We start from the raw sequence: 69,083 nt of genomic DNA on the forward strand, positions 1-69,083 counted from the left end.
AGATAAAAGAGACAAACGATGAAAAGAGGGGAAACACACATGCAAGTGCATAGAGGAAAACCAGGGAAGAGAGACAGGCGAGGGAAAAGCAGGGGAAGAGAGAGTTCATGGAAAAAAGGGAAATCAAGGAAAAAAGACAGGCGATGAGAAATGATGGAAAAGAGACAGCTCATGGAAACACTGTGGAAAGAGTCATGCGAGGGCAAAGGCGAAAAGCAGGGACAAGACAGAGTCGAAGGGAAAGAGAGTGTTAATTGAAAAGGGGGAAACCAGGGAAAAGAGACAGTCGAGGGGGAAAGAGGTAAAAGAGAGAATTAATGCAGTAGAGGGAAACCAGGGAAAAGAGGCAGGCGAGGAAAAAGAGTGGAAGGGAGAGTTCATGGAAACGAGGGAAACCAGGGAAAAGGGACAGGCGACGGGGAAAGAGGTAAAAGAGAGAGTGAATGCAGAAGAGGGAAGGCAGGGAAAAGAGGCAGGAGCGGGAAAAGAAGGGAAAGGAAGAGTTCATGGAAAAGAGGAAAAGCAAGGAGAAGAGGCAGGCGAGGGAAAAGAAGGGAAAGAGAGACTTCATGGAAAAGAGGGAAACCAGTGAAAAGAGACAGGTGAGGGAAAAGCAGGGGAAGAGAGATTTCATGGTAAAAAGGGAATCCTGGGAAAAGAGGCGAGGGAGAAAGAGGTAAAAGAGAGAGTTAATGCAGAAGAGGTAAAGATGATAAGAGAGACAGGCGAGGCGAATAGAGATAAAAGAGTCAAACGATGAAAAGAGGGGAAAGAGACAGGCGAGGGCATAGAGGAAAACCAGGGAAAAGTGACATGCGAGGGAAAAGAAGGGAAAAGAAACACGCGAGGGAAAAGAAGGGAAAGAGAGAGTTCATGGAAAAAGCGGGGAACCGAGGAAAAGAGACTCGCGACCGAAAATATGGGAAAGCGAGACTTCATGGAAAAGAGGGAAACCAGTGAAAAGAGACAGGCGAGGAAAAAGAGGGGAAAGAGAGGGTTCATGGAAAAAAGGGAAACCAGTGAAAAGAGGCGAGGAAAAAGAGGGGAAAGAGAGAATTTATGGAAAAAAGGGAAAGCAGGGAAAATAGGCGATGAGAAACGATGGAGAAGAGACAGTTCACGGAAAAACTGGGGAAAGAGTCATGCGAGGGCAAAGGCGAAAATTAGGGACAAGAGAGAGTCGATTGGAAAGAGAGTGTTAATTGAAAAGGGGGAAACCAGGGAAAAGAGACAGTCGAGGGGGAAAGAGGTAAAAGAGAGAATTAATGCAGTAGAGGGAAACCAGGGAAAAAGAGGCAGGCGAGGAAAAAGAGTGGAAGGGAGAGTTCATGGAAAAGAGGGAAACCAGGGAAAAGAGATAGGCGAGGGGGAAAGAGGTAAAAGAGAGAGTTAATGCAGAAGAGGGAAGGCAGGGAAAAGAGGCAGTAGAGGGAAAAGAAGGGAAAGGAAGAGTTCATGGAGAAGAGGGAAACCAGGGGAAAGAGGCAGGCGAGGGACAACCAGGGGCAGAGAGAGTTCATGGTAAAAAGGGAATCTAAGGTAAAGAGACAGGCGAGGGGGAAAGAGGTAAAAGAGAGAGTCAATGCAGAAGAGAGAAGGAAGAGAAAAGAGACAGGCGAGGCGAAAAGAGATAAAAGAGACAAACGATGAAAAGAGGGGAAACACACATGCAAGTGCATAGAGGAAAACCAGGGAAGAGAGACAGGCGAGGGAAAAGCAGGGGAAGAGAGAGTTCATGGAAAAAAGGGAAATCAAGGAAAAAAGACAGGCGATGAGAAATGATGGAGAAGAGACAGCTCATGGAAACACTGTGGAAAGAGTCATGCGAGGGCAAAGGCGAAAAGGAGGGACAAGACAGAGTCTATTGGAAAGAGAGTGTTAATTGAAAAGGGGGAAACCAGGGAAAAGAGACAGTCGAGGGGGAAAGAGGTAAAAGAGAGAATTAATGCAGTAGAGGGAAACCAGGGAAAAGAGGCAGGCGAGGAAAAAGAGTGGAAGGGAGAGTTCATGGAAAAGAGGGAAACCAGGGAAAAGAGATAGGCAAGGGAAAAGAATGGGAAGAGAGAGTTAATGGAAAAAAGGGAAACCAGGGAAAAGGGATAGGCGAGGGGGAAAGAGGTAAAAGAGAGAGTCAATGCAGAAGAGGGAAGGCAGGGAAAAGAGGCAGGCGAGGAAAAAGAAGGGAAAGGAAGAGTTCATGGAGAAGAGGGAAACCAGGGGAAAGAGACAGGTGAGGGACAACCAGGGGCAGAGAGAGTTCATGGTAAAAAGGGAATCTAAGGTAAAGAGACAGGCGAGGGGGAAAGAGGTAAAAGAGAGAGTCAATGCAGAAGAGAGAAGGAAGAGAAAAGAGACAGGCGAGGCGAAAAGAGATAAAAGAGACAAACGATGAAAAGAGGGGAAACACACATGCAAGTGCATAGAGGAAAACCAGGGAAGAGAGACAGGCGAGGGAAAAGCAGGGGAAGAGAGAGTTCATGGAAAAAAGGGAAATCAAGGAAAAAAGACAGGCGATGAGAAATGATGGAAAAGAGACAGCTCATGGAAACACTGTGGAAAGAGTCATGCGAGGGCAAAGGCGAAAAGCAGGGACAAGACAGAGTCTATTGGAAAGAGAGTGTTAATTGAAAAGGGGGAAACCAGGGAAAAGAGACAGTCGAGGGGGAAAGAGGTAAAAGAGAGAATTAATGCAGTAGAGGGAAACCAGGGAAAAGAGGCAGGCGAGGAAAAAGAGTGGAAGGGAGAGTTCATGGAAACGAGGGAAACCAGGGAAAAGGGACAGGCGACGGGGAAAGAGGTAAAAGAGAGAGTGAATGCAGAAGAGGGAAGGCAGGGAAAAGAGGCAGGAGCGGGAAAAGAAGGGAAAGGAAGAGTTCATGGAAAAGAGGAAAAGCAAGGAGAAGAGGCAGGCGAGGGAAAAGAAGGGAAAGAGAGACTTCATGGAAAAGAGGGAAACCAGTGAAAAGAGACAGGTGAGGGAAAAGCAGGGGAAGAGAGATTTCATGGTAAAAAGGGAATCCTGGGAAAAGAGGCGAGGGAGAAAGAGGTAAAAGAGAGAGTTAATGCAGAAGAGGTAAAGATGATAAGAGAGACAGGCGAGGCGAATAGAGATAAAAGAGTCAAACGATGAAAAGAGGGGAAAGAGACAGGCGAGGGCATAGAGGAAAACCAGGGAAAAGTGACATGCGAGGGAAAAGAAGGGAAAAGAAACACGCGAGGGAAAAGAAGGGAAAGAGAGAGTTCATGGAAAAAGCGGGGAACCGAGGAAAAGAGACTCGCGACCGAAAATATGGGAAAGCGAGACTTCATGGAAAAGAGGGAAACCAGTGAAAAGAGACAGGCGAGGAAAAAGAGGGGAAAGAGAGGGTTCATGGAAAAAAGGGAAACCAGTGAAAAGAGGCGAGGAAAAAGAGGGGAAAGAGAGAATTTATGGAAAAAAGGGAAAGCAGGGAAAATAGGCGATGAGAAACGATGGAGAAGAGACAGTTCACGGAAAAACTGGGGAAAGAGTCATGCGAGGGCAAAGGCGAAAATTAGGGACAAGAGAGAGTCGATTGGAAAGAGAGTCTTAATTGAAAAGGGGGAAACCAGGGAAAAGAGACAGTCGAGGGGGAAAGAGGTAAAAGAGAGAATTAATGCAGTAGAGGGAAACCAGGGAAAAAGAGGCAGGCGAGGAAAAAGAGTGGAAGGGAGAGTTCATGGAAAAGAGGGAAACCAGGGAAAAGAGATAGGCAAGGGAAAAAATGGGAAGAGAGAGTTAATGGAAAAAAGGGAAACCAGGGAAAAGGGATAGGCGAGGGGGAAAGAGGTAAAAGAGAGAGTTAATGCAGAAGAGGGAAGGCAGGGAAAAGAGGCAGTAGAGGGAAAAGAAGGGAAAGGAAGAGTTCATGGAGAAGAGGGAAACCAGGGGAAAGAGGCAGGCGAGGGACAACCAGGGGCAGAGAGAGTTCATGGTATAAAGGGAATCTAAGGTAACGAGACAGGCGAGGGGGAAAGAGGTAAAAGAGAGAGTCAATGCAGAAGAGAGAAGGAAGAGAAAAGAGACAGGCGAGGCGAAAAGAGATAAAAGAGACAAACGATGAAAAGAGGGGAAACACACATGCAAGTGCATAGAGGAAAACCAGGGAAGAGAGACAGGCGAGGGAAAAGCAGGGGAAGAGAGAGTTCATGGAAAAAAGGGAAATCAAGGAAAAAAGACAGGCGATGAGAAATGATGGAGAAGAGACAGTTCACGGAAAAACTGGGGAAAGAGTCATGCGAGGGCAAAGGCGAAAATCAGGGACAAGAGAGAGTCGAAGGGAAAGAGAGTGTTCATTGACAAGGGGGAAACCAGGGAAAAGAGACAGTCGAGGGGGAAAGAGGTAAAAGAGAGAATTAATGCAGAAGAGAGAAGGAAGATAAAAGAGACAGGCGAGGCGAAAAGAGATAAAAGAGACAAACGATGAAAAGAGGGGAAAGAGACAGGCAACGGTATAGAGGAAAACCAGGGAAAAGGACACGCGAGGGAAAAGAAGGGAAAGAGACACGCGAGGGAAAAGAAGGGAGAGTTCATGGAAAAGAGGGGAACCGAGGAAAAGAGATTCGCGACCAAAAACATGGGAAAGAGAGACTTCATGGAAAAGAGGGAAAGCAGGGAAACGAGACAGGCGAGAAAAAAGCAGGGGAAGAGAGAGTTCATGGGAAAAAAGGAAACCAGGGAAAAGAGGCAGGCGAGGAAAAAGAGGGGAAAGAGAGAGTTCATGTAAAAAGAGGGAAACCATGGAAAAAAGACAGGCGATGAGAAAAGATGGAAAAGAGACAGATGATGGAAAAACTGGGGAACGAGACAGGCAAGGGCAAAGAGGAAAAGCAAGGAAAAGGGACAGTCGAGGGAAAAGAAGGGAAAGAGAGAGTTCATGGAAAAGAGGGAAACCAGGGGAAAGGGACAGGCGAGGGGGGAAGAGGAAAAAGAGAGAGTCAATGCAGAAGAGGGAAGGCAGGGAAAAGAGCCAGGAGAGGGAAAAGAAGGGAAAGGAAGAGTTCATGGAAAAGAGGGAAGGCAGGGAAAAGAGGCAGGAGAGGGAAAAGAGGGGAAAGAGAGAGTTCATGGAAAAAAGGGAAAGCAGGGAAATTAGGCGATGAGAAATGATGGAAAAGAGACAGCTCATGGAAACACTGTGGAAAGAGTCATGCGAGGGCAAAGGCGAAAGGCAGGGACAAGACAGAGTCTATTGGAAAGAGAGTGTTAATTGAAAAGGGGGAAACCAGGGAAAAGAGACAGTCGAGGGGGAAAGAGGTAAAAGAGAGAATTAATGCAGTAGAGGGAAACCAGGGAAAAGAGGCAGGCGAGGAAAAAGAGTGGAAGGGAGAGTTCATGGAAAAGAGGGAAACCAGGGAAAAGAGATAGGCAAGGGAAAAAAATGGGAAGAGAGAGTTAATGGAAAAAAGGGAACCAGGGAAAAGGGATAGGCGAGGGGGAAAGAGGTAAAAGAGAGAGTTAATGCAGAAGAGGGAAGGCAGGGAAAAGAGGCAGTAGAGGGAAAAGAAGGGAAAGGAAGAGTTCATGGAGAAGAGGGAAACCAGGGGAAAGAGGCAGGCGAGGGACAACCAGGGGCAGAGAGAGTTCATGGTAAAAAGGGAATCTAAGGTAAAGAGACAGGCGAGGGGGAAAGAGGTAAAAGAGAGAGTCAATGCAGAAGAGAGAAGGAAGAGAAAAGAGACAGGCGAGGCGAAAAGAGATAAAAGAGACAAACGATGAAAAGAGGGGAAACACACATGCAAGTGCATAGAGGAAAACCAGGGAAGAGAGACAGGCGAGGGAAAAGCAGGGGAAGAGAGAGTTCATGGAAAAAAGGGAAATCAAGGAAAAAAGACAGGCGATGAGAAATGATGGAAAAGAGACAGCTCATGGAAACACTGTGGAAAGAGTCATGCGAGGGCAAAGGCGAAAAGCAGGGACAAGACAGAGTCTATTGGAAAGAGAGTGTTAATTGAAAAGGGGGAAACCAGTGCAGAGACAGTCGAGGGGGAAAGAGGTAAAAGAGAGAATTAATGCAGTAGAGGGAAACCAGGGAAAAGAGGCAGGCGAGGAAAAAGAGTGGAAGGGAGAGTTCATGGAAACGAGGGAAACCAGGGAAAGGGGACAGGCGACGGGGAAAGAGGTAAAAGAGAGAGTGAATGCAGAAGAGGGAAGGCAGGGAAAAGAGGCAGGAGCGGGAAAAGAAGGGAAAGGAAGAGTTCATGGAAAAGAGGAAAAGCAAGGAGAAGAGGCAGGCGAGGGAAAAGAAGGGAAAGAGAGACTTCATGGAAAAGAGGGAAACCAGTGAAAAGAGACAGGTGAGGGAAAAGCAGGGGAAGAGAGATTTCATGGTAAAAAGGGAATCCTGGGAAAAGAGGCGAGGGGGAAAGAGGTAAAAGAGAGAGTTAATGCAGAAGAGGTAAAGATGATAAGAGAGACAGGCGAGGCGAATAGAGATAAAAGAGTCAAACGATGAAAAGAGGGGAAAGAGACAGGCGAGGGCATAGAGGAAAACCAGGGAAAAGTGACATGCGAGGGAAAAGAAGGGAAAAGAAACACGCGAGGGAAAAGAAGGGAAAGAGAGAGTTCATGGAAAAAGCGGGGAACCGAGGAAAAGAGACTCGCGACCGAAAATATGGGAAAGCGAGACTTCATGGAAAAGAGGGAAACCAGTGAAAAGAGACAGGCGAGGGAAAAGCAGGGGAAGAGAGAGTTCATGGAAAAAAGGGAAATCAAGGAAAAAAGACAGGCGATGAGAAATGATGGAGAAGAGACAGTTCACGGAAAAACTGGGGAAAGAGTCATGCGAGGGCAAAGGCGAAAATCAGGGACAAGAGAGAGTCGAAGGGAAAGAGAGTGTTAATTGAAAAGGGGGAAACCAGGGAAAAGAGACAGTCGAGGGGGAAAGAGGTAAAAGAGAGAGTGAATGCAGTAGAGGGAAACCAGGGAAAAGAGGCAGGCGAGGAAAAAGAGTGGAAGGGAGAGTTCATGGAAAAGAGGGAAACCAGGGAAAAGAGATAGGCAAGGGAAAAAAATGGGAAGAGAGAGTTAATGGAAAAAAGGGAACCAGGGAAAAGGGATAGGCGAGGGGGAAAGAGGTAAAAGAGAGAGTTAATGCAGAAGAGGGAAGGCAGGGAAAAGAGGCAGTAGAGGGAAAAGAAGGGAAAGGAAGAGTTCATGGAGAAGAGGGAAACCAGGGGAAAGAGGCAGGCGAGGGACAACCAGGGGCAGAGAGAGTTCATGGTAAAAAGGGAATCTAAGGTAAAGAGACAGGCGAGGGGGAAAGAGGTAAAAGAGAGAGTCAATGCAGAAGAGAGAAGGAAGAGAAAAGAGACAGGCGAGGCGAAAAGAGATAAAAGAGACAAACGATGAAAAGAGGGGAAACACACATGCAAGTGCATAGAGGAAAACCAGGGAAGAGAGACAGGCGAGGGAAAAGCAGGGGAAGAGAGAGTTCATGGAAAAAAGGGAAATCAAGGAAAAAAGACAGGCGATGAGAAATGATGGAAAAGAGACAGCTCATGGAAACACTGTGGAAAGAGTCATGCGAGGGCAAAGGCGAAAAGCAGGGACAAGACAGAGTCTATTGGAAAGAGAGTGTTAATTGAAAAGGGGGAAACCAGTGCAGAGACAGTCGAGGGGGAAAGAGGTAAAAGAGAGAATTAATGCAGTAGAGGGAAACCAGGGAAAAGAGGCAGGCGAGGAAAAAGAGTGGAAGGGAGAGTTCATGGAAACGAGGGAAACCAGGGAAAAGGGACAGGCGACGGGGAAAGAGGTAAAAGAGAGAGTGAATGCAGAAGAGGGAAGGCAGGGAAAAGAGGCAGGAGCGGGAAAAGAAGGGAAAGGAAGAGTTCATGGAAAAGAGGAAAAGCAAGGAGAAGAGGCAGGCGAGGGAAAAGAAGGGAAAGAGAGACTTCATGGAAAAGAGGGAAACCAGTGAAAAGAGACAGGTGAGGGAAAAGCAGGGGAAGAGAGATTTCATGGTAAAAAGGGAATCCTGGGAAAAGAGGCGAGGGAGAAAGAGGTAAAAGAGAGAGTTAATGCAGAAGAGGTAAAGATGATAAGAGAGACAGGCGAGGCGAATAGAGATAAAAGAGTCAAACGATGAAAAGAGGGGAAAGAGACAGGCGAGGGCATAGAGGAAAACCAGGGAAAAGTGACATGCGAGGGAAAAGAAGGGAAAAGAAACACGCGAGGGAAAAGAAGGGAAAGAGAGAGTTCATGGAAAAAGCGGGGAACCGAGGAAAAGAGACTCGCGACCGAAAATATGGGAAAGCGAGACTTCATGGAAAAGAGGGAAACCAGTGAAAAGAGACAGGCGAGGAAAAAGAGGGGAAAGAGAGGGTTCATGGAAAAAAGGGAAACCAGTGAAAAGAGGCGAGGGAAAAAGAGGGGAAAGAGAGAATTTATGGAAAAAAGGGAAAGCAGGGAAAATAGGCGATGAGAAACGATGGAGAAGAGACAGTTCACGGAAAAACTGGGGAAAGAGTCATGCGAGGGCAAAGGCGAAAATTAGGGACAAGAGAGAGTCGATTGGAAAGAGAGTCTTAATTGAAAAGGGGGAAACCAGGGAAAAGAGACAGTCGAGGGGGAAAGAGGTAAAAGAGAGAATTAATGCAGTAGAGGGAAACCAGGGAAAAAGAGGCAGGCGAGGAAAAAGAGTGGAAGGGAGAGTTCATGGAAAAGAGGGAAACCAGGGAAAAGAGATAGGCAAGGGAAAAAATGGGAAGAGAGAGTTAATGGAAAAAAGGGAAACCAGGGAAAAGGGATAGGCGAGGGGGAAAGAGGTAAAAGAGAGAGTTAATGCAGAAGAGGGAAGGCAGGGAAAAGAGGCAGTAGAGGGAAAAGAAGGGAAAGGAAGAGTTCATGGAGAAGAGGGAAACCAGGGGAAAGAGGCAGGCGAGGGACAACCAGGGGCAGAGAGAGTTCATGGTATAAAGGGAATCTAAGGTAACGAGACAGGCGAGGGGGAAAGAGGTAAAAGAGAGAGTCAATGCAGAAGAGAGAAGGAAGAGAAAAGAGACAGGCGAGGCGAAAAGAGATAAAAGAGACAAACGATGAAAAGAGGGGAAACACACATGCAAGTGCATAGAGGAAAACCAGGGAAGAGAGACAGGCGAGGGAAAAGCAGGGGAAGAGAGAGTTCATGGAAAAAAGGGAAATCAAGGAAAAAAGACAGGCGATGAGAAATGATGGAGAAGAGACAGTTCACGGAAAAACTGGGGAAAGAGTCATGCGAGGGCAAAGGCGAAAATCAGGGACAAGAGAGAGTCGAAGGGAAAGAGAGTGTTCATTGACAAGGGGGAAACCAGGGAAAAGAGACAGTCGAGGGGGAAAGAGGTAAAAGAGAGAATTAATGCAGAAGAGAGAAGGAAGATAAAAGAGACAGGCGAGGCGAAAAGAGATAAAAGAGACAAACGATGAAAAGAGGGGAAAGAGACAGGCAACGGTATAGAGGAAAACCAGGGAAAAGGACACGCGAGGGAAAAGAAGGGAAAGAGACACGCGAGGGAAAAGAAGGGAGAGTTCATGGAAAAGAGGGGAACCGAGGAAAAGAGATTCGCGACCAAAAACATGGGAAAGAGAGACTTCATGGAAAAGAGGGAAAGCAGGGAAACGAGACAGGCGAGAAAAAAGCAGGGGAAGAGAGAGTTCATGGGAAAAAAGGAAACCAGGGAAAAGAGGCAGGCGAGGAAAAAGAGGGGAAAGAGAGAGTTCATGTAAAAAGAGGGAAACCATGGAAAAAAGACAGGCGATGAGAAAAGATGGAAAAGAGACAGATGATGGAAAAACTGGGGAACGAGACAGGCAAGGGCAAAGAGGAAAAGCAAGGAAAAGGGACAGTCGAGGGAAAAGAAGGGAAAGAGAGAGTTCATGGAAAAGAGGGAAACCAGGGGAAAGGGACAGGCGAGGGGGGAAGAGGAAAAAGAGAGAGTCAATGCAGAAGAGGGAAGGCAGGGAAAAGAGCCAGGAGAGGGAAAAGAAGGGAAAGGAAGAGTTCATGGAAAAGAGGGAAGGCAGGGAAAAGAGGCAGGAGAGGGAAAAGAGGGGAAAGAGAGAGTTCATGGAAAAAAGGGAAATCAAGGAAAAAAGACAGGCGATGAGAAATGATGGAAAAGAGACAGCTCATGGAAACACTGTGGAAAGAGTCATGCGAGGGCAAAGGCGAAAGGCAGGGACAAGACAGAGTCTATTGGAAAGAGAGTGTTAATTGAAAAGGGGGAAACCAGGGAAAAGAGACAGTCGAGGGGGAAAGAGGTAAAAGAGAGAATTAATGCAGTAGAGGGAAACCAGGGAAAAGAGGCAGGCGAGGAAAAAGAGTGGAAGGGAGAGTTCATGGAAAAGAGGGAAACCAGGGAAAAGAGATAGGCAAGGGAAAAAAATGGGAAGAGAGAGTTAATGGAAAAAAGGGAACCAGGGAAAAGGGATAGGCGAGGGGGAAAGAGGTAAAAGAGAGAGTTAATGCAGAAGAGGGAAGGCAGGGAAAAGAGGCAGTAGAGGGAAAAGAAGGGAAAGGAAGAGTTCATGGAGAAGAGGGAAACCAGGGGAAAGAGGCAGGCGAGGGACAACCAGGGGCAGAGAGAGTTCATGGTAAAAAGGGAATCTAAGGTAAAGAGACAGGCGAGGGGGAAAGAGGTAAAAGAGAGAGTCAATGCAGAAGAGAGAAGGAAGAGAAAAGAGACAGGCGAGGCGAAAAGAGATAAAAGAGACAAACGATGAAAAGAGGGGAAACACACATGCAAGTGCATAGAGGAAAACCAGGGAAGAGAGACAGGCGAGGGAAAAGCAGGGGAAGAGAGAGTTCATGGAAAAAAGGGAAATCAAGGAAAAAAGACAGGCGATGAGAAATGATGGAAAAGAGACAGCTCATGGAAACACTGTGGAAAGAGTCATGCGAGGGCAAAGGCGAAAAGCAGGGACAAGACAGAGTCTATTGGAAAGAGAGTGTTAATTGAAAAGGGGGAAACCAGTGCAGAGACAGTCGAGGGGGAAAGAGGTAAAAGAGAGAATTAATGCAGTAGAGGGAAACCAGGGAAAAGAGGCAGGCGAGGAAAAAGAGTGGAAGGGAGAGTTCATGGAAACGAGGGAAACCAGGGAAAGGGGACAGGCGACGGGGAAAGAGGTAAAAGAGAGAGTGAATGCAGAAGAGGGAAGGCAGGGAAAAGAGGCAGGAGCGGGAAAAGAAGGGAAAGGAAGAGTTCATGGAAAAGAGGAAAAGCAAGGAGAAGAGGCAGGCGAGGGAAAAGAAGGGAAAGAGAGACTTCATGGAAAAGAGGGAAACCAGTGAAAAGAGACAGGTGAGGGAAAAGCAGGGGAAGAGAGATTTCATGGTAAAAAGGGAATCCTGGGAAAAGAGGCGAGGGGGAAAGAGGTAAAAGAGAGAGTTAATGCAGAAGAGGTAAAGATGATAAGAGAGACAGGCGAGGCGAATAGAGATAAAAGAGTCAAACGATGAAAAGAGGGGAAAGAGACAGGCGAGGGCATAGAGGAAAACCAGGGAAAAGTGACATGCGAGGGAAAAGAAGGGAAAAGAAACACGCGAGGGAAAAGAAGGGAAAGAGAGAGTTCATGGAAAAAGCGGGGAACCGAGGAAAAGAGACTCGCGACCGAAAATATGGGAAAGCGAGACTTCATGGAAAAGAGGGAAACCAGTGAAAAGAGACAGGCGAGGGAAAAGCAGGGGAAGAGAGAGTTCATGGAAAAAAGGGAAATCAAGGAAAAAAGACAGGCGATGAGAAATGATGGAGAAGAGACAGTTCACGGAAAAACTGGGGAAAGAGTCATGCGAGGGCAAAGGCGAAAATCAGGGACAAGAGAGAGTCGAAGGGAAAGAGAGTGTTAATTGAAAAGGGGGAAACCAGGGAAAAGAGACAGTCGAGGGGGAAAGAGGTAAAAGAGAGAGTGAATGCAGTAGAGGGAAACCAGGGAAAAGAGGCAGGCGAGGAAAAAGAGTGGAAGGGAGAGTTCATGGAAAAGAGGGAAACCAGGGAAAAGAGATAGGCAAGGGAAAAAAATGGGAAGAGAGAGTTAATGGAAAAAAGGGAACCAGGGAAAAGGGATAGGCGAGGGGGAAAGAGGTAAAAGAGAGAGTTAATGCAGAAGAGGGAAGGCAGGGAAAAGAGGCAGGCGAGGGAAAAGAAGGGAAAGGAAGAGTTCATGGAGAAGAGGGAAACCAGGGGAAAGAGGCAGGCGAGGGACAACCAGGGGCAGAGAGTGTTCATGGTAAAAAGGGAATCTAAGGTAAAGAGACAGGCGAGGGGGAAAGAGGTAAAAGAGAGAGTCAATGCAGAAGAGAGAAGGAAGAGAAAAGAGACAGGCGAGGCGAAAAGAGATAAAAGAGACAAACGATGAAAAGAGGGGAAACACACATGCAAGTGCATAGAGGAAAACCAGGGAAGAGAGACAGGCGAGGGAAAAGCAGGGGAAGAGAGAGTTCATGGAAAAAAGGGAAATCAAGGAAAAAAGACAGGCGATGAGAAATGATGGAAAAGAGACAGCTCATGGAAACACTGTGGAAAGAGTCATGCGAGGGCAAAGGCGAAAAGCAGGGACAAGACAGAGTCTATTGGAAAGAGAGTGTTAATTGAAAAGGGGGAAACCAGGGAAAAGAGACAGTCGAGGGGGAAAGAGGTAAAAGAGAGAATTAATGCAGTAGAGGGAAACCAGGGAAAAGAGGCAGGCGAGGAAAAAGAGTGGAAGGGAGAGTTCATGGAAACGAGGGAAACCAGGGAAAAGGGACAGGCGACGGGGAAAGAGGTAAAAGAGAGAGTGAATGCAGAAGAGGGAAGGCAGGGAAAAGAGGCAGGAGCGGGAAAAGAAGGGAAAGGAAGAGTTCATGGAAAAGAGGAAAAGCAAGGAGAAGAGGCAGGCGAGGGAAAAGAAGGGAAAGAGAGACTTCATGGAAAAGAGGGAAACCAGTGAAAAGAGACAGGTGAGGGAAAAGCAGGGGAAGAGAGATTTCATGGTAAAAAGGGAATCCTGGGAAAAGAGGCGAGGGGGAAAGAGGTAAAAGAGAGAGTTAATGCAGAAGAGGTAAAGATGATAAGAGAGACAGGCGAGGCGAATAGAGATAAAAGAGTCAAACGATGAAAAGAGGGGAAAGAGACAGGCGAGGGCATAGAGGAAAACCAGGGAAAAGTGACATGCGAGGGAAAAGAAGGGAAAAGAAACACGCGAGGGAAAAGAAGGGAAAGAGAGAGTTCATGGAAAAAGCGGGGAACCGAGGAAAAGAGACTCGCGACCGAAAATATGGGAAAGCGAGACTTCATGGAAAAGAGGGAAACCAGTGAAAAGAGACAGGCGAGGAAAAAGAGGGGAAAGAGAGGGTTCATGGAAAAAAGGGAAACCAGTGAAAAGAGGCGAGGAAAAAGAGGGGAAAGAGAGAATTTATGGAAAAAAGGGAAAGCAGGGAAAATAGGCGATGAGAAACGATGGAGAAGAGACAGTTCACGGAAAAACTGGGGAAAGAGTCATGCGAGGGCAAAGGCGAAAATTAGGGACAAGAGAGAGTTGATAGGAAAGAGAGTGTTAATTGAAAAGGGGGAAACCAGGGAAAAGAGACAGTCGAGGGGGAAAGAGGTAAAAGAGAGAATTAATGCAGTAGAGGGAAACCAGGGAAAAGAGGCAGTAGAGGGAAAAGAGTGGAAGGGAGAGTTCATGGAGAAGAGGGAAACCAGGGGAAAGAGGCAGGCGAGGGACAACCAGGGGCAGAGAGAGTTCATGGTAAAAAGGGAATCTAAGGTAACGAGACAGGCGAGGGGGAAAGAGGTAAAAGAGAGAGTCAATGCAGAAGAGAGAAGGAAGAGAAAAGAGACAGGCGAGGCGAAAAGAGATAAAAGAGACAAACGATGAAAAGAGGGGAAACACACATGCAAGTGCATAGAGGAAAACCAGGGAAGAGAGACAGGCGAGGGAAAAGCAGGGGAAGAGAGAGTTCATGGAAAAAAGGGAAATCAAGGAAAAAAGACAGGCGATGAGAAATGATGGAAAAGAGACAGCTCATGGAAACACTGTGGAAAGAGTCATGCGAGGGCAAAGGCGAAAAGCAGGGACAAGACAGAGTCGAAGGGAAAGAGAGTGTTCATTGAAAAGGGGGAAACCAGGGAAAAGAGACAGTCGAGGGGGAAAGAGGTAAAAGAGAGAGTTAATGCAGAAGAGGTAAAGATTATAAGAGAGACAGGCGAGGCGAATAGAGATAAAAGAGTCAAACGATGAAAAGAGGGGAAAGAGGCAGGCGAGGGCATAGAGGAAAACCAGGGAAAAGTGACATGCGAGGGAAAAGAAGGGAAAAGAAACACGCGAGGGAAAAGAAGGGAAAGAGAGAGTTCATGGAAAAAGCGGGGAACCGAGGAAAAGAGACTCGCGACCGAAAATATGGGAAAGCGAGACTTCATGGAAAAGAGGGAAACCAGTGAAAAGAGACAGGCGAGGAAAAAGAGGGGAAAGAGAGAGTTCATGGAAAAAAGGGAAACCAGTGAAAAGAGGCGAGGGAAAAGAGGGGAAAGAGAGAATTTATGGAAAAAAGGGAAAGCAGGGAAAATAGGTGATGAGAAACGATGGAGAAGAGACAGTTCACGGAAAAACTGGGGAAAGAGTCATGCGAGGGCAAAGGCGAAAATTAGGGACAAGAGAGAGTCGATTGGAAAGAGAGTGTTAATTGAAAAGGGGGAAACCAGGGAAAAGAGACAGTCGAGGGGGAAAGAGGTAAAAGAGAGAATTAATGCAGTAGACGGAAACCAGGGAAAAAGAGGCAGGCGAGGAAAAAGAGTGGAAGGGAGAGTTCATGGAGAAGAGGGAAACCAGGGAAAAGAGATAGGCAAGGGAAAAGAATGGGAAGAGAGAGTTAATGGAAAAAAGGGAAACCAGGGAAAAGGGATAGGCGAGGGGGAAAGAGGTAAAAGAGAGAGTTAATGCAGAAGAGGGAAGGCAGGGAAAAGAGGCAGTAGAGGGAAAAGAAGGGAAAGGAAGAGTTCATGGAGAAGAGGGAAACCAGGGGAAAGAGGCAGGCGAGGGACAACCAGGGGCAGAGAGAGTTCATGGTAAAAAGGGAATCTAAGGTAAAGAGACAGGCGAGGGGGAAAGAGGTAAAAGAGAGAGTCAATGCAGAAGAGAGAAGGAAGAGAAAAGAGACAGGCGAGGCGAAAAGAGATAAAAGAGACAAACGATGAAAAGAGGGGAAACACACATGCAAGTGCATAGAGGAAAACCAGGGAAGAGAGACAGGCGAGGGAAAAGCAGGGGAAGAGAGAGTTCATGGAAAAAAGGGAAATCAAGGAAAAAAGACAGGCGATGAGAAATGATGGAGAAGAGACAGTTCACGGAAAAACTGGGGAAAGAGTCATGCGAGGGCAAAGGCGAAAAGCAGGGACAAGAGAGAGTCTATTGGAAAGAGAGTGTTCATTGACAAGGGGGAAACCAGGGAAAAGAGACAGTCGAGGGGGAAAGAGGTAAAAGAGAGAATTAATGCAGAAGAGAGAAGGAAGATAAAAGAGACAGGCGAGGCGAAAAGAGATAAAAGAGACAAACGATGAAAAGAGGGGAAAGAGACAGGCAACGGTATAGAGGAAAACCAGGGAAGAGAGACAGGCGAGGGAAAAGCAGGGGAAGAGAGAGTTCATGGAAAAAAGGGAAATCAAGGAAAAAAGACAGGCGATGAGAAATGATGGAAAAGAGACAGCTCATGGAAACACTGTGGAAAGAGTCATGCGAGGGCAAAGGCGAAAAGCAGGGACAAGACAGAGTCTATTGGAAAGAGAGTGTTAATTGAAAAGGGGGAAACCAGTGCAGAGACAGTCGAGGGGGAAAGAGGTAAAAGAGAGAATTAATGCAGTAGAGGGAAACCAGGGAAAAGAGGCAGGCGAGGAAAAAGAGTGGAAGGGAGAGTTCATGGAAACGAGGGAAACCAGGGAAAGGGGACAGGCGACGGGGAAAGAGGTAAAAGAGAGAGTGAATGCAGAAGAGGGAAGGCAGGGAAAAGAGGCAGGAGCGGGAAAAGAAGGGAAAGGAAGAGTTCATGGAAAAGAGGAAAAGCAAGGAGAAGAGGCAGGCGAGGGAAAAGAAGGGAAAGAGAGACTTCATGGAAAAGAGGGAAACCAGTGAAAAGAGACAGGTGAGGGAAAAGCAGGGGAAGAGAGATTTCATGGTAAAAAGGGAATCCTGGGAAAAGAGGCGAGGGGGAAAGAGGTAAAAGAGAGAGTTAATGCAGAAGAGGTAAAGATGATAAGAGAGACAGGCGAGGCGAATAGAGATAAAAGAGTCAAACGATGAAAAGAGGGGAAAGAGACAGGCGAGGGCATAGAGGAAAACCAGGGAAAAGTGACATGCGAGGGAAAAGAAGGGAAAAGAAACACGCGAGGGAAAAGAAGGGAAAGAGAGAGTTCATGGAAAAAGCGGGGAACCGAGGAAAAGAGACTCGCGACCGAAAATATGGGAAAGCGAGACTTCATGGAAAAGAGGGAAACCAGTGAAAAGAGACAGGCGAGGGAAAAGCAGGGGAAGAGAGAGTTCATGGAAAAAAGGGAAATCAAGGAAAAAAGACAGGCGATGAGAAATGATGGAGAAGAGACAGTTCACGGAAAAACTGGGGAAAGAGTCATGCGAGGGCAAAGGCGAAAATCAGGGACAAGAGAGAGTCGAAGGGAAAGAGAGTGTTAATTGAAAAGGGGGAAACCAGGGAAAAGAGACAGTCGAGGGGGAAAGAGGTAAAAGAGAGAGTGAATGCAGTAGAGGGAAACCAGGGAAAAGAGGCAGGCGAGGAAAAAGAGTGGAAGGGAGAGTTCATGGAAAAGAGGGAAACCAGGGAAAAGAGATAGGCAAGGGAAAAAAATGGGAAGAGAGAGTTAATGGAAAAAAGGGAACCAGGGAAAAGGGATAGGCGAGGGGGAAAGAGGTAAAAGAGAGAGTTAATGCAGAAGAGGGAAGGCAGGGAAAAGAGGCAGGCGAGGGAAAAGAAGGGAAAGGAAGAGTTCATGGAGAAGAGGGAAACCAGGGGAAAGAGGCAGGCGAGGGACAACCAGGGGCAGAGAGTGTTCATGGTAAAAAGGGAATCTAAGGTAAAGAGACAGGCGAGGGGGAAAGAGGTAAAAGAGAGAGTCAATGCAGAAGAGAGAAGGAAGAGAAAAGAGACAGGCGAGGCGAAAAGAGATAAAAGAGACAAACGATGAAAAGAGGGGAAACACACATGCAAGTGCATAGAGGAAAACCAGGGAAGAGAGACAGGCGAGGGAAAAGCAGGGGAAGAGAGAGTTCATGGAAAAAAGGGAAATCAAGGAAAAAAGACAGGCGATGAGAAATGATGGAAAAGAGACAGCTCATGGAAACACTGTGGAAAGAGTCATGCGAGGGCAAAGGCGAAAAGCAGGGACAAGACAGAGTCTATTGGAAAGAGAGTGTTAATTGAAAAGGGGGAAACCAGGGAAAAGAGACAGTCGAGGGGGAAAGAGGTAAAAGAGAGAATTAATGCAGTAGAGGGAAACCAGGGAAAAGAGGCAGGCGAGGAAAAAGAGTGGAAGGGAGAGTTCATGGAAACGAGGGAAACCAGGGAAAAGGGACAGGCGACGGGGAAAGAGGTAAAAGAGAGAGTGAATGCAGAAGAGGGAAGGCAGGGAAAAGAGGCAGGAGCGGGAAAAGAAGGGAAAGGAAGAGTTCATGGAAAAGAGGAAAAGCAAGGAGAAGAGGCAGGCGAGGGAAAAGAAGGGAAAGAGAGACTTCATGGAAAAGAGGGAAACCAGTGAAAAGAGACAGGTGAGGGAAAAGCAGGGGAAGAGAGATTTCATGGTAAAAAGGGAATCCTGGGAAAAGAGGCGAGGGGGAAAGAGGTAAAAGAGAGAGTTAATGCAGAAGAGGTAAAGATGATAAGAGAGACAGGCGAGGCGAATAGAGATAAAAGAGTCAAACGATGAAAAGAGGGGAAAGAGACAGGCGAGGGCATAGAGGAAAACCAGGGAAAAGTGACATGCGAGGGAAAAGAAGGGAAAAGAAACACGCGAGGGAAAAGAAGGGAAAGAGAGAGTTCATGGAAAAAGCGGGGAACCGAGGAAAAGAGACTCGCGACCGAAAATATGGGAAAGCGAGACTTCATGGAAAAGAGGGAAACCAGTGAAAAGAGACAGGCGAGGAAAAAGAGGGGAAAGAGAGGGTTCATGGAAAAAAGGGAAACCAGTGAAAAGAGGCGAGGAAAAAGAGGGGAAAGAGAGAATTTATGGAAAAAAGGGAAAGCAGGGAAAATAGGCGATGAGAAACGATGGAGAAGAGACAGTTCACGGAAAAACTGGGGAAAGAGTCATGCGAGGGCAAAGGCGAAAATTAGGGACAAGAGAGAGTTGATAGGAAAGAGAGTGTTAATTGAAAAGGGGGAAACCAGGGAAAAGAGACAGTCGAGGGGGAAAGAGGTAAAAGAGAGAATTAATGCAGTAGAGGGAAACCAGGGAAAAGAGGCAGTAGAGGGAAAAGAGTGGAAGGGAGAGTTCATGGAGAAGAGGGAAACCAGGGGAAAGAGGCAGGCGAGGGACAACCAGGGGCAGAGAGAGTTCATGGTAAAAAGGGAATCTAAGGTAACGAGACAGGCGAGGGGGAAAGAGGTAAAAGAGAGAGTCAATGCAGAAGAGAGAAGGAAGAGAAAAGAGACAGGCGAGGCGAAAAGAGATAAAAGAGACAAACGATGAAAAGAGGGGAAACACACATGCAAGTGCATAGAGGAAAACCAGGGAAGAGAGACAGGCGAGGGAAAAGCAGGGGAAGAGAGAGTTCATGGAAAAAAGGGAAATCAAGGAAAAAAGACAGGCGATGAGAAATGATGGAAAAGAGACAGCTCATGGAAACACTGTGGAAAGAGTCATGCGAGGGCAAAGGCGAAAAGCAGGGACAAGACAGAGTCGAAGGGAAAGAGAGTGTTCATTGAAAAGGGGGAAACCAGGGAAAAGAGACAGTCGAGGGGGAAAGAGGTAAAAGAGAGAGTTAATGCAGAAGAGGTAAAGATTATAAGAGAGACAGGCGAGGCGAATAGAGATAAAAGAGTCAAACGATGAAAAGAGGGGAAAGAGGCAGGCGAGGGCATAGAGGAAAACCAGGGAAAAGTGACATGCGAGGGAAAAGAAGGGAAAAGAAACACGCGAGGGAAAAGAAGGGAAAGAGAGAGTTCATGGAAAAAGCGGGGAACCGAGGAAAAGAGACTCGCGACCGAAAATATGGGAAAGCGAGACTTCATGGAAAAGAGGGAAACCAGTGAAAAGAGACAGGCGAGGAAAAAGAGGGGAAAGAGAGAGTTCATGGAAAAAAGGGAAACCAGTGAAAAGAGGCGAGGGAAAAGAGGGGAAAGAGAGAATTTATGGAAAAAAGGGAAAGCAGGGAAAATAGGTGATGAGAAACGATGGAGAAGAGACAGTTCACGGAAAAACTGGGGAAAGAGTCATGCGAGGGCAAAGGCGAAAATTAGGGACAAGAGAGAGTCGATTGGAAAGAGAGTGTTAATTGAAAAGGGGGAAACCAGGGAAAAGAGACAGTCGAGGGGGAAAGAGGTAAAAGAGAGAATTAATGCAGTAGAGGGAAACCAGGGAAAAAGAGGCAGGCGAGGAAAAAGAGTGGAAGGGAGAGTTCATGGAGAAGAGGGAAACCAGGGAAAAGAGATAGGCAAGGGAAAAGAATGGGAAGAGAGAGTTAATGGAAAAAAGGGAAACCAGGGAAAAGGGATAGGCGAGGGGGAAAGAGGTAAAAGAGAGAGTTAATGCAGAAGAGGGAAGGCAGGGAAAAGAGGCAGTAGAGGGAAAAGAAGGGAAAGGAAGAGTTCATGGAGAAGAGGGAAACCAGGGGAAAGAGGCAGGCGAGGGACAACCAGGGGCAGAGAGAGTTCATGGTAAAAAGGGAATCTAAGGTAAAGAGACAGGCGAGGGGGAAAGAGGTAAAAGAGAGAGTCAATGCAGAAGAGAGAAGGAAGAGAAAAGAGACAGGCGAGGCGAAAAGAGATAAAAGAGACAAACGATGAAAAGAGGGGAAACACACATGCAAGTGCATAGAGGAAAACCAGGGAAGAGAGACAGGCGAGGGAAAAGCAGGGGAAGAGAGAGTTCATGGAAAAAAGGGAAATCAAGGAAAAAAGACAGGCGATGAGAAATGATGGAGAAGAGACAGTTCACGGAAAAACTGGGGAAAGAGTCATGCGAGGGCAAAGGCGAAAAGCAGGGACAAGAGAGAGTCTATTGGAAAGAGAGTGTTCATTGACAAGGGGGAAACCAGGGAAAAGAGACAGTCGAGGGGGAAAGAGGTAAAAGAGAGAATTAATGCAGAAGAGAGAAGGAAGATAAAAGAGACAGGCGAGGCGAAAAGAGATAAAAGAGACAAACGATGAAAAGAGGGGAAAGAGACAGGCAACGGTATAGAGGAAAACCAGGGAAGAGAGACAGGCGAGGGAAAAGCAGGGGAAGAGAGAGTTCATGGAAAAAAGGGAAATCAAGGAAAAAAGACAGGCGATGAGAAATGATGGAAAAGAGACAGCTCATGGAAACACTGTGGAAAGAGTCATGCGAGGGCAAAGGCGAAAAGCAGGGACAAGACAGAGTCTATTGGAAAGAGAGTGTTAATTGAAAAGGGGGAAACCAGGGAAAAGAGACAGTCGAGGGGGAAAGAGGTAAAAGAGAATTAATGCAGTAGAGGGAAACCAGGGAAAAGAGGCAGGCGAGGAAAAAGAGTGGAAGGGAGAGTTCATGGAAAAGAGGGAAACCAGGGAAAAGAGATAGGCAAGGGAAAAGAATGGGAAGAGAGAGTTAATGGAAAAAAGGGAAACCAGGGAAAAGGGATAGGCGAGGGGGAAAGAGGTAAAAGAGAGAGTTAATGCAGAAGAGGGAAGGCAGGGAAAAGAGGCAGTAGAGGGAAAAGAAGGGAAAGGAAGAGTTCATGGAGAAGAGGGAAACCAGGGGAAAGAGGCAGGCGAGGGACAACCAGGGGCAGAGAGAGTTCATGGTAAAAAGGGAATCTAAGGTAACGAGACAGGCGAGGGGGAAAGAGGTAAAAGAGAGAGTCAATGCAGAAGAGAGAAGGAAGAGAAAAGAGACAGGCGAGGCGAAAAGAGATAAAAGAGACAAACGATGAAAAGAGGGGAAAGAGACAGGCGAGGGCATAGAGGAAAACCAGGGAAAAGTGACATGCGAGGGAAAAGAAGGGAAAAGAAACACGCGAGGGAAAAGAAGGGAAAGAGAGAGTTCATGGGAAAAGCGGGGAACCGAGGAAAAGAGACTCGCGACCGAAAATATGGGAAAGCGAGACTTCATGGAAAAGAGGGAAACCAGTGAAAAGAGACAGGCGAGGAAAAAGAGGGGAAAGAGAGAGTTCATGGAAAAAAGGGAAACCAGTGAAAAGAGGCGAGGGAAAAGAGGGGAAAGAGAGAATTTATGGAAAAAAGGGAAAGCAGGGAAAATAGGTGATGAGAAACGATGGAGAAGAGACAGTTCACGGAAAAACTGGGGAAAGAGTCATGCGAGGGCAAAGGCGAAAATTAGGGACAAGAGAGAGTCGATTGGAAAGAGAGTGTTAATTGAAAAGGGGGAAACCAGGGAAAAGAGACAGTCGAGGAAAAAGAGTGGAAGGGAGAGTTCATGGAGAAGAGGGAAACCAGGGAAAAGAGATAGGCAAGGGAAAAGAATGGGAAGAGAGAGTTAATGGAAAAAAGGGAAACCAGGGAAAAGGGATAGGCGAGGGGGAAAGAGGTAAAAGAGAGAGTTAATGCAGAAGAGGGAAGGCAGGGAAAAGAGGCAGTAGAGGGAAAAGAAGGGAAAGGAAGAGTTCATGGAGAAGAGGGAAACCAGGGGAAAGAGGCAGGCGAGGGACAACCAGGGGCAGAGAGAGTTCATGGTAAAAAGGGAATCTAAGGTAACGAGACAGGCGAGGGGGAAAGAGGTAAAAGAGAGAGTCAATGCAGAAGAGAGAAGGAAGAGAAAAGAGACAGGCGAGGCGAAAAGAGATAAAAGAGACAAACGATGAAAAGAGGGGAAACACACATGCAAGTGCATAGAGGAAAACCAGGGAAGAGAGACAGGCGAGGGAAAAGCAGGGGAAGAGAGAGTTCATGGAAAAAAGGGAAATCAAGGAAAAAAGACAGGCGATGAGAAATGATGGAGAAGAGACAGTTCACGGAAAAACTGGGGAAAGAGTCATGCGAGGGCAAAGGCGAAAATCAGGGACAAGAGAGAGTCGAAGGGAAAGAGAGTGTTCATTGACAAGGGGGAAACCAGGGAAAAGAGACAGTCGAGGGGGAAAGAGGTAAAAGAGAGAATTAATGCAGAAGAGAGAAGGAAGATAAAAGAGACAGGCGAGGCGAAAAGAGATAAAAGAGACAAACGATGAAAAGAGGGGAAAGAGACAGGCAACGGTATAGAGGAAAACCAGGGAAGAGAGACAGGCGAGGGAAAAGCAGGGGAAGAGAGAGTTCATGGAAAAAAGGGAAATCAAGGAAAAAAGACAGGCGATGAGAAATGATGGAAAAGAGACAGCTCATGGAAACACTGTGGAAAGAGTCATGCGAGGGCAAAGGCGAAAAGCAGGGACAAGACAGAGTCTATTGGAAAGAGAGTGTTAATTGAAAAGGGGGAAACCAGGGAAAAGAGACAGTCGAGGGGGAAAGAGGTAAAAGAGAATTAATGCAGTAGAGGGAAACCAGGGAAAAGAGGCAGGCGAGGAAAAAGAGTGGAAGGGAGAGTTCATGGAAAAGAGGGAAACCAGGGAAAAGAGATAGGCAAGGGAAAAGAATGGGAAGAGAGAGTTAATGGAAAAAAGGGAAACCAGGGAAAAGGGATAGGCGAGGGGGAAAGAGGTAAAAGAGAGAGTTAATGCAGAAGAGGGAAGGCAGGGAAAAGAGGCAGGCGAGGGAAAAGAAGGGAAAGGAAGAGTTCATGGAGAAGAGGGAAACCAGGGGAAAGAGGCAGGCGAGGGACAACCAGGGGCAGAGAGAGTTCATGGTAAAAAGGGAATCTAAGGTAAAGAGACAGGCGAGGGGGAAAGAGGTAAAAGAGAGAGTCAATGCAGAAGAGAGAAGGAAGAGAAAAGAGACAGGCGAGGCGAAAAGAGATAAAAGAGACAAACGATGAAAAGAGGGGAAACACACATGCAAGTGCATAGAGGAAAACCAGGGAAGAGAGACAGGCGAGGGAAAAGCAGGGGAAGAGAGAGTTCATGGAAAAAAGGGAAATCAAGGAAAAAAGACAGGCGATGAGAAATGATGGAAAAGAGACAGCTCATGGAAACACTGTGGAAAGAGTCATGCGAGGGCAAAGGCGAAAATTAGGGACAAGAGAGAGTCGATTGGAAAGAGAGTGTTAATTGGAAAGGGGGAAACCAGGGAAAAGAGACAGTCGAGGGGGAAAGAGGTAAAAGAGAGAATTAATGCAGTAGAGGGAAACCAGGGAAAAGAGGCAGGCGAGGAAAAAGAGTGGAAGGGAGAGTTCATGGAAACGAGGGAAACCAGGGAAAAGGGACAGGCGACGGGGAAAGAGGTAAAAGAGAGAGTGAATGCAGAAGAGGGAAGGCAGGGAAAAGAGGCAGGAGCGGGAAAAGAAGGGAAAGGAAGAGTTCATGGAAAAGAGGAAAAGCAAGGAGAAGAGGCAGGCGAGGGAAAAGAAGGGAAAGAGAGACTTCATGGAAAAGAGGGAAACCAGTGAAAAGAGACAGGTGAGGGAAAAGCAGGGGAAGAGAGATTTCATGGTAAAAAGGGAATCCTGGGAAAAGAGGCGAGGGGGAAAGAGGTAAAAGAGAGAGTTAATGCAGAAGAGGTAAAGATGATAAGAGAGACAGGCGAGGCGAATAGAGATAAAAGAGTCAAACGATGAAAAGAGGGGAAAGAGACAGGCGAGGGCATAGAGGAAAACCAGGGAAAAGTGACATGCGAGGGAAAAGAAGGGAAAAGAAACACGCGAGGGAAAAGAAGGGAAAGAGAGAGTTCATGGGAAAAGCGGGGAACCGAGGAAAAGAGACTCGCGACCGAAAATATGGGAAAGCGAGACTTCATGGAAAAGAGGGAAACCAGTGAAAAGAGACAGGCGAGGAAAAAGAGGGGAAAGAGAGAGTTCATGGAAAAAAGGGAAACCAGTGAAAAGAGGCGAGGGAAAAGAGGGGAAAGAGAGAATTTATGGAAAAAAGGGAAAGCAGGGAAAATAGGCGATGAGAAACGATGGAGAAGAGACAGTTCACAGAAAAACTGGGGAAAGAGTCATGCGAGGGCAAAGGCGAAAATTAGGGACAAGAGAGAGTCGATTGGAAAGAGAGTGTTAATTGAAAAGGGGGAAACCAGGGAAAAGAGACAGTCGAGGGGGAAAGAGGTAAAAGAGAGAATTAATGCAGTAGAGGGAAACCAGGGAAAAAGAGGCAGGCGAGGAAAAAGAGTGGAAGGGAGAGTTCATGGAGAAGAGGGAAACCAGGGAAAAGAGATAGGCAAGGGAAAAGAATGGGAAGAGAGAGTTAATGGAAAAAAGGGAAACCAGGGAAAAGGGATAGGCGAGGGGGAAAGAGGTAAAAGAGAGAGTTAATGCAGAAGAGGGAAGGCAGGGAAAAGAGGCAGTAGAGGGAAAAGAAGGGAAAGGAAGAGTTCATGGAGAAGAGGGAAACCAGGGGAAAGAGGCAGGCGAGGGACAACCAGGGGCAGAGAGAGTTCATGGTAAAAAGGGAATCTAAGGTAACGAGACAGGCGAGGGGGAAAGAGGTAAAAGAGAGAGTCAATGCAGAAGAGAGAAGGAAGAGAAAAGAGACAGGCGAGGCGAAAAGAGATAAAAGAGACAAACGATGAAAAGAGGGGAAACACACATGCAAGTGCATAGAGGAAAACCAGGGAAGAGAGACAGGCGAGGGAAAAGCAGGGGAAGAGAGAGTTCATGGAAAAAAGGGAAATCAAGGAAAAAAGACAGGCGATGAGAAATGATGGAGAAGAGACAGTTCACGGAAAAACTGGGGAAAGAGTCATGCGAGGGCAAAGGCGAAAATCAGGGACAAGAGAGAGTCGAAGGGAAAGAGAGTGTTCATTGACAAGGGGGAAACCAGGGAAAAGAGACAGTCGAGGGGGAAAGAGGTAAAAGAGAGAATTAATGCAGAAGAGAGAAGGAAGATAAAAGAGACAGGCGAGGCGAAAAGAGATAAAAGAGACAAACGATGAAAAGAGGGGAAAGAGACAGGCAACGGTATAGAGGAAAACCAGGGAAGAGAGACAGGCGAGGGAAAAGCAGGGGAAGAGAGAGTTCATGGAAAAAAGGGAAATCAAGGAAAAAAGACAGGCGATGAGAAATGATGGAAAAGAGACAGCTCATGGAAACACTGTGGAAAGAGTCATGCGAGGGCAAAGGCGAAAAGCAGGGACAAGACAGAGTCTATTGGAAAGAGAGTGTTAATTGAAAAGGGGGAAACCAGGGAAAAGAGACAGTCGAGGGGGAAAGAGGTAAAAGAGAATTAATGCAGTAGAGGGAAACCAGGGAAAAGAGGCAGGCGAGGAAAAAGAGTGGAAGGGAGAGTTCATGGAAAAGAGGGAAACCAGGGAAAAGAGATAGGCAAGGGAAAAGAATGGGAAGAGAGAGTTAATGGAAAAAAGGGAAACCAGGGAAAAGGGATAGGCGAGGGGGAAAGAGGTAAAAGAGAGAGTGAATGCAGAAGAGGGAAGGCAGGGAAAAGAGGCAGGCGAGGGAAAAGAAGGGAAAGGAAGAGTTCATGGAGAAGAGGGAAACCAGGGGAAAGAGGCAGGCGAGGGACAACCAGGGGCAGAGAGAGTTCATGGTAAAAAGGGAATCTAAGGTAAAGAGACAGGCGAGGGGGAAAGAGGTAAAAGAGAGAGTCAATGCAGAAGAGAGAAGGAAGAGAAAAGAGACAGGCGAGGCGAAAAGAGATAAAAGAGACAAACGATGAAAAGAGGGGAAACACACATGCAAGTGCATAGAGGAAAACCAGGGAAGAGAGACAGGCGAGGGAAAAGCAGGGGAAGAGAGAGTTCATGGAAAAAAGGGAAATCAAGGAAAAAAGACAGGCGATGAGAAATGATGGAAAAGAGACAGCTCATGGAAACACTGTGGAAAGAGTCATGCGAGGGCAAAGGCGAAAAGCAGGGACAAGACAGAGTCTATTGGAAAGAGAGTGTTAATTGAAAAGGGGGAAACCAGGGAAAAGAGACAGTCGAGGGGGAAAGAGGTAAAAGAGAGAATTAATGCAGTAGAGGGAAACCAGGGAAAAGAGGCAGGCGAGGAAAAAGAGTGGAAGGGAGAGTTCATGGAAACGAGGGAAACCAGGGAAAAGGGACAGGCGACGGGGAAAGAGGTAAAAGAGAGAGTGAATGCAGAAGAGGGAAGGCAGGGAAAAGAGGCAGGAGCGGGAAAAGAAGGGAAAGGAAGAGTTCATGGAAAAGAGGAAAAGCAAGGAGAAGAGGCAGGCGAGGGAAAAGAAGGGAAAGAGAGACTTCATGGAAAAGAGGGAAACCAGTGAAAAGAGACAGGTGAGGGAAAAGCAGGGGAAGAGAGATTTCATGGTAAAAAGGGAATCCTGGGAAAAGAGGCGAGGGGGAAAGAGGTAAAAGAGAGAGTTAATGCAGAAGAGGTAAAGATGATAAGAGAGACAGGCGAGGCGAATAGAGATAAAAGAGTCAAACGATGAAAAGAGGGGAAAGAGACAGGCGAGGGCATAGAGGAAAACCAGGGAAAAGTGACATGCGAGGGAAAAGAAGGGAAAAGAAACACGCGAGGGAAAAGAAGGGAAAGAGAGAGTTCATGGGAAAAGCGGGGAACCGAGGAAAAGAGACTCGCGACCGAAAATATGGGAAAGCGAGACTTCATGGAAAAGAGGGAAACCAGTGAAAAGAGACAGGCGAGGAAAAAGAGGGGAAAGAGAGAGTTCATGGAAAAAAGGGAAACCAGTGAAAAGAGGCGAGGGAAAAGAGGGGAAAGAGAGAATTTATGGAAAAAAGGGAAAGCAGGGAAAATAGGCGATGAGAAACGATGGAGAAGAGACAGTTCACGGAAAAACTGGGGAAAGAGTCATGCGAGGGCAAAGGCGAAAATTAGGGACAAGAGAGAGTCGATTGGAAAGAGAGTGTTAATTGAAAAGGGGGAAACCAGGGAAAAGAGACAGTCGAGGGGGAAAGAGGTAAAAGAGAGAATTAATGCAGTAGAGGGAAACCAGGGAAAAAGAGGCAGGCGAGGAAAAAGAGTGGAAGGGAGAGTTCATGGAGAAGAGGGAAACCAGGGAAAAGAGATAGGCAAGGGAAAAGAATGGGAAGAGAGAGTTAATGGAAAAAAGGGAAACCAGGGAAAAGGGATAGGCGAGGGGGAAAGAGGTAAAAGAGAGAGTTAATGCAGAAGAGGGAAGGCAGGGAAAAGAGGCAGTAGAGGGAAAAGAAGGGAAAGGAAGAGTTCATGGAGAAGAGGGAAACCAGGGGAAAGAGGCAGGCGAGGGACAACCAGGGGCAGAGAGAGTTCATGGTAAAAAGGGAATCTAAGGTAACGAGACAGGCGAGGGGGGAAAGAGGTAAAAGAGAGAGTCAATGCAGAAGAGAGAAGGAAGAGAAAAGAGACAGGCGAGGCGAAAAGAGATAAAAGAGACAAACGATGAAAAGAGGGGAAACACACATGCAAGTGCATAGAGGAAAACCAGGGAAGAGAGACAGGCGAGGGAAAAGCAGGGGAAGAGAGAGTTCATGGAAAAAAGGGAAATCAAGGAAAAAAGACAGGCGATGAGAAATGATGGAGAAGAGACAGTTCACGGAAAAACTGGGGAAAGAGTCATGCGAGGGCAAAGGCGAAAATCAGGGACAAGAGAGAGTCGAAGGGAAAGAGAGTGTTCATTGACAAGGGGGAAACCAGGGAAAAGAGAAAGTCGAGGGGGGAAAGAGGTAAAAGAGAGAATTAATGCAGAAGAGAGAAGGAAGATAAAAGAGACAGGCGAGGCGAAAAGAGATAAAAGAGACAAACGATGAAAAGAGGGGAAACACACATGCAAGTGCATAGAGGAAAACCAGGGAAAAGGACACGCGAGGGAAAAGAAGGGAAAGAGACACGCGAGGGAAAAGAAGGGAGAGTTCATGGAAAAGAGGGGAACCGAGGAAAAGAGATTCGCGACCAAAAACATGGGAAAGAGAGACTTCATGGAAAAGAGGGAAAGCAGGGAAACGAGACAGGCGAGAAAAAAGCAGGGGAAAGAGAGAGTTCATGTAAAGAGAGGGAAACCATGGAAAAAAGACAGGCGATGAGAAAAGATGGAAAAGAGACAGATGATGGAAAAACTGGGGAAAGAGACAGGCAAGGGCAAAGAGGAAAAGCAAGGAAAAGGGACAGTCGAGGGAAAAGAAGGGAAAGAGAGAGTTCATGGAAAAGAGGGAAACCAGGGGAAAGGGACAGGCGAGGGGGGAAGAGGAAAAAGAGAGAGTTAATGCAGAAGAGGTTAAAGATGATAAGAGAGACAGGCGAGGCGAATAGAGATAAAAGAGTCAAACGATGAAAAGAGGGGAAAGAGGCAGGCGAGGGCATAGAGGAAAACCAGGGAAAAGTGACATGCGAGGGAAAAGAAGGGAAAAGAAACACGCGAGGGAAAAGAAGGGAAAGAGAGAGTTCATGGAAAAAGCGGGGAACCGAGGAAAAGAGACTCGCGACCGAAAATATGGGAAAGCGAGACTTCATGGAAAAGAGGGAAACCAGTGAAAAGAGACAGGCGAGGAAAAAGAGGGGAAAGAGAGAGTTCATGGAAAAAAGGGAAACCAGTGAAAAGAGGCGAGGAAAAAGAGGGGAAAGAGAGAATTTATGGAAAAAAGGGAAAGCAGGGAAAATAGGCGATGAGAAACGATGGAGAAGAGACAGTTCACGGAAAAACTGGGGAAAGAGTCATGCGAGGGCAAAGGCGAAAAGCAGGGACAAGAGAGAGTCGATTGGAAAGAGAGTGTTAATTGAAAAGGGGGAAACCAGGGAAAAGAGACAGTCGAGGGGGAAAGAGGTAAAAGAGAGAATTAATGCAGTAGAGGGAAACCAGGGAAAAGAGGCAGGCGAGGAAAAAGAGTGGAAGGGAGAGTTCATGGAAAAGAGGGAAACCAGGGAAAAGAGATAGGCAAGGGAAAAGAATGGGAAGAGAGAGTTAATGGAAAAAAGGGAAACCAGGGAAAAGGGATAGGCGAGGGGGAAAGAGGTAAAAGAGAGAGTTAATGCAGAAGAGGGAAGGCAGGGAAAAGAGGCAGGCGAGGAAAAAGAGTGGAAGGGAGAGTTCATGGAGAAGAGGGAAACCAGGGGAAAGAGACAGGTGAGGGAAAAGCAGGGGAAGAGAGATTTCATGGTAAAAAGGGAATCCTGGGAAAAGAGGCGAGGGGGAAAGAGGTAAAAGAGAGAGTTAATGCAGAAGAGGTAAAGATGATAAGAGAGACAGGCGAGGCGAATAGAGATAAAAGAGTCAAACGATGAAAAGAGGGGAAAGAGGCAGGCGAGGGCATAGAGGAAAACCAGGGAAAAGTGACATGCGAGGGAAAAGAAGGGAAAAGAAACACGCGAGGGAAAAGAAGGGAAAGAGAGAGTTCATGGAAAAAGCGGGGAACCGAGGAAAAGAGACTCGCGACCGAAAATATGGGAAAGCGAGACTTCATGGAAAAGAGGGAAACCAGTGAAAAGAGACAGGCGAGGAAAAAGAGGGGAAAGAGAGAGTTCATGGAAAAAAGGGAAACCAGTGAAAAGAGGCGAGGGAAAAGAGGGGAAAGAGAGAATTTATGGAAAAAAGGGAAAGCAGGGAAAATAGGTGATGAGAAACGATGGAGAAGAGACAGTTCACGGAAAAACTGGGGAAAGAGTCATGCGAGGGCAAAGGCGAAAATTAGGGACAAGAGAGAGTCGATTGGAAAGAGAGTGTTAATTGAAAAGGGGGAAACCAGGGAAAAGAGACAGTCGAGGGGGAAAGAGGTAAAAGAGAGAATTAATGCAGTAGAGGGAAACCAGGGAAAAAGAGGCAGGCGAGGAAAAAGAGTGGAAGGGAGAGTTCATGGAGAAGAGGGAAACCAGGGAAAAGAGATAGGCAAGGGAAAAGAATGGGAAGAGAGAGTTAATGGAAAAAAGGGAAACCAGGGAAAAGGGATAGGCGAGGGGGAAAGAGGTAAAAGAGAGAGTTAATGCAGAAGAGGGAAGGCAGGGAAAAGAGGCAGTAGAGGGAAAAGAAGGGAAAGGAAGAGTTCATGGAGAAGAGGGAAACCAGGGGAAAGAGGCAGGCGAGGGACAACCAGGGGCAGAGAGAGTTCATGGTAAAAAGGGAATCTAAGGTAAAGAGACAGGCGAGGGGGAAAGAGGTAAAAGAGAGAGTCAATGCAGAAGAGAGAAGGAAGAGAAAAGAGACAGGCGAGGCGAAAAGAGATAAAAGAGACAAACGATGAAAAGAGGGGAAACACACATGCAAGTGCATAGAGGAAAACCAGGGAAGAGAGACAGGCGAGGGAAAAGCAGGGGAAGAGAGAGTTCATGGAAAAAAGGGAAATCAAGGAAAAAAGACAGGCGATGAGAAATGATGGAGAAGAGACAGTTCACGGAAAAACTGGGGAAAGAGTCATGCGAGGGCAAAGGCGAAAAGCAGGGACAAGAGAGAGTCTATTGGAAAGAGAGTGTTCATTGACAAGGGGGAAACCAGGGAAAAGAGACAGTCGAGGGGGAAAGAGGTAAAAGAGAGAATTAATGCAGAAGAGAGAAGGAAGATAAAAGAGACAGGCGAGGCGAAAAGAGATAAAAGAGACAAACGATGAAAAGAGGGGAAAGAGACAGGCAACGGTATAGAGGAAAACCAGGGAAGAGAGACAGGCGAGGGAAAAGCAGGGGAAGAGAGAGTTCATGGAAAAAAGGGAAATCAAGGAAAAAAGACAGGCGATGAGAAATGATGGAAAAGAGACAGCTCATGGAAACACTGTGGAAAGAGTCATGCGAGGGCAAAGGCGAAAAGCAGGGACAAGACAGAGTCTATTGGAAAGAGAGTGTTAATTGAAAAGGGGGAAACCAGGGAAAAGAGACAGTCGAGGGGGAAAGAGGTAAAAGAGAATTAATGCAGTAGAGGGAAACCAGGGAAAAGAGGCAGGCGAGGAAAAAGAGTGGAAGGGAGAGTTCATGGAAAAGAGGGAAACCAGGGAAAAGAGATAGGCAAGGGAAAAGAATGGGAAGAGAGAGTTAATGGAAAAAAGGGAAACCAGGGAAAAGGGATAGGCGAGGGGGAAAGAGGTAAAAGAGAGAGTTAATGCAGAAGAGGGAAGGCAGGGAAAAGAGGCAGTAGAGGGAAAAGAAGGGAAAGGAAGAGTTCATGGAGAAGAGGGAAACCAGGGGAAAGAGGCAGGCGAGGGACAACCAGGGGCAGAGAGAGTTCATGGTAAAAAGGGAATCTAAGGTAACGAGACAGGCGAGGGGGAAAGAGGTAAAAGAGAGAGTCAATGCAGAAGAGAGAAGGAAGAGAAAAGAGACAGGCGAGGCGAAAAGAGATAAAAGAGACAAACGATGAAAAGAGGGGAAAGAGACAGGCGAGGGCATAGAGGAAAACCAGGGAAAAGTGACATGCGAGGGAAAAGAAGGGAAAAGAAACACGCGAGGGAAAAGAAGGGAAAGAGAGAGTTCATGGGAAAAGCGGGGAACCGAGGAAAAGAGACTCGCGACCGAAAATATGGGAAAGCGAGACTTCATGGAAAAGAGGGAAACCAGTGAAAAGAGACAGGCGAGGAAAAAGAGGGGAAAGAGAGAGTTCATGGAAAAAAGGGAAACCAGTGAAAAGAGGCGAGGGAAAAGAGGGGAAAGAGAGAATTTATGGAAAAAAGGGAAAGCAGGGAAAATAGGTGATGAGAAACGATGGAGAAGAGACAGTTCACGGAAAAACTGGGGAAAGAGTCATGCGAGGGCAAAGGCGAAAATTAGGGACAAGAGAGAGTCGATTGGAAAGAGAGTGTTAATTGAAAAGGGGGAAACCAGGGAAAAGAGACAGTCGAGGAAAAAGAGTGGAAGGGAGAGTTCATGGAGAAGAGGGAAACCAGGGAAAAGAGATAGGCAAGGGAAAAGAATGGGAAGAGAGAGTTAATGGAAAAAAGGGAAACCAGGGAAAAGGGATAGGCGAGGGGGAAAGAGGTAAAAGAGAGAGTTAATGCAGAAGAGGGAAGGCAGGGAAAAGAGGCAGTAGAGGGAAAAGAAGGGAAAGGAAGAGTTCATGGAGAAGAGGGAAACCAGGGGAAAGAGGCAGGCGAGGGACAACCAGGGGCAGAGAGAGTTCATGGTAAAAAGGGAATCTAAGGTAACGAGACAGGCGAGGGGGAAAGAGGTAAAAGAGAGAGTCAATGCAGAAGAGAGAAGGAAGAGAAAAGAGACAGGCGAGGCGAAAAGAGATAAAAGAGACAAACGATGAAAAGAGGGGAAACACACATGCAAGTGCATAGAGGAAAACCAGGGAAGAGAGACAGGCGAGGGAAAAGCAGGGGAAGAGAGAGTTCATGGAAAAAAGGGAAATCAAGGAAAAAAGACAGGCGATGAGAAATGATGGAGAAGAGACAGTTCACGGAAAAACTGGGGAAAGAGTCATGCGAGGGCAAAGGCGAAAATCAGGGACAAGAGAGAGTCGAAGGGAAAGAGAGTGTTCATTGACAAGGGGGAAACCAGGGAAAAGAGACAGTCGAGGGGGAAAGAGGTAAAAGAGAGAATTAATGCAGAAGAGAGAAGGAAGATAAAAGAGACAGGCGAGGCGAAAAGAGATAAAAGAGACAAACGATGAAAAGAGGGGAAACACACATGCAAGTGCATAGAGGAAAACCAGGGAAGAGAGACAGGCGAGGGAAAAGCAGGGGAAGAGAGAGTTCATGGAAAAAAGGGAAATCAAGGAAAAAAGACAGGCGATGAGAAATGATGGAAAAGAGACAGCTCATGGAAACACTGTGGAAAGAGTCATGCGAGGGCAAAGGCGAAAAGCAGGGACAAGACAGAGTCTATTGGAAAGAGAGTGTTAATTGAAAAGGGGGAAACCAGGGAAAAGAGACAGTCGAGGGGGAAAGAGGTAAAAGAGAATTAATGCAGTAGAGGGAAACCAGGGAAAAGAGGCAGGCGAGGAAAAAGAGTGGAAGGGAGAGTTCATGGAAAAGAGGGAAACCAGGGAAAAGAGATAGGCAAGGGAAAAGAATGGGAAGAGAGAGTTAATGGAAAAAAGGGAAACCAGGGAAAAGGGATAGGCGAGGGGGAAAGAGGTAAAAGAGAGAGTTAATGCAGAAGAGGGAAGGCAGGGAAAAGAGGCAGGCGAGGGAAAAGAAGGGAAAGGAAGAGTTCATGGAGAAGAGGGAAACCAGGGGAAAGAGGCAGGCGAGGGACAACCAGGGGCAGAGAGAGTTCATGGTAAAAAGGGAATCTAAGGTAAAGAGACAGGCGAGGGGGGAAAGAGGTAAAAGAGAGAGTCAATGCAGAAGAGAGAAGGAAGAGAAAAGAGACAGGCGAGGCGAAAAGAGATAAAAGAGACAAACGATGAAAAGAGGGGAAACACACATGCAAGTGCATAGAGGAAAACCAGGGAAGAGAGACAGGCGAGGGAAAAGCAGGGGAAGAGAGAGTTCATGGAAAAAAGGGAAATCAAGGAAAAAAGACAGGCGATGAGAAATGATGGAAAAGAGACAGCTCATGGAAACACTGTGGAAAGAGTCATGCGAGGGCAAAGGCGAAAATTAGGGACAAGAGAGAGTCGATTGGAAAGAGAGTGTTAATTGGAAAGGGGGAAACCAGGGAAAAGAGACAGTCGAGGGGGAAAGAGGTAAAAGAGAGAATTAATGCAGTAGAGGGAAACCAGGGAAAAGAGGCAGGCGAGGAAAAAGAGTGGAAGGGAGAGTTCATGGAAACGAGGGAAACCAGGGAAAAGGGACAGGCGACGGGGAAAGAGGTAAAAGAGAGAGTGAATGCAGAAGAGGGAAGGCAGGGAAAAGAGGCAGGAGCGGGAAAAGAAGGGAAAGGAAGAGTTCATGGAAAAGAGGAAAAGCAAGGAGAAGAGGCAGGCGAGGGAAAAGAAGGGAAAGAGAGACTTCATGGAAAAGAGGGAAACCAGTGAAAAGAGACAGGTGAGGGAAAAGCAGGGGAAGAGAGATTTCATGGTAAAAAGGGAATCCTGGGAAAAGAGGCGAGGGGGAAAGAGGTAAAAGAGAGAGTTAATGCAGAAGAGGTAAAGATGATAAGAGAGACAGGCGAGGCGAATAGAGATAAAAGAGTCAAACGATGAAAAGAGGGGAAAGAGACAGGCGAGGGCATAGAGGAAAACCAGGGAAAAGTGACATGCGAGGGAAAAGAAGGGAAAAGAAACACGCGAGGGAAAAGAAGGGAAAGAGAGAGTTCATGGGAAAAGCGGGGAACCGAGGAAAAGAGACTCGCGACCGAAAATATGGGAAAGCGAGACTTCATGGAAAAGAGGGAAACCAGTGAAAAGAGACAGGCGAGGAAAAAGAGGGGAAAGAGAGAGTTCATGGAAAAAAGGGAAACCAGTGAAAAGAGGCGAGGGAAAAGAGGGGAAAGAGAGAATTTATGGAAAAAAGGGAAAGCAGGGAAAATAGGCGATGAGAAACGATGGAGAAGAGACAGTTCACAGAAAAACTGGGGAAAGAGTCATGCGAGGGCAAAGGCGAAAATTAGGGACAAGAGAGAGTCGATTGGAAAGAGAGTGTTAATTGAAAAGGGGGAAACCAGGGAAAAGAGACAGTCGAGGGGGAAAGAGGTAAAAGAGAGAATTAATGCAGTAGAGGGAAACCAGGGAAAAAGAGGCAGGCGAGGAAAAAGAGTGGAAGGGAGAGTTCATGGAGAAGAGGGAAACCAGGGAAAAGAGATAGGCAAGGGAAAAGAATGGGAAGAGAGAGTTAATGGAAAAAAGGGAAACCAGGGAAAAGGGATAGGCGAGGGGGAAAGAGGTAAAAGAGAGAGTTAATGCAGAAGAGGGAAGGCAGGGAAAAGAGGCAGTAGAGGGAAAAGAAGGGAAAGGAAGAGTTCATGGAGAAGAGGGAAACCAGGGGAAAGAGGCAGGCGAGGGACAACCAGGGGCAGAGAGAGTTCATGGTAAAAAGGGAATCTAAGGTAACGAGACAGGCGAGGGGGAAAGAGGTAAAAGAGAGAGTCAATGCAGAAGAGAGAAGGAAGAGAAAAGAGACAGGCGAGGCGAAAAGAGATAAAAGAGACAAACGATGAAAAGAGGGGAAACACACATGCAAGTGCATAGAGGAAAACCAGGGAAGAGAGACAGGCGAGGGAAAAGCAGGGGAAGAGAGAGTTCATGGAAAAAAGGGAAATCAAGGAAAAAAGACAGGCGATGAGAAATGATGGAGAAGAGACAGTTCACGGAAAAACTGGGGAAAGAGTCATGCGAGGGCAAAGGCGAAAATCAGGGACAAGAGAGAGTCGAAGGGAAAGAGAGTGTTCATTGACAAGGGGGAAACCAGGGAAAAGAGACAGTCGAGGGGGAAAGAGGTAAAAGAGAGAATTAATGCAGAAGAGAGAAGGAAGATAAAAGAGACAGGCGAGGCGAAAAGAGATAAAAGAGACAAACGATGAAAAGAGGGGAAAGAGACAGGCAACGGTATAGAGGAAAACCAGGGAAGAGAGACAGGCGAGGGAAAAGCAGGGGAAGAGAGAGTTCATGGAAAAAAGGGAAATCAAGGAAAAAAGACAGGCGATGAGAAATGATGGAAAAGAGACAGCTCATGGAAACACTGTGGAAAGAGTCATGCGAGGGCAAAGGCGAAAAGCAGGGACAAGACAGAGTCTATTGGAAAGAGAGTGTTAATTGAAAAGGGGGAAACCAGGGAAAAGAGACAGTCGAGGGGGAAAGAGGTAAAAGAGAATTAATGCAGTAGAGGGAAACCAGGGAAAAGAGGCAGGCGAGGAAAAAGAGTGGAAGGGAGAGTTCATGGAAAAGAGGGAAACCAGGGAAAAGAGATAGGCAAGGGAAAAGAATGGGAAGAGAGAGTTAATGGAAAAAAGGGAAACCAGGGAAAAGGGATAGGCGAGGGGGAAAGAGGTAAAAGAGAGAGTGAATGCAGAAGAGGGAAGGCAGGGAAAAGAGGCAGGCGAGGGAAAAGAAGGGAAAGGAAGAGTTCATGGAGAAGAGGGAAACCAGGGGAAAGAGGCAGGCGAGGGACAACCAGGGGCAGAGAGAGTTCATGGTAAAAAGGGAATCTAAGGTAAAGAGACAGGCGAGGGGGAAAGAGGTAAAAGAGAGAGTCAATGCAGAAGAGAGAAGGAAGAGAAAAGAGACAGGCGAGGCGAAAAGAGATAAAAGAGACAAACGATGAAAAGAGGGGAAACACACATGCAAGTGCATAGAGGAAAACCAGGGAAGAGAGACAGGCGAGGGAAAAGCAGGGGAAGAGAGAGTTCATGGAAAAAAGGGAAATCAAGGAAAAAAGACAGGCGATGAGAAATGATGGAAAAGAGACAGCTCATGGAAACACTGTGGAAAGAGTCATGCGAGGGCAAAGGCGAAAAGCAGGGACAAGACAGAGTCTATTGGAAAGAGAGTGTTAATTGAAAAGGGGGAAACCAGGGAAAAGAGACAGTCGAGGGGGAAAGAGGTAAAAGAGAGAATTAATGCAGAAGAGGGAAACCAGGGAAAAGAGGCAGGCGAGGAAAAAGAGTGGAAGGGAGAGTTCATGGAAACGAGGGAAACCAGGGAAAAGGGACAGGCGACGGGGAAAGAGGTAAAAGAGAGAGTGAATGCAGAAGAGGGAAGGCAGGGAAAAGAGGCAGGAGCGGGAAAAGAAGGGAAAGGAAGAGTTCATGGAAAAGAGGAAAAGCAAGGAGAAGAGGCAGGCGAGGGAAAAGAAGGGAAAGAGAGACTTCATGGAAAAGAGGGAAACCAGTGAAAAGAGACAGGTGAGGGAAAAGCAGGGGAAGAGAGATTTCATGGTAAAAAGGGAATCCTGGGAAAAGAGGCGAGGGGGAAAGAGGTAAAAGAGAGAGTTAATGCAGAAGAGGTAAAGACGATAAGAGAGACAGGCGAGGCGAATAGAGATAAAAGAGTCAAACGATGAAAAGAGGGGAAAGAGACAGGCGAGGGCATAGAGGAAAACCAGGGAAAAGTGACATGCGAGGGAAAAGAAGGGAAAAGAAACACGCGAGGGAAAAGAAGGGAAAGAGAGAGTTCATGGGAAAAGCGGGGAACCGAGGAAAAGAGACTCGCGACCGAAAATATGGGAAAGCGAGACTTCATGGAAAAGAGGGAAACCAGTGAAAAGAGACAGGCGAGGAAAAAGAGGGGAAAGAGAGAGTTCATGGAAAAAAGGGAAACCAGTGAAAAGAGGCGAGGGAAAAGAGGGGAAAGAGAGAATTTATGGAAAAAAGGGAAAGCAGGGAAAATAGGCGATGAGAAACGATGGAGAAGAGACAGTTCACGGAAAAACTGGGGAAAGAGTCATGCGAGGGCAAAGGCGAAAATTAGGGACAAGAGAGAGTCGATTGGAAAGAGAGTGTTAATTGAAAAGGGGGAAACCAGGGAAAAGAGACAGTCGAGGGGGAAAGAGGTAAAAGAGAGAATTAATGCAGTAGAGGGAAACCAGGGAAAAAGAGGCAGGCGAGGAAAAAGAGTGGAAGGGAGAGTTCATGGAGAAGAGGGAAACCAGGGAAAAGAGATAGGCAAGGGAAAAGAATGGGAAGAGAGAGTTAATGGAAAAAAGGGAAACCAGGGAAAAGGGATAGGCGAGGGGGAAAGAGGTAAAAGAGAGAGTTAATGCAGAAGAGGGAAGGCAGGGAAAAGAGGCAGTAGAGGGAAAAGAAGGGAAAGGAAGAGTTCATGGAGAAGAGGGAAACCAGGGGAAAGAGGCAGGCGAGGGACAACCAGGGGCAGAGAGAGTTCATGGTAAAAAGGGAATCTAAGGTAACGAGACAGGCGAGGGGGAAAGAGGTAAAAGAGAGAGTCAATGCAGAAGAGAGAAGGAAGAGAAAAGAGACAGGCGAGGCGAAAAGAGATAAAAGAGACAAACGATGAAAAGAGGGGAAACACACATGCAAGTGCATAGAGGAAAACCAGGGAAGAGAGACAGGCGAGGGAAAAGCAGGGGAAGAGAGAGTTCATGGAAAAAAGGGAAATCAAGGAAAAAAGACAGGCGATGAGAAATGATGGAGAAGAGACAGTTCACGGAAAAACTGGGGAAAGAGTCATGCGAGGGCAAAGGCGAAAATCAGGGACAAGAGAGAGTCGAAGGGAAAGAGAGTGTTCATTGACAAGGGGGAAACCAGGGAAAAGAGAAAGTCGAGGGGGAAAGAGGTAAAAGAGAGAATTAATGCAGAAGAGAGAAGGAAGATAAAAGAGACAGGCGAGGCGAAAAGAGATAAAAGAGACAAACGATGAAAAGAGGGGAAACACACATGCAAGTGCATAGAGGAAAACCAGGGAAAAGGACACGCGAGGGAAAAGAAGGGAAAGAGACACGCGAGGGAAAAGAAGGGAGAGTTCATGGAAAAGAGGGGAACCGAGGAAAAGAGATTCGCGACCAAAAACATGGGAAAGAGAGACTTCATGGAAAAGAGGGAAAGCAGGGAAACGAGACAGGCGAGAAAAAAGCAGGGGAAAGAGAGAGTTCATGTAAAGAGAGGGAAACCATGGAAAAAAGACAGGCGATGAGAAAAGATGGAAAAGAGACAGATGATGGAAAAACTGGGGAAAGAGACAGGCAAGGGCAAAGAGGAAAAGCAAGGAAAAGGGACAGTCGAGGGAAAAGAAGGGAAAGAGAGAGTTCATGGAAAAGAGGGAAACCAGGGGAAAGGGACAGGCGAGGGGGGAAGAGGAAAAAGAGAGAGTTAATGCAGAAGAGGTTAAAGATGATAAGAGAGACAGGCGAGGCGAATAGAGATAAAAGAGTCAAACGATGAAAAGAGGGGAAAGAGGCAGGCGAGGGCATAGAGGAAAACCAGGGAAAAGTGACATGCGAGGGAAAAGAAGGGAAAAGAAACACGCGAGGGAAAAGAAGGGAAAGAGAGAGTTCATGGAAAAAGCGGGGAACCGAGGAAAAGAGACTCGCGACCGAAAATATGGGAAAGCGAGACTTCATGGAAAAGAGGGAAACCAGTGAAAAGAGACAGGCGAGGAAAAAGAGGGGAAAGAGAGAGTTCATGGAAAAAAGGGAAACCAGTGAAAAGAGGCGAGGAAAAAGAGGGGAAAGAGAGAATTTATGGAAAAAAGGGAAAGCAGGGAAAATAGGCGATGAGAAAACGATGGAGAAGAGACAGTTCACGGAAAAACTGGGGAAAGAGTCATGCGAGGGCAAAGGCGAAAAGCAGGGACAAGAGAGAGTCGATTGGAAAGAGAGTGTTAATTGAAAAGGGGGAAACCAGGGAAAAGAGACAGTCGAGGGGGAAAGAGGTAAAAGAGAGAATTAATGCAGTAGAGGGAAACCAGGGAAAAGAGGCAGGCGAGGAAAAAGAGTGGAAGGGAGAGTTCATGGAAAAGAGGGAAACCAGGGAAAAGAGATAGGCAAGGGAAAAGAATGGGAAGAGAGAGTTAATGGAAAAAAGGGAAACCAGGGAAAAGGGATAGGCGAGGGGGAAAGAGGTAAAAGAGAGAGTTAATGCAGAAGAGGGAAGGCAGGGAAAAGAGGCAGGCGAGGAAAAAGAGTGGAAGGGAGAGTTCATGGAGAAGAGGGAAACCAGGGGAAAGAGACAGGTGAGGGAAAAGCAGGGGAAGAGAGATTTCATGGTAAAAAGGGAATCCTGGGAAAAGAGGCGAGGGGGAAAGAGGTAAAAGAGAGAGTTAATGCAGAAGAGGTAAAGATGATAAGAGAGACAGGCGAGGCGAATAGAGATAAAAGAGTCAAACGATGAAAAGAGGGGAAAGAGACAGGCGAGGGCATAGAGGAAAACCAGGGAAAAGTGACATGCGAGGGAAAAGAAGGGAAAAGAAACACGCGAGGGAAAAGAAGGGAAAGAGAGAGTTCATGGAAAAAGCGGGGAACCGAGGAAAAGAGACTCGCGACCGAAAATATGGGAAAGCGAGACTTCATGGAAAAGAGGGAAACCAGTGAAAAGAGACAGGCGAGGAAAAAGAGGGGAAAGAGAGAGTTCATGGAAAAAAGGGAAACCAGTGAAAAGAGGCGAGGAAAAAGAGGGGAAAGAGAGAATTTATGGAAAAAAGGGAAAGCAGGGAAAATAGGCGATGAGAAACGATGGAGAAGAGACAGTTCACGGAAAAACTGGGGAAAGAGTCATGCGAGGGCAAAGGCGAAAAGCAGGGACAAGAGAGAGTCGATTGGAAAGAGAGTGTTAATTGAAAAGGGGGAAACCAGGGAAAAGAGACAGTCGAGGGGGAAAGAGGTAAAAGAGAGAATTAATGCAGTAGAGGGAAACCAGGGAAAAGAGGCAGGCGAGGAAAAAGAGTGGAAGGGAGAGTTCATGGAAAAGAGGGAAACCAGGGAAAAGAGATAGGCAAGGGAAAAGAATGGGAAGAGAGAGTTAATGGAAAAAAGGGAAACCAGGGAAAAGGGATAGGCGAGGGGGAAAGAGGTAAAAGAGAGAGTTAATGCAGAAGAGGGAAGGCAGGGAAAAGAGGCAGTAGAGGGAAAAGAAGGGAAAGGAAGAGTTCATGGAGAAGAGGGAAACCAGGGGAAAGAGGCAGGCGAGGGACAACCAGGGGCAGAGAGAGTTCATGGTAAAAAGGGAATCTAAGGTAACGAGACAGGCGAGGGGGAAAGAGGTAAAAGAGAGAGTCAATGCAGAAGAGAGAAGGAAGAGAAAAGAGACAGGCGAGGCGAAAAGAGATAAAAGAGACAAACGATGAAAAGAGGGGAAAGAGACAGGCAAGTGCATAGAGGAAAACCAGGGAAGAGAGACAGGCGAGGGAAAAGCAGGGGAAGAGAGAGTTCATGGAAAAAAGGGAAATCAAGGAAAAAAGACAGGCGATGAGAAATGATGGAAAAGAGACAGCTCATGGAAACACTGTGGAAAGAGTCATGCGAGGGCAAAGGCGAAAAGCAGGGACAAGACAGAGTCTATTGGAAAGAGAGTGTTAACTGAAAAGGGGGAAACCAGTGCAGAGACAGTCGAGGGGGAAAGAGGTAAAAGAGAGAATTAATGCAGTAGAGGGAAACCAGGGAAAAGGGACAGGCGACGACGAAAGAGGTAAAAGAGAGAGTGAATGCAGAAGAGGGAAGGCAGGGAAAAGAGGCAGGAGCGGGAAAAGAAGGGAAAGGAAGAGTTCATGGAAAAGAGGAAAAGCAATGAGAAGAGGCAGGCGAGGGAAAAGAAGGGAAAGAGAGATTTCATGGAAAAGAGGGAAACCAGTGAAAAGAGACAGGTGAGGGAAAAGCAGGGGAAGAGAGATTTCATGGTAAAAAGGGAATCCTGGGAAAAGAGGCGAGGGGGAAAGAGGTAAAAGAGAGAGTTAATGCAGAAGAGGTAAAGATGATAAGAGAGACAGGCGAGGCGAATAGAGATAAAAGAGTCAAACGATGAAAAGAGGGGAAAGAGACAGGCGAGGGCATAGAGGAAAACCAGGGAAAAGTGACACGCGAGGGAAAAGAAGGGAAAAGAAACACGCGAGGGAAAAGAAGGGAAAGAGAGAGTTCATGGAAAAAGCGGGGAACCGAGGAAAAGAGACTCGCGACCGAAAATATGGGAAAGCGAGACTTCATGGAAAAGAGGGAAACCAGTGAAAAGAGACAGGCGAGGAAAAAGAGGGGAAAGAGAGAGTTCATGGAAAAAAGGGAAACCAGTGAAAAGAGGCGAGGAAAAAGAGGGGAAAGAGAGAATTTATGGAAAAAAGGGAAAGCAGGGAAAATAGGCGATGAGAAACGATGGAGAAGAGACAGTTCACGGAAAAACTGGGGAAAGAGTCATGCGAGGGCAAAGGCGAAAAGCAGGGACAAGAGAGAGTCGATTGGAAAGAGAGTGTTAATTGAAAAGGGGGAAACCAGGGAAAAGAGACAGTCGAGGGGGAAAGAGGTAAAAGAGAGAGTTAATGCAGAAGAGGGAAGGCAGGGAAAAGAGGCAGGCGAGGAAAAAGAGTGGAAGGGAGAGTTCATGGAGAAGAGGGAAACCAGGGGAAAGAGGCAGGCGAGGGACAACCAGGGGCAGAGAGAGTTCATGGTAAAAAGGGAATCTAAGGTAAAGAGACAGGCGAGGGGGAAAGAGGTAAAAGAGAGAGTCAATGCAGAAGAGAGAAGGAAGAGAAAAGAGACAGGCGAGGCGAAAAGAGATAAAAGAGACAAACGATGAAAAGAGGGGAAACACACATGCAAGTGCATAGAGGAAAACCAGGGAAGAGAGACAGGCGAGGGAAAAGCAGGGGAAGAGAGAGTTCATGGAAAAAAGGGAAATCAAGGAAAAAAGACAGGCGATGAGAAATGATGGAAAAGAGACAGCTCATGGAAACATTGTGGAAAGAGTCATGCGAGGGCAAAGGCGAAAAGCAGGGACAAGACAGAGTCTATTGGAAAGAGAGTGTTAATTGAAAAGGGGGAAACCAGGGAAAAGAGACAGTCGAGGGGGAAAGAGGTAAAAGAGAGAATTAATGCAGTAGAGGGAAACCAGGGAAAAGGGACAGGCGACGGGGAAAGAGGTAAAAGAGAGAGTGAATGCAGAAGAGGGAAGGCAGGGAAAAGAGACAGGTGAGGGAAAAGCAGGGGAAGAGAGATTTCATGGTAAAAAGGGAATCCTGGGAAAAGAGGCGAGGGGGAAAGAGGTAAAAGAGAGAGTTAATGCAGAAGAGGTAAAGATGATAAGAGAGACAGGCGAGGCGAAAAGAGATAAAAGAGTCAAACGATGAAAAGAGGGGAAAGAGACAGGCGAGGGCATAGAGGAAAACCAGGGAAAAGTGACACGCGAGGGAAAAGAAGGGAAAAGAAACACGCGAGGGAAAAGAAGGGAAAGAGAGAGTTCATGGAAAAAGCGGGGAACCGAGGAAAAGAGACTCGCGACCGAAAATATGGGAAAGCGAGACTTCATGGAAAAGAGGGAAACCAGTGAAAAGAGACAGGCGAGGAAAAAGAGGGGAAAGAGAGAGTTCATGGAAAAAAGGGAAACCAGTGAAAAGAGGCGAGGAAAAAGAGGGGAAAGAGAGAATTTATGGAAAAAAGGGAAAGCAGGGAAAATAGGCGATGAGAAACGATGGAGAAGAGACAGTTCACGGAAAAACTGGGGAAAGAATCATGCGAGGGCAAAGGCGAAAAGCAGGGACAAGAGAGAGTCGATTGGAAAGAGAGTGTTAATTGAAAAGGGGGAAACCAGGGAAAAGAGACAGTCGAGGGGGAAAGAGGTAAAAGAGAGAATTAATGCAGTAGAGGGAAACCAGGGAAAAGAGGCAGGCGAGGAAAAAGAGTGGAAGGGAGAGTTCATGGAAAAGAGGGAAACCAGGGAAAAGAGATAGGCAAGGGAAAAGAATGGGAAGAGAGAGTTAATGGAAAAAAGGGAAACCAGGGAAAAGGGATAGGCGAGGGGGAAAGAGGTAAAAGAGAGAGTTAATGCAGAAGAGGGAAGGCAGGGAAAAGAGGCAGGCGAGGAAAAAGAGTGGAAGGGAGAGTTCATGGAGAAGAGGGAAACCAGGGGAAAGAGGCAGGCGAGGGACAACCAGGGGCAGAGAGAGTTCATGGTAAAAAGGGAATCTAAGGTAAAGAGACAGGCGAGGGGGAAAGAGGTAAAAGAGAGAGTCAATGCAGAAGAGAGAAGGAAGAGAAAAGAGACAGGCGAGGCGAAAAGAGATAAAAGAGACAAACGATGAAAAGAGGGGAAACACACATGCAAGTGCATAGAGGAAAACCAGGGAAGAGAGACAGGCGAGGGAAAAGCAGGGGAAGAGAGAGTTCATGGAAAAAAGGGAAATCAAGGAAAAAAGACAGGCGATGAGAAATGATGGAAAAGAGACAGCTCATGGAAACACTGTGGAAAGAGTCATGCGAGGGCAAAGGCGAAAAGCAGGGACAAGACAGAGTCTATTGGAAAGAGAGTGTTAATTGAAAAGGGGGAAACCAGTGCAGAGACAGTCGAGGGGGAAAGAGGTAAAAGAGAGAATTAATGCAGTAGAGGGAAACCAGGGAAAAGAGGCAGGCGAGGAAAAAGAGTGGAAGGGAGAGTTCATGGAAACGAGGGAAACCAGGGAAAAGGGACAGGCGACGGGGAAAGAGGTAAAAGAGAGAGTGAATGCAGAAGAGGGAAGGCAGGGAAAAGAGGCAGGAGCGGGAAAAGAAGGGAAAGGAAGAGTTCATGGAAAAGAGGAAAAGCAAGGAGAAGAGGCAGGCGAGGGAAAAGAAGGGAAAGAGAGACTTCATGGAAAAGAGGGAAACCAGTGAAAAGAGACAGGTGAGGGAAAAGCAGGGGAAGAGAGATTTCATGGTAAAAAGGGAATCCTGGGAAAAGAGGCGAGGGGGAAAGAGGTAAAAGAGAGAGTTAATGCAGAAGAGGTAAAGATGATAAGAGAGACAGGCGAGGCGAATAGAGATAAAAGAGTCAAACGATGAAAAGAGGGGAAAGAGACAGGCGAGGGCATAGAGGAAAACCAGGGAAAAGTGACATGCGAGGGAAAAGAAGGGAAAAGAAACACGCGAGGGAAAAGAAGGGAAAGAGAGAGTTCATGGAAAAAGCGGGGAACCGAGGAAAAGAGACTCGCGACCGAAAATATGGGAAAGCGAGACTTCATGGAAAAGAGGGAAACCAGTGAAAAGAGACAGGTGAGGGAAAAGCAGGGGAAGAGAGATTTCATGGTAAAAAGGGAATCCTGGGAAAAGAGGCGAGGGGGAAAGAGGTAAAAGAGAGAGTTAATGCAGAAGAGGTAAAGATGATAAGAGAGACAGGCGAGGCGAATAGAGATAAAAGAGTCAAACGATGAAAAGAGGGGAAAGAGACAGGCGAGGGCATAGAGGAAAACCAGGGAAAAGTGACATGCGAGGGAAAAGAAGGGAAAAGAAACACGCGAGGGAAAAGAAGGGAAAGAGAGAGTTCATGGAAAAAGCGGGGAACCGAGGAAAAGAGACTCGCGACCGAAAATATGGGAAAGCGAGACTTCATGGAAAAGAGGGAAACCAGTGAAAAGAGACAGGCGAGGAAAAAGAGGGGAAAGAGAGAGTTCATGGAAAAAAGGGAAACCAGTGAAAAGAGGCGAGGGAAAAGAGGGGAAAGAGAGAATTTATGGAAAAAAGGGAAAGCAGGGAAAATAGGCGATGAGAAACGATGGAGAAGAGACAGTTCACGGAAAAACTGGGGAAAGAGTCATGCGAGGGCAAAGGCGAAAATTAGGGACAAGAGAGAGTCGATTGGAAAGAGAGTGTTAATTGAAAAGGGGGAAACCAGGGAAAAGAGACAGTCGAGGGGGAAAGAGGTAAAAGAGAGAATTAATGCAGTAGAGGGAAACCAGGGAAAAAGAGGCAGGCGAGGAAAAAGAGTGGAAGGGAGAGTTCATGGAGAAGAGGGAAACCAGGGAAAAGAGATAGGCAAGGGAAAAGAATGGGAAGAGAGAGTTAATGGAAAAAAGGGAAACCAGGGAAAAGGGATAGGCGAGGGGGAAAGAGGTAAAAGAGAGAGTTAATGCAGAAGAGGGAAGGCAGGGAAAAGAGGCAGTAGAGGGAAAAGAAGGGAAAGGAAGAGTTCATGGAGAAGAGGGAAACCAGGGGAAAGAGGCAGGCGAGGGACAACCAGGGGCAGAGAGAGTTCATGGTAAAAAGGGAATCTAAGGTAAAGAGACAGGCGAGGGGGAAAGAGGTAAAAGAGAGAGTCAATGCAGAAGAGAGAAGGAAGAGAAAAGAGACAGGCGAGGCGAAAAGAGATAAAAGAGACAAACGATGAAAAGAGGGGAAACACACATGCAAGTGCATAGAGGAAAACCAGGGAAGAGAGACAGGCGAGGGAAAAGCAGGGGAAGAGAGAGTTCATGGAAAAAAGGGAAATCAAGGAAAAAAGACAGGCGATGAGAAATGATGGAAAAGAGACAGCTCATGGAAACACTGTGGAAAGAGTCATGCGAGGGCAAAGGCGAAAAGCAGGGACAAGACAGAGTCTATTGGAAAGAGAGTGTTAATTGAAAAGGGGGAAACCAGGGAAAAGAGACAGTCGAGGGGGAAAGAGGTAAAAGAGAGAATTAATGCAGTAGAGGGAAACCAGGGAAAAGGGACAGGCGACGGGGAAAGAGGTAAAAGAGAGAATTAATGCAGAAGAGGGAAGGCAGGGAAAAGAGACAGGTGAGGGAAAAGCAGGGGAAGAGAGATTTCATGGTAAAAAGGGAATCCTGGGAAAAGAGGCGAGGGGGAAAGAGGTAAAAGAGAGAGTTAATGCAGAAGAGGTAAAGATGATAAGAGAGACAGGCGAGGCGAATAGAGATAAAAGAGTCAAACGATGAAAAGAGGGGAAAGAGACAGGCGAGGGCATAGAGGAAAACCAGGGAAAAGTGACACGCGAGGGAAAAGAAGGGAAAAGAAACACGCGAGGGAAAAGAAGGGAAAGAGAGAGTTCATGGAAAAAGCGGGGAACCGAGGAAAAGAGACTCGCGACCGAAAATATGGGAAAGCGAGACTTCATGGAAAAGAGGGAAACCAGTGAAAAGAGACAGGCGAGGAAAAAGAGGGGAAAGAGAGAGTTCATGGAAAAAAGGGAAACCAGTGAAAAGAGGCGAGGAAAAAGAGGGGAAAGAGAGAATTTATGGAAAAAAGGGAAAGCAGGGAAAATAGGCGATGAGAAACGATGGAGAAGAGACAGTTCACGGAAACACTGTGGAAAGAATCATGCGAGGGCAAAGTCGAAAAGCAGGGACAAGAGAGAGTCGATTGGAAAGAGAGTGTTAATTGAAAAGGGGGAAACCAGGGAAAAGAGACAGTCGAGGGGGAAAGAGGTAAAAGAGAGAGTTAATGCAGTAGAGGGAAACCAGGGAAAAGAGGCAGGCGAGGAAAAAGAGTGGAAGGGAGAGTTCATGGAAAAGAGGGAAACCAGGGAAAAGAGATAGGCAAGGGAAAAGAATGGGAAGAGAGAGTTAATGGAAAAAAGGGAAACCAGGGAAAAGGGATAGGCGAGGGGGAAAGAGGTAAAAGAGAGAGTTAATGCAGAAGAGGGAAGGCAGGGAAAAGAGGCAGGCGAGGAAAAAGAGTGGAAGGGAGAGTTCATGGAGAAGAGGGAAACCAGGGGAAAGAGGCAGGCGAGGGACAACCAGGAGCAGAGAGAGTTCATGGTAAAAAGGGAATCTAAGGTAAAGAGACAGGCGAGGGGGAAAGAGGTAAAAGAGAGAGTCAATGCAGAAGAGAGAAGGAAGAGAAAAGAGACAGGCGAGGCGAAAAGAGATAAAAGAGACAAACGATGAAAAGAGGGGAAACACACATGCAAGTGCATAGAGGAAAACCAGGGAAGAGAGACAGGCGAGGGAAAAGCAGGGGAAGAGAGAGTTCATGGAAAAAAGGGAAATCAAGGAAAAAAGACAGGCGATGAGAAATGATGGAAAAGAGACAGCTCATGGAAACACTGTGGAAAGAGTCATGCGAGGGCAAAGGCGAAAATCAGGGACAAGACAGAGTCTATTGGAAAGAGAGTGTTAATTGAAAAGGGGGAAACCAGTGCAGAGACAGTCGAGGGGGAAAGAGGTAAAAGAGACAATTAATGCAGTAGAGGGAAACCAGGGAAAAGAGGCAGGCGAGGAAAAAGAGTGGAAGGGAGAGTTCATGGAAACGAGGGAAACCAGGGAAAAGGGACAGGCGACGGGGAAAGAGGTAAAAGAGAGAGTGAATGCAGAAGAGGGAAGGCAGGGAAAAGAGGCAGGAGCGGGAAAAGAAGGGAAAGGAAGAGTTCATGGAAAAGAGGAAAAGCAAGGAGAAGAGGCAGGCGAGGGAAAAGAAGGGAAAGAGAGACTTCATGGAAAAGAGGGAAACCAGTGAAAAGAGACAGGTGAGGGAAAAGCAGGGGAAGAGAGATTTCATGGTAAAAAGGGAATCCTGGGAAAAGAGGCGAGGGGGAAAGAGGTAAAAGAGAGAGTTAATGCAGAAGAGGTAAAGATGATAAGAGAGACAGGCGAGGCGAATAGAGATAAAAGAGTCAAACGATGAAAAGAGGGGAAAGAGACAGGCGAGGGCATAGAGGAAAACCAGGGAAAAGTGACATGCGAGGGAAAAGAAGGGAAAAGAAACACGCGAGGGAAAAGAAGGGAAAGAGAGAGTTCATGGAAAAAGCGGGGAACCGAGGAAAAGAGACTCGCGACCGAAAATATGGGAAAGCGAGACTTCATGGAAAAGAGGGAAACCAGTGAAAAGAGACAGGCGAGGAAAAAGAGGGGAAAGAGAGGGTTCATGGAAAAAAGGGAAACCAGTGAAAAGAGGCGAGGGAAAAGACGGAAAAGAGAGAATGTATGGAAAAAAGGGAAAGCAGGGAAAATAGGCGATGAGAAATGATGGAGAAGAGACAGTTCACGGAAAAACTGGGGAAAGAGTCATGCGAGGGCAAAGGCGAAAATCAGGGACAAGAGAGAGTCGAAGGGAAAGAGAGTGTTCATTGACAAGGGGGAAACCAGGGAAAAGAGACAGTCGAGGGGGAAAGAGGTAAAAGAGAGAATTAATGCAGAAGAGAGAAGGAAGATAAAAGAGACAGGCGAGGCGAAAAGAGATAAAAGAGACAAACGATGAAAAGAGGGGAAAGAGACAGGCAACGGTATAGAGGAAAACCAGGGAAAAGGACACGCGAGGGAAAAGAAGGGAAAGAGACACGCGAGGGAAAAGAAGGGAGAGTTCATGGAAAAGAGGGGAACCGAGGAAAAGAGATTCGCGACCAAAAACATGGGAAAGAGAGACTTCATGGAAAAGAGGGAAAGCAGGGAAACGAGACAGGCGAGAAAAAAGCAGGGGAAGAGAGAGTTCATGGGAAAAAAGGAAACCAGGGAAAAGAGGCAGGCGAGGAAAAAGAGGGGAAAGAGAGAGTTCATGTAAAAAGAGGGAAACCATGGAAAAAAGACAGGCGATGAGAAAAGATGGAAAAGAGACAGATGATGGAAAAACTGGGGAAAGAGACAGGCAAGGGCAAAGAGGAAAAGCAAGGAAAAGGGACAGTCGAGGGAAAAGAAGGGAAAGAGAGAGTTCATGGAAAAGAGGGAAACCAGGGGAAAGGGACAGGCGAGGGGGGAAGAGGAAAAAGAGAGAGTCAATGCAGAAGAGGGAAGGCAGGGAAAAGAGGCAGGAGAGGGAAAAGAAGGGAAAGGAAGAGTTCATGGAAAAGAGGGAAGGCAGGGAAAAGAGGCAGGAGAGGGAAAAGAGGGGAAAGAGACAGTTCATGGAAAAAAGGGAAAGCAGGGAAAATAGGCGATGAGAAATGATGGAAAAGAGACAGCTCATGGAAACACTGTGGAAAGAGTCATGCGAGGGCAAAGGCGAAAAGCAGGGACAAGACAGAGTCGAAGGGAAAGAGAGTGTTCATTGAAAAGGGGGAAACCAGGGAAAAGAGACAGTCGAGGGGGAAAGAGGTAAAAGAGAGAGTTAATGCAGAAGAGGTAAAGATGATAAGAGAGACAGGCGAGGCGAATAGAGATAAAAGAGTCAAACGATGAAAACAGGGGAAAGAGACAGGCGAGGGCATAGAGGAAAACCAGGGAAAAGTGACATGCGAGGGAAAAGAAGGGAAAAGAAACACGCGAGGGAAAAGAAGGGAAAGAGAGAGTTCATGGAAAAAGCGGGGAACCGAGGAAAAGAGACTCGCGACCGAAAATATGGGAAAGCGAGACTTCATGGAAAAGAGGGAAACCAGTGAAAAGAGACAGGCGAGGAAAAAGAGGGGAAAGAGAGGGTTCATGGAAAAAAGGGAAACCAGTGAAAAGAGGCGAGGAAAAAGAGGGGAAAGAGAGAATTTATGGAAAAAAGGGAAAGCAGGGAAAATAGGCGATGAGAAACGATGGAGAAGAGACAGTTCACGGAAAAACTGGGGAAAGAGTCATGCGAGGGCAAAGGCGAAAATTAGGGACAAGAGAGAGTCGATTGGAAAGAGTGTTAATTGAAAAGGGGGAAACCAGGGAAAAGAGACAGTCGAGGGGGAAAGAGGTAAAAGAGAGAATTAATGCAGTAGAGGGAAACCAGGGAAAAGAGGCAGGCGAGGAAAAAGAGTGGAAGGGAGAGTTCATGGAAAAGAGGGAAACCAGGGAAAAGAGATAGGCAAGGGAAAAGAATGGGAAGAGAGAGTTAATGGAAAAAAGGGAAACCAGGGAAAAGGGATAGGCGAGGGGGAAAGAGGTAAAAGAGAGAGTTAATGCAGAAGAGGGAAGGCAGGGAAAAGAGGCAGGAGCGGGAAAGGAAGGGAAAGGAAGAGTTCATGGAAAAGAGGAAAAGCAAGGAGAAGAGGCAGGCGAGGGAAAAGAAGGGAAAGAGAGACTTCATGGAAAAGAGGGAAACCAGTGAAAAGAGACAGGTGAGGGAAAAGCAGGGGAAGAGAGATTTCATGGTAAAAAGGGAATCCTGGGAAAAGAGGCGAGGGGGAAAGAGGTAAAAGAGAGAGTTAATGCAGAAGAGGTAAAGATGATAAGAGAGACAGGCGAGGCGAATAGAGATAAAAGAGTCAAACGATGAAAAGAGGGGAAAGAGACAGGCGAGGGCATAGAGGAAAACCAGGGAAAAGTGACATGCGAGGGAAAAGAAGGGAAAAGAAACACGCGAGGGAAAAGAAGGGAAAGAGAGAGTTCATGGAAAAAGCGGGGAACCGAGGAAAAGAGACTCGCGACCGAAAATATGGGAAAGCGAGACTTCATGGAAAAGAGGGAAACCAGTGAAAAGAGACAGGCGAGGAAAAAGAGGGGAAAGAGAGGGTTCATGGAAAAAAGGGAAACCAGTGAAAAGAGGCGAGGAAAAAGAGGGGAAAGAGAGAATTTATGGAAAAAAGGGAAAGCAGGGAAAATAGGCGATGAGAAACGATGGAGAAGAGACAGTTCACGGAAAAACTGGGGAAAGAGTCATGCGAGGGCAAAGGCGAAAATCAGGGACAAGAGAGAGTCGATAGGAAAGAGAGTGTTCATTGACAAGGGGGAAACCAGGGAAAAGAGACAGTCGAGGGGGAAAGAGGTAAAAGAGAGAATTAATGCAGTAGAGGGAAACCAGGGAAAAGAGGCAGGCGAGGAAAAAGAGTGGAAGGGAGAGTTCATGGAAAAGAGGGAAACCAGGGAAAAGAGATAGGCAAGGGAAAAAAATGGGAAGAGAGAGTTAATGGAAAAAAGGGAAACCAGGGAAAAGGGATAGGCGAGGGGGAAAGAGGTAAAAGAGAGAGTTAATGCAGAAGAGGGAAGGCAGGGAAAAGAGGCAGGCGAGGATAAAGAGTGGAAGGGAGAGTTCATGGAGAAGAGGGAAACCAGGGGAAAGAGGCAGGCGAGGGACAACCAGGGGCAGAGAGAGTTCATGGTAAAAAGGGAATCTAAGGTAAAGAGACAGGCGAGGGGGAAAGAGATAAAAGAGACAAACGATGAAAAGAGGGGAAACACACATGCAAGTGCATAGAGGAAAACCAGGGAAGAGAGACAGGCGAGGGAAAAGCAGGGAAAGAGAGAGTTCATGGAAAAAAGGGAAATCAAGGAAAAAAGACAGGCGATGAGAAATGATGGAAAAGAGACAGCTCATGGAAACACTGTGGAAAGAGTCATGCGAGGGCAAAGGCGAAAAGCAGGGACAAGACAGAGTCGATTGGAAAGAGAGTGTTAATTGAAAAGGGGGAAACCAGGGAAAAGAGACAGTCGAGGGGGAAAGAGGTAAAAGAGAGAATTAATGCAGTAGAGGGAAACCAGGGAAAAGAGGCAGGCGAGGAAAAAGAGTGGAAGGGAGAGTTCATGGAGAAGACGAAACCAGGGGAAAGAGGCAGGCGAGGGACAACCAGGGGCAGAGAGAGTTCATGGAAAAAAGGGAATCTAAGGTAAAGAGACAGGCGAGGGGGAAAGAGGTAAAAGAGAGAGTCAATGCAGAAGAGAGAAGGAAGAGAAAAGAGACAGGCGAGGCGAAAAGAGATAAAAGAGACAAACGATGAAAAGAGGGGAAACACACATGCAAGTGCATAGAGGAAAACCAGGGAAGAGAGACAGGCGAGGGAAAAGCAGGGGAAGAGAGAGTTCATGGAAAAAAGGGAAATCAAGGAAAAAAGACAGGCGATGAGAAATGATGGAAAAGAGACAGCTCATGGAAACACTGTGGAAAGAGTCATGCGAGGGCAAAGGCGAAAAGCAGGGACAAGACAGAGTCTATTGGAAAGAGAGTGTTAATTGAAAAGGGGGAAACCAGGGAAAAGAGACAGTCGAGGGGGAAAGAGGTAAAAGAGAGAATTAATGCAGAAGAGGGAAACCAGGGAAAAGAGGCAGGCGAGAAAAAGAGTGGAAGGGAGAGTTCATGGAAACGAGGGAAACCAGGGAAAAGGGACAGGCGACGGGGAAAGAGGTAAAAGAGAGAGTGAATGCAGAAGAGGGAAGGCAGGGAAAAGAGGCAGGAGCGGGAAAAGAAGGGAAAGAGAGACTTCATGGAAAAGAGGGAAACCAGTGAAAAGAGACAGGTGAGGGAAAAGCAGGGGAAGAGAGATTTCATGGTAAAAAGGGAATCCTGGGAAAAGAGGCGAGGGGGAAAGAGGTAAAAGAGAGAGTTAATGCAGAAGAGGTAAAGATGATAAGAGAGACAGGCGAGGCGAATAGAGATAAAAGAGTCAAACGATGAAAAGAGGGGAAAGAGACAGGCGAGGGCATAGAGGAAAACCAGGGAAAAGTGACATGCGAGGGAAAAGAAGGGAAAAGAAACACGCGAGGGAAAAGAAGGGAAAGAGAGAGTTCATGGAAAAAGCGGGGAACCGAGGAAAAGAGACTCGCGACCGAAAATATGGGAAAGCGAGACTTCATGGAAAAGAGGGAAACCAGTGAAAAGAGACAGGCGAGGAAAAAGAGGGGAAAGAGAGAATTTATGGAAAAAAGGGAAAGCAGGGAAAATAGGCGATGAGAAACGATGGAGAAGAGACAGTTCACGGAAAAACTGGGGAAAGAGTCATGCGAGGGCAAAGGCGAAAATTAGGGACAAGAGAGAGTTGATAGGAAAGAGAGTGTTAATTGAAAAGGGGGAAACCAGGGAAAAGAGACAGTCGAGGGGGAAAGAGGTAAAAGAGAGAATTAATGCAGTAGAGGGAAACCAGGGAAAAGAGGCAGTAGAGGGAAAAGAGTGGAAGGGAGAGTTCATGGAGAAGAGGGAAACCAGGGGAAAGAGGCAGGCGAGGGACAACCAGGGGCAGAGAGAGTTCATGGTAAAAAGGGAATCTAAGGTAAAGAGACAGGCGAGGGGGAAAGAGGTAAAAGAGAGAGTCAATGCAGAAGAGAGAAGGAAGAGAAAAGAGACAGGCGAGGTGAAAAGAGATAAAAGAGACAAACGATGAAAAGAGGGGAAACACACATGCAAGTGCATAGAGGAAAACCAGGGAAGAGAGACAGGCGAGGGAAAAGCAGGGGAAGAGAGAGTTCATGGAAAAAAGGGAAATCAAGGAAAAAAGACAGGCGATGAGAAATGATGGAGAAGAGACAGTTCACGGAAAAACTGGGGAAAGAGTCATGCGAGGGCAAAGGCGAAAATCAGGGACAAGAGAGAGTCGAAGGGAAAGAGAGTGTTCATTGACAAGGGGGAAACCAGGGAAAAGAGACAGTCGAGGGGGAAAGAGGTAAAAGAGAGAATTAATGCAGTAGAGGGAAACCAGGGAAAAGAGGCAGGCGAGGAAAAAGAGTGGAAGGGAGAGTTCATGGAAAAGAGGGAAACCAGGGAAAAGAGATAGGCAAGGGAAAAAAATGGGAAGAGAGAGTTAATGGAAAAAAGGGAAACCAGGGAAAAGGGATAGGCGAGGGGGAAAGAGGTAAAAGAGAGAGTTAATGCAGAAGAGGGAAGGCAGGGAAAAGAGGCAGGCGAGGGAAAAGAAGGGAAAGGAAGAGTTCATGGAGAAGAGGGAAACCAGGGGAAAGAGGCAGGCGAGGGACAACCAGGGGCAGAGAGAGTTCATGGTAAAAAGGGAATCTAAGGTAAAGAGACAGGCGAGGGGGAAAGAGATAAAAGAGACAAACGATGAAAAGAGGGGAAACACACATGCAAGTGCATAGAGGAAAACCAGGGAAGAGAGACAGGCGAGGGAAAAGCAGGGGAAGAGAGAGTTCATGGAAAAAAGGGAAATCAAGGAAAAAAGACAGGCAATGAGAAATGATGGAAAAGAGACAGCTCATGGAAACACTGTGGAAAGAGTCATGCGAGGGCAAAGGCGAAAAGCAGGGACAAGACAGAGTCTATTGGAAAGAGAGTGTTAATTGAAAAGGGGGAAACCAGGGAAAAGAGACAGTCGAGGGGGAAAGAGGTAAAAGAGAGAATTAATGCAGAAGAGGGAAACCAGGGAAAAGAGGCAGGCGAGGAAAAAGAGTGGAAGGGAGAGTTCATGGAAACGAGGGAAACCAGGGAAAAGGGACAGGCGACGGGGAAAGAGGTAAAAGAGAGAGTGAATGCAGAAGAGGGAAGGCAGGGAAAAGAGGCAGGAGCGGGAAAAGAAGGGAAAGGAAGAGTTCATGGAAAAGAGGAAAAGCAAGGAGAAGAGGCAGGCGAGGGAAAAGAAGGGAAAGAGAGACTTCATGGAAAAGAGGGAAACCAGTGAAAAGAGACAGGTGAGGGAAAAGCAGGGGAAGAGAGATTTCATGGTAAAAAGGGAATCCTGGGAAAAGAGGCGAGGGGGAAAGAGGTAAAAGAGAGAGTTAATGCAGAAGAGGTAAAGACGATAAGAGAGACAGGCGAGGCGAATAGAGATAAAAGAGTCAAACGATGAAAAGAGGGGAAAGAGACAGGCGAGGGCATAGAGGAAAACCAGGGAAAAGTGACATGCGAGGGAAAAGAAGGGAAAAGAAACACGCGAGGGAAAAGAAGGGAAAGAGAGAGTTCATGGAAAAAGCGGGGAACCGAGGAAAAGAGACTCGCGACCGAAAATATGGGAAAGCGAGACTTCATGGAAAAGAGGGAAACCAGTGAAAAGAGACAGGCGAGGAAAAAGAGGGGAAAGAGAGAGTTCATGGAAAAAAGGGAAACCAGTGAAAAGAGGCGAGGGAAAAGAGGGGAAAGAGAGAATTTATGGAAAAAAGGGAAAGCAGGGAAAATAGGCGATGAGAAACGATGGAGAAGAGACAGTTCACGGAAAAACTGGGGAAAGAGTCATGCGAGGGCAAAGGCGAAAATTAGGGACAAGAGAGAGTCGATTGGAAAGAGAGTGTTAATTGAAAAGGGGGAAACCAGGGAAAAGAGACAGTCGAGGGGGAAAGAGGTAAAAGAGAGAGTTAATGCAGAAGAGGGAAGGCAGGGAAAAGAGGCAGGCGAGGGAAAAGAAGGGAAAGGAAGAGTTCATGGAGAAGAGGGAAACCAGGGGAAAGAGGCAGGCGAGGGACAACCAGGGGCAGAGAGAGTTCATGGTAAAAAGGGAATCTAAGGTAAAGAGACAGGCGAGGGGGAAAGAGATAAAAGAGACAAACGATGAAAAGAGGGGAAACACACATGCAAGTGCATAGAGGAAAACCAGGGAAGAGAGACAGGCGAGGGAAAAGCAGGGGAAGAGAGAGTTCATGGAAAAAAGGGAAATCAAGGAAAAAAGACAGGCAATGAGAAATGATGGAAAAGAGACAGCTCATGGAAACACTGTGGAAAGAGTCATGCGAGGGCAAAGGCGAAAAGCAGGGACAAGACAGAGTCTATTGGAAAGAGAGTGTTAATTGAAAAGGGGGAAACCAGGGAAAAGAGACAGTCGAGGGGGAAAGAGGTAAAAGAGAGAATTAATGCAGAAGAGGGAAACCAGGGAAAAGAGGCAGGCGAGGAAAAAGAGTGGAAGGGAGAGTTCATGGAAACGAGGGAAACCAGGGAAAAGGGACAGGCGAGGGGGAAAGAGGTAAAAGAGAGAGTGAATGCAGAAGAGGGAAGGCAGGGAAAAGAGGCAGGAGCGGGAAAAGAAGGGAAAGGAAGAGTTCATGGAAAAGAGGAAAAGCAAGGAGAAGAGGCAGGCGAGGGAAAAGAAGGGAAAGAGAGACTTCATGGAAAAGAGGGAAACCAGTGAAAAGAGACAGGTGAGGGAAAAGCAGGGGAAGAGAGATTTCATGGTAAAAAGGGAATCCTGGGAAAAGAGGCGAGGGGGAAAGAGGTAAAAGAGAGAGTTAATGCAGAAGAGGTAAAGATGATAAGAGAGACAGGCGAGGCGAATAGAGATAAAAGAGTCAAACGATGAAAAGAGGGGAAAGAGACAGGCGAGGGCATAGAGGAAAACCAGGGAAAAGTGACATGCGAGGGAAAAGAAGGGAAAAGAAACACGCGAGGGAAAAGAAGGGAAAGAGAGAGTTCATGGAAAAAGCGGGGAACCGAGGAAAAGAGACTCGCGACCGAAAATATGGGAAAGCGAGACTTCATGGAAAAGAGGGAAACCAGTGAAAAGAGACAGGCGAGGAAAAAGAGGGGAAAGAGAGAGTTCATAGAAAAAAGGGAAACCAGTGAAAAGAGGCGAGGGAAAAGAGGGGAAAGAGAGAATTTATGGAAAAAAGGGAAAGCAGGGAAAATAGGCGATGAGAAACGATGGAGAAGAGACAGTTCACGGAAAAACTGGGGAAAGAGTCATGCGAGGGCAAAGGCGAAAATTAGGGACAAGAGAGAGTCGATTGGAAAGAGAGTGTTAATTAAAAAGGGGGAAACCAGGGAAAAGAGACAGTCGAGGGGGAAAGAGGTAAAAGAGAGAATTAATGCAGTAGAGGGAAACCAGGGAAAAGAGGCAGGCGAGGAAAAAGAGTGGAAGGGAGAGTTCATGGAAAAGAGGGAAACCAGGGAAAAGGGATAGGCGAGGGGGAAAGAGGTAAAAGAGAGAGTTAATGCAGAAGAGGGAAGGCAGGGAAAAGAGGCAGGCGAGGGAAAAGAAGGGAAAGGAAGAGTTCATGGAGAAGAGGGAAACCAGGGGAAAGAGACAGGCGAGGGACAACCAGGGGCAGAGAGAGTTCATGGTAAAAAGGGAATCTAAGGTAAAGAGACAGGCGAGGGGGAAAGAGGTAAAGGAGAGAGTCAATGCAGAAGAGAGAAGGAAGAGAAAAGAGACAGGCGAGGCGAAAAGAGATAAAAGAGACAAACGATGAAAAGAGGGGAAACACACATGCAAGTGCATAGAGGAAAACCAGTGAAAAGAGACAGGCGAGGGAAAAGCAGGGGAAGAGAGAGTTCATGGAAAAAAGGGAAATCAAGGAAAAAAGACAGGCGATGAGAAATGATGGAGAAGAGACAGTTCACGGAAAAACTGGGGAAAGAGTCATGCGAGGGCAAAGGCGAAAATCAGGGACAAGAGAGAGTCGATTGGAAAGAGAGTGTTAATTGAAAAGGGGGAAACCAGGGAAAAGAGACAGTCGAGGGGGAAAGAGGTAAAAGAGAGAATTAATGCAGTAGAGGGAAACCAGGGAAAAGAGGCAGGCGAGGAAAAAGAGTGGAAGGGAGAGTTCATGGAAAAGAGGGAAACCAGGGAAAAGAGATAGGCAAGGGAAAAGAATGGGAAGAGAGAGTTAATGGAAAAAAGGGAAACCAGGGAAAAGGGATAGGCGAGGGGGAAAGAGGTAAAAGAGAGAGTTAATGCAGAAGAGGGAAGGCAGGGAAAAGAGGCAGGCGAGGGAAAAGAAGGGAAAGGAAGAGTTCATGGAGAAGAGGGAAACCAGGGGAAAGAGGCAGGTGAGGGAAAAGCAGGGGAAGAGAGATTTCATGGTAAAAAGGGAATCCTGGGAAAAGAGGCGAGGGGGAAAGAGGTAAAAGAGAGAGTTAATGCAGAAGAGGTAAAGATGATAAGAGAGACAGGCGAGGCGAATAGAGATAAAAGAGTCAAACGATGAAAAGAGGGGAAAGAGACAGGCGAGGGCATAGAGGAAAACCAGGGAAAAGTGACATGCGAGGGAAAAGAAGGGAAAAGAAACACGCGAGGGAAAAGAAGGGAAAGAGAGAGTTCATGGAAAAAGCGGGGAACCGAGGAAAAGAGACTCGCGACCGAAAATATGGGAAAGCGAGACTTCATGGAAAAGAGGGAAACCAGTGAAAAGAGACAGGCGAGGAAAAAGAGGGGAAAGAGAGGGTTCATGGCAAAAAGGGAAAGCAGGGAAAATAGGCGATGAGAAACGATGGAGAAGAGACAGTTCACGGAAAAACTGGGGAAAGAGTCATGCGAGGGCAAAGGCGAAAATTAGGGACAAGAGTTGATAGGAAAGAGAGTGTTAATTGAAAAGGGGGAAACCAGGGAAAAGAGACAGTCGAGGGGGAAAGAGGTAAAAGAGAGAATTAATGCAGTAGAGGGAAACCAGGGAAAAGAGGCAGTAGAGGGAAAAGAGTGGAAGGGAGAGTTCATGGAGAAGAGGGAAACCAGGGGAAAGAGGCAGGCGAGGGACAACCAGGGGCAGAGAGAGTTCATGGTAAAAAGGGAATCTAAGGTAAAGAGACAGGCGAGGGGGAAAGAGGTAAAAGAGAGAGTCTATGCAGAAGAGAGAAGGAAGAGAAAAGAGACAGGCGAGGTGAAAAGAGATAAGAGACAAACGATGAAAAGAGGGGAAACACACATGCAAGTGCATAGAGGAAAACCAGGGAAGAGAGACAGGCGAGGGAAAAGCAGGGGAAGAGAGAGTTCATGGAAAAAAGGGAAATCAAGGAAAAAAGACAGGCGATGAGAAATGATGGAGAAGAGACAGTTCACGGAAAAACTGGGGAAAGAGTCATGCGAGGGCAAAGGCGAAAATCAGGGACAAGAGAGAGTCGAAGGGAAAGAGAGTGTTCATTGACAAGGGGGAAACCAGGGAAAAGAGACAGTCGAGGGGGAAAGAGGTAAAAGAGAGAATTAATGCAGTAGAGGGAAACCAGGGAAAAGAGGCAGGCGAGGAAAAAGAGTGGAAGGGAGAGTTCATGGAAAAGAGGGAAACCAGGGAAAAGAGATAGGCAAGGGAAAAAAATGGGAAGAGAGAGTTAATGGAAAAAAGGGAAACCAGGGAAAAGGGATAGGCGAGGGGGAAAGAGGTAAAAGAGAGAGTTAATGCAGAAGAGGGAAGGCAGGGAAAAGAGGCAGGCGAGGGAAAAGAAGGGAAAGGAAGAGTTCATGGAGAAGAGGGAAACCAGGGGAAAGAGGCAGGCGAGGGACAACCAGGGGCAGAGAGAGTTCATGGTAAAAAGGGAATCTAAGGTAAAGAGACAGGCGAGGGGAAAAGAGATAAAAGAGACAAACGATGAAAACAGGGGAAACACACATGCAAGTGCATAGAGGAAAACCAGGGAAGAGAGACAGGCGAGGGAAAAGCAGGGGAAGAGAGAGTTCATGGAAAAAAGGGAAATCAAGGAAAAAAGACAGGCGATGAGAAATGATGGAAAAGAGACAGCTCATGGAAACACTGTGGAAAGAGTCATGCGAGGGCAAAGGCGAAAAGCAGGGACAAGACAGAGTCTATTGGAAAGAGAGTGTTAATTGAAAAGGGGGAAACCAGGGAAAAGAGACAGTCGAGGGGGAAAGAGGTAAAAGAGAGAGTTAATGCAGAAGAGGGAAGGCAGGGAAAAGAGGCAGGCGAGGGAAAAGAAGGGAAAGGAAGAGTTCATGGAGAAGAGGGAAACCAGGGGAAAGAGGCAGGCGAGGGACAACCAGGGGCAGAGAGAGTTCATGGTAAAAAGGGAATCTAAGGTAAAGAGACAGGCGAGGGGGAAAGAGATAAAAGAGACAAACGATGAAAAGAGGGGAAACACACATGCAAGTGCATAGAGGAAAACCAGGGAAGAGAGACAGGCGAGGGAAAAGCAGGGGAAGAGAGAGTTCATGGAAAAAAGGGAAATCAAGGAAAAAAGACAGGCAATGAGAAATGATGGAAAAGAGACAGCTCATGGAAACACTGTGGAAAGAGTCATGCGAGGGCAAAGGCGAAAAGCAGGGACAAGACAGAGTCTATTGGAAAGAGAGTGTTAATTGAAAAGGGGGAAACCAGGGAAAAGAGACAGTCGAGGGGGAAAGAGGTAAAAGAGAGAATTAATGCAGAAGAGGGAAACCAGGGAAAAGAGGCAGGCGAGGAAAAAGAGTGGAAGGGAGAGTTCATGGAAACGAGGGAAACCAGGGAAAAGGGACAGGCGAGGGGGAAAGAGGTAAAAGAGAGAGTGAATGCAGAAGAGGGAAGGCAGGGAAAAGAGGCAGGAGCGGGAAAAGAAGGGAAAGGAAGAGTTCATGGAAAAGAGGAAAAGCAAGGAGAAGAGGCAGGCGAGGGAAAAGAAGGGAAAGAGAGACTTCATGGAAAAGAGGGAAACCAGTGAAAAGAGACAGGTGAGGGAAAAGCAGGGGAAGAGAGATTTCATGGTAAAAAGGGAATCCTGGGAAAAGAGGCGAGGGGGAAAGAGGTAAAAGAGAGAGTTAATGCAGAAGAGGTAAAGATGATAAGAGAGACAGGCGAGGCGAATAGAGATAAAAGAGTCAAACGATGAAAAGAGGGGAAAGAGACAGGCGAGGGCATAGAGGAAAACCAGGGAAAAGTGACATGCGAGGGAAAAGAAGGGAAAAGAAACACGCGAGGGAAAAGAAGGGAAAGAGAGAGTTCATGGAAAAAGCGGGGAACCGAGGAAAAGAGACTCGCGACCGAAAATATGGGAAAGCGAGACTTCATGGAAAAGAGGGAAACCAGTGAAAAGAGACAGGCGAGGAAAAAGAGGGGAAAGAGAGAGTTCATGGAAAAAAGGGAAACCAGTGAAAAGAGGCGAGGGAAAAGAGGGGAAAGAGAGAATTTATGGAAAAAAGGGAAAGCAGGGAAAATAGGCGATGAGAAACGATGGAGAAGAGACAGTTCACGGAAAAACTGGGGAAAGAGTCATGCGAGGGCAAAGGCGAAAATTAGGGACAAGAGAGAGTCGATTGGAAAGAGAGTGTTAATTAAAAAGGGGGAAACCAGGGAAAAGAGACAGTCGAGGGGGAAAGAGGTAAAAGAGAGAATTAATGCAGTAGAGGGAAACCAGGGAAAAGAGGCAGGCGAGGAAAAAGAGTGGAAGGGAGAGTTCATGGAAAAGAGGGAAACCAGGGAAAAGGGATAGGCGAGGGGGAAAGAGGTAAAAGAGAGAGTTAATGCAGAAGAGGGAAGGCAGGGAAAACAGGCAGGCGAGGGAAAAGAAGGGAAAGGAAGAGTTCATGGAGAAGAGGGAAACCAGGGGAAAGAGACAGGCGAGGGACAACCAGGGGCAGAGAGAGTTCATGGTAAAAAGGGAATCTAAGGTAAAGAGACAGGCGAGGGGGAAAGAGGTAAAGGAGAGAGTCAATGCAGAAGAGAGAAGGAAGAGAAAAGAGACAGGCGAGGCGAAAAGAGATAAAAGAGACAAACGATGAAAAGAGGGGAAACACACATGCAAGTGCATAGAGGAAAACCAGTGAAAAGAGACAGGCGAGGGAAAAGCAGGGGAAGAGAGAGTTCATGGAAAAAAGGGAAATCAAGGAAAAAAGACAGGCGATGAGAAATGATGGAGAAGAGACAGTTCACGGAAAAACTGGGGAAAGAGTCATGCGAGGGCAAAGGCGAAAATCAGGGACAAGAGAGAGTCGATTGGAAAGAGAGTGTTAATTGAAAAGGGGGAAACCAGGGAAAAGAGACAGTCGAGGGGGAAAGAGGTAAAAGAGAGAATTAATGCAGTAGAGGGAAACCAGGGAAAAGAGGCAGGCGAGGAAAAAGAGTGGAAGGGAGAGTTCATGGAAAAGAGGGAAACCAGGGAAAAGAGATAGGCAAGGGAAAAGAATGGGAAGAGAGAGTTAATGGAAAAAAGGGAAACCAGGGAAAAGGGATAGGCGAGGGGGAAAGAGGTAAAAGAGAGAGTTAATGCAGAAGAGGGAAGGCAGGGAAAAGAGGCAGGCGAGGGAAAAGAAGGGAAAGGAAGAGTTCATGGAGAAGAGGGAAACCAGGGGAAAGAGGCAGGTGAGGGAAAAGCAGGGGAAGAGAGATTTCATGGTAAAAAGGGAATCCTGGGAAAAGAGGCGAGGGGGAAAGAGGTAAAAGAGAGAGTTAATGCAGAAGAGGTAAAGATGATAAGAGAGACAGGCGAGGCGAATAGAGATAAAAGAGTCAAACGATGAAAAGAGGGGAAAGAGACAGGCGAGGGCATAGAGGAAAACCAGGGAAAAGTGACATGCGAGGGAAAAGAAGGGAAAAGAAACACGCGAGGGAAAAGAAGGGAAAGAGAGAGTTCATGGAAAAAGCGGGGAACCGAGGAAAAGAGACTCGCGACCGAAAATATGGGAAAGCGAGACTTCATGGAAAAGAGGGAAACCAGTGAAAAGAGACAGGCGAGGAAAAAGAGGGGAAAGAGAGGGTTCATGGCAAAAAGGGAAAGCAGGGAAAATAGGCGATGAGAAACGATGGAGAAGAGACAGTTCACGGAAAAACTGGGGAAAGAGTCATGCGAGGGCAAAGGCGAAAATTAGGGACAAGAGTTGATAGGAAAGAGAGTGTTAATTGAAAAGGGGGAAACCAGGGAAAAGAGACAGTCGAGGGGGAAAGAGGTAAAAGAGAGAATTAATGCAGTAGAGGGAAACCAGGGAAAAGAGGCAGTAGAGGGAAAAGAGTGGAAGGGAGAGTTCATGGAGAAGAGGGAAACCAGGGGAAAGAGGCAGGCGAGGGACAACCAGGGGCAGAGAGAGTTCATGGTAAAAAGGGAATCTAAGGTAAAGAGACAGGCGAGGGGGAAAGAGGTAAAAGAGAGAGTCTATGCAGAAGAGAGAAGGAAGAGAAAAGAGACAGGCGAGGTGAAAAGAGATAAGAGACAAACGATGAAAAGAGGGGAAACACACATGCAAGTGCATAGAGGAAAACCAGGGAAGAGAGACAGGCGAGGGAAAAGCAGGGGAAGAGAGAGTTCATGGAAAAAAGGGAAATCAAGGAAAAAAGACAGGCGATGAGAAATGATGGAGAAGAGACAGTTCACGGAAAAACTGGGGAAAGAGTCATGCGAGGGCAAAGGCGAAAATCAGGGACAAGAGAGAGTCGAAGGGAAAGAGAGTGTTCATTGACAAGGGGGAAACCAGGGAAAAGAGACAGTCGAGGGGGAAAGAGGTAAAAGAGAGAATTAATGCAGTAGAGGGAAACCAGGGAAAAGAGGCAGGCGAGGAAAAAGAGTGGAAGGGAGAGTTCATGGAAAAGAGGGAAACCAGGGAAAAGAGATAGGCAAGGGAAAAAAATGGGAAGAGAGAGTTAATGGAAAAAAGGGAAACCAGGGAAAAGGGATAGGCGAGGGGGAAAGAGGTAAAAGAGAGAGTTAATGCAGAAGAGGGAAGGCAGGGAAAAGAGGCAGGCGAGGGAAAAGAAGGGAAAGGAAGAGTTCATGGAGAAGAGGGAAACCAGGGGAAAGAGGCAGGCGAGGGACAACCAGGGGCAGAGAGAGTTCATGGTAAAAAGGGAATCTAAGGTAAAGAGACAGGCGAGGGGAAAAGAGATAAAAGAGACAAACGATGAAAACAGGGGAAACACACATGCAAGTGCATAGAGGAAAACCAGGGAAGAGAGACAGGCGAGGGAAAAGCAGGGGAAGAGAGAGTTCATGGAAAAAAGGGAAATCAAGGAAAAAAGACAGGCGATGAGAAATGATGGAAAAGAGACAGCTCATGGAAACACTGTGGAAAGAGTCATGCGAGGGCAAAGGCGAAAAGCAGGGACAAGACAGAGTCTATTGGAAAGAGAGTGTTAATTGAAAAGGGGGAAACCAGGGAAAAGAGACAGTCGAGGGGGAAAGAGGTAAAAGAGAGAATTAATGCAGAAGAGGGAAGGCAGGGAAAAGAGGCAGGAGCGGGAAAAGAAGGGAAAGGAAGAGTTCATGGAAAAGAGGAAAAGCAAGGAGAAGAGGCAGGCGAGGGAAAAGAAGGGAAAGAGAGACTTCATGGAAAAGAGGGAAACCAGTGAAAAGAGACAGGTGAGGGAAAAGCAGGGGAAGAGAGATTTCATGGTAAAAAGGGAATCCTGGGAAAAGAGGCGAGGGGGAAAGAGGTAAAAGAGAGAGTTAATGCAGAAGAGGTAAAGACGATAAGAGAGACAGGCGAGGCGAATAGAGATAAAAGAGTCAAACGATGAAAAGAGGGGAAAGAGACAGGCGAGGGCATAGAGGAAAACCAGGGAAAAGTGACATGCGAGGGAAAAGAAGGGAAAAGAAACACGCGAGGGAAAAGAAGGGAAAGAGAGAGTTCATGGAAAAAGCGGGGAACCGAGGAAAAGAGACTCGCGACCGAAAATATGGGAAAGCGAGACTTCATGGAAAAGAGGGAAACCAGTGAAAAGAGACAGGCGAGGAAAAAGAGGGGAAAGAGAGGGTTCATGGAAAAAAGGGAAACCAGTGAAAAGAGGCGAGGAAAAAGAGGGGAAAGAGAGAATTTATGGAAAAAAGGGAAAGCAGGGAAAATAGGCGATGAGAAACGATGGAGAAGAGACAGTTCACGGAAAAACTGGGGAAAGAGTCATGCGAGGGCAAAGGCGAAAATTAGGGACAAGAGTTGATAGGAAAGAGAGTGTTAATTGAAAAGGGGGAAACCAGGGAAAAGAGACAGTCGAGGGGGAAAGAGGTAAAAGAGAGAATTAATGCAGTAGAGGGAAACCAGGGAAAAGAGGCAGTAGAGGGAAAAGAGTGGAAGGGAGAGTTCATGGAGAAGAGGGAAACCAGGGGAAAGAGGCAGGCGAGGGACAACCAGGGGCAGAGAGAGTTCATGGTAAAAAGGGAATCTAAGGTAAAGAGACAGGCGAGGGGGAAAGAGGTAAAAGAGAGAGTCAATGCAGAAGAGAGAAGGAAGAGAAAAGAGACAGGCGAGGTGAAAAGAGATAAAAGAGACAAACGATGAAAAGAGGGGAAACACACATGCAAGTGCATAGAGGAAAACCAGGGAAGAGAGACAGGCGAGGGAAAAGCAGGGGAAGAGAGAGTTCATGGAAAAAAGGGAAATCAAGGAAAAAAGACAGGCGATGAGAAATGATGGAGAAGAGACAGTTCACGGAAAAACTGGGGAAAGAGTCATGCGAGGGCAAAGGCGAAAATCAGGGACAAGAGAGAGTCGAAGGGAAAGAGAGTGTTCATTGACAAGGGGGAAACCAGGGAAAAGAGACAGTCGAGGGGGAAAGAGGTAAAAGAGAGAATTAATGCAGTAGAGGGAAACCAGGGAAAAGAGGCAGGCGAGGAAAAAGAGTGGAAGGGAGAGTTCATGGAAAAGAGGGAAACCAGGGAAAAGAGATAGGCAAGGGAAAAGAATGGGAAGAGAGAGTTAATGGAAAAAAGGGAAACCAGGGAAAAGGGATAGGCGAGGGGGAAAGAGGTAAAAGAGAGAGTTAATGCAGAAGAGGGAAGGCAGGGAAAAGAGGCAGGCGAGGGAAAAGAAGGGAAAGGAAGAGTTCATGGAGAAGAGGGAAACCAGGGGAAAGAGGCAGGCGAGGGACAACCAGGGGCAGAGAGAGTTCATGGTAAAAAGGGAATCTAAGGTAAAGAGACAGGCGAGGGGGAAAGAGATAAAAGAGACAAACGATGAAAAGAGGGGAAACACACATGCAAGTGCATAGAGGAAAACCAGGGAAGAGAGACAGGCGAGGGAAAAGCAGGGGAAGAGAGAGTTCATGGAAAAAAGGGAAATCAAGGAAAAAAGACAGGCGATGAGAAATGATGGAAAAGAGACAGCTCATGGAAACACTGTGGAAAGAGTCATGCGAGGGCAAAGGCGAAAAGCAGGGACAAGACAGAGTCTATTGGAAAGAGAGTGTTAATTGAAAAGGGGGAAACCAGGGAAAAGAGACAGTCGAGGGGGAAAGAGGTAAAAGAGAGAATTAATGCAGAAGAGGGAAACCAGGGAAAAGAGGCAGGCGAGGAAAAAGAGTGGAAGGGAGAGTTCATGGAAACGAGGGAAACCAGGGAAAAGGGACAGGCGAGGGGGAAAGAGGTAAAAGAGAGAGTGAATGCAGAAGAGGGAAGGCAGGGAAAAGAGGCAGGAGCGGGAAAAGAAGGGAAAGGAAGAGTTCATGGAAAAGAGGAAAAGCAAGGAGAAGAGGCAGGCGAGGGAAAAGAAGGGAAAGAGAGACTTCATGGAAAAGAAGGAAACCAGTGAAAAGAGACAGGTGAGGGAAAAGCAGGGGAAGAGAGATTTCATGGTAAAAAGGGAATCCTGGGAAAAGAGGCGAGGGGGAAAGAGGTAAAAGAGAGAGTTAATGCAGAAGAGGTAAAGACGATAAGAGAGACAGGCGAGGCGAATAGAGATAAAAGAGTCAAACGATGAAAAGAGGGGAAAGAGACAGGCGAGGGCATAGAGGAAAACCAGGGAAAAGTGACATGCGAGGGAAAAGAAGGGAAAAGAAACACGCGAGGGAAAAGAAGGGAAAGAGAGAGTTCATGGAAAAAGCGGGGAACCGAGGAAAAGAGACTCGCGACCGAAAATATGGGAAAGCGAGACTTCATGGAAAAGAGGGAAACCAGTGAAAAGAGACAGGCGAGGAAAAAGAGGGGAAAGAGAGGGTTCATGGAAAAAAGGGAAACCAGTGAAAAGAGGCGAGGAAAAAGAGGGGAAAGAGAGAATTTATGGAAAAAAGGGAAAGCAGGGAAAATAGGCGATGAGAAACGATGGAGAAGAGACAGTTCACGGAAAAACTGGGGAAAGAGTCATGCGAGGGCAAAGGCGAAAATTAGGGACAAGAGAGAGTCGATTGGAAAGAGAGTGTTAATTGAAAAGGGGGAAACCAGGGAAAAGAGACAGTCGAGGGGGAAAGAGGTAAAAGAGAGAATTAATGCAGTAGAGGGAAACCAGGGAAAAGAGGCAGGCGAGGAAAAAGAGTGGAAGGGAGAGTTCATGGAAAAGAGGGAAACCAGGGAAAAGAGATAGGCAAGGGAAAAGAATGGGAAGAGAGAGTTAATGGAAAAAAGGGAAACCAGGGAAAAGGGATAGGCGAGGGGGAAAGAGGTAAAAGAGAGAGTTAATGCAGAAGAGGGAAGGCAGGGAAAAGAGGCAGTAGAGGGAAAAGAAGGGAAAGGAAGAGTTCATGGAGAAGAGGGAAACCAGGGGAAAGAGGCAGGCGAGGGACAACCAGGGGCAGAGAGAGTTCATGGTAAAAAGGGAATCTAAGGTAAAGAGACAGGCGAGGGGGAAAGAGGTAAAAGAGAGAGTCAATGCAGAAGAGAGAAGGAAGAGAAAAGAGACAGGCGAGGGGGAAAGAGATAAAAGAGACAAACGATGAAAAGAGGGGAAACACACATGCAAGTGCATAGAGGAAAACCAGGGAAGAGAGACAGGCGAGGGAAAAGCAGGGGAAGAGAGAGTTCATGGAAAAAAGGGAAATCAAGGAAAAAAGACAGGCGATGAGAAATGATGGAGAAGAGACAGTTCACGGAAAAACTGGGGAAAGAGTCATGCGAGGGCAAAGGCGAAAATCAGGGACAAGAGAGAGTCGAAGGGAAAGAGAGTGTTCATTGACAAGGGGGAAACCAGGGAAAAGAGACAGTCGAGGGGGAAAGAGTTAAAAGAGAGAATTAATGCAGAAGAGGGAAACCAGGGAAAAGAGGCAGGCGAGGAAAAAGAGTGGAAGGGAGAGTTCATGGAAACGAGGGAAACCAGGGAAAAGGGACAGGCGACGGGGAAAGAGGTAAAAGAGAGAGTGAATGCAGAAGAGGGAAGGCAGGGAAAAGAGGCAGGAGCGGGAAAAGAAGGGAAAGGAAGAGTTCATGGAAAAGAGGAAAAGCAAGGAGAAGAGGCAGGCGAGGGAAAAGAAGGGAAAGAGAGACTTCATGGAAAAGAGGGAAACCAGTGAAAAGAGACAGGTGAGGGAAAAGCAGGGGAAGAGAGATTTCATGGTAAAAAGGGAATCCTGGGAAAAGAGGCGAGGGGGAAAGAGGTAAAAGAGAGAGTTAATGCAGAAGAGGTAAAGATGATAAGAGAGACAGGCGAGGCGAATAGAGATAAAAGAGTCAAACGATGAAAAGAGGGGAAAGAGACAGGCGAGGGCATAGAGGAAAACCAGGGAAAAGTGACATGCGAGGGAAAAGAAGGGAAAAGAAACACGCGAGGGAAAAGAAGGGAAAGAGAGAGTTCATGGAAAAAGCGGGGAACCGAGGAAAAGAGACTCGCGACCGAAAATATGGGAAAGCGAGACTTCATGGAAAAGAGGGAAACCAGTGAAAAGAGACAGGCGAGGAAAAAGAGGGGAAAGAGAGGGTTCATGGAAAAAAGGGAAACCAGTGAAAAGAGACAGGCGAGGAAAAAGAGGGGAAAGAGAGAATTTATGGAAAAAAGGGAAAGCAGGGAAAATAGGCGATGAGAAACGATGGAGAAGAGACAGTTCACGGAAAAACTGGGGAAAGAGTCATGCGAGGGCAAAGGCGAAAATTAGGGACAAGAGAGAGTCGATTGGAAAGAGAGTGTTAATTGAAAAGGGGGAAACCAGGGAAAAGAGACAGTCGAGGGGGAAAGAGGTAAAAGAGAGAGTTAATGCAGAAGAGGGAAGGCAGGGGAAAGAGGCAGGCGAGGGAAAAGAAGGGAAAGGAAGAGTTCATGGAGAAGAGGGAAACCAGGGGAAAGAGGCAGGCGAGGGACAACCAGGGGCAGAGAGAGTTCATGGTAAAAAGGGAATCTAAGGTAAAGAGACAGGCGAGGGGGAAAGAGATAAAAGAGACAAACGATGAAAAGAGGGGAAACACACATGCAAGTGCATAGAGGAAAACCAGGGAAGAGAGACAGGCGAGGGAAAAGCAGGGGAAGAGAGAGTTCATGGAAAAAAGGGAAATCAAGGAAAAAAGACAGGCGATGAGAAATGATGGAAAAGAGACAGCTCATGGAAACACTGTGGAAAGAGTCATGCGAGGGCAAAGGCGAAAATCAGGGACAAGAGAGAGTCGAAGGGAAAGAGAGTGTTCATTGACAAGGGGGAAACCAGGGAAAAGAGACAGTCGAGGGGGAAAGAGGTAAAAGAGAGAATTAATGCAGTAGAGGGAAACCAGGGAAAAGAGGCAGGCGAGGGAAAAGAAGGGAAAGGAAGAGTTCATGGAGAAGAGGGAAACCAGGGGAAAGAGGCAGGCGAGGGACAACCAGGGGCAGAGAGAGTTCATGGTAAAAAGGGAATCTAAGGTAAAGAGACAGGCGAGGGGGAAAGAGGTAAAAGAGAGAGTCAATGCAGAAGAGAGAAGGAAGAGAAAAGAGACAGGCGAGGCGAAAAGAGATAAAAGAGACAAACGATGAAAAGAGGGGAAACACACATG

This window comes from Harpia harpyja, chromosome W (genome assembly GCF_026419915.1).
Source record: "Harpia harpyja isolate bHarHar1 chromosome W, bHarHar1 primary haplotype, whole genome shotgun sequence".
NCBI classification, from domain to species: Eukaryota; Metazoa; Chordata; class Aves; order Accipitriformes; family Accipitridae; genus Harpia; species Harpia harpyja.